We start from the raw sequence: 60,948 nt of genomic DNA, 5'->3' as shown, positions 1-60,948 counted from the left end.
TCCGAATTTGGGATTGCAACATTATATCTATCTGCTGCAAGGTCCCCAATACCAGCTTGTGTGTTTTCGGAATTGCATTAAAGGTGTTGATAATGTTCTACCTCTTTTACAAAAGGGCAGACAACAGAGCTTTTTCTCAGTTTTCTGGTAGCACCGATTTAAAAAAAAACATCTCACTTCTGATAACTATTTAATGATCTTTTTCAAAAGGAATGCTCAATGAAATATCTTCCATGGAGCTGTATGCAGTTCTGTCGTGCAGCAGAAACACTGTTCAGAAGCTCAATGTGCGCCTGCTGCTGCAATTATCCTGCTGCCATGATTACGCACTGCAGATGCACCAGTCATCAGTGCTTCAGTGGAGTACTGTATTGCTGAGGGAATTTATGTCTTCCTCAGCACTGTCTTTGAGAGGTTCCCTGATGGACTTTACATCCTGTGCCTTTCTACAAGACAAAACCACTTCCACTTGCTTTGAAATCGACCACCCCTGTAATCAAGTGAGACCCTTTCCTCCATCAGACCCCTACAAGGCGGAGACATTTGTTACAGTGCTGTTCCCACTCAAGCCATAGGTCAGACATGTCATTGCATTTCATTAGTTCTGACCGTATCAATTATTAAAGATGGATGGAATAAACTCCTGTTGCCTAATCTTCTTCTTTTGAAATTCACAGATAAACATCCACACAGACGTAAAGCCTGATGGTTTAAAGCATTTCAGGAAATGAAGTTTTATCGATGATGCTATGAATTTGGTGACGTTGTTACTGTTTGGCTCATGTAGAGGATGGAGATTACGTCAAAGGTTTGAGAAGCATAAATCTAGCCTGTGGCTCACATCAGTGAATGATCACTTTAGATTTTTTTTTTTTTTTTTTTGCATATTAAAAATCAAACAGCAAGAGCCTGTAAGCCTCTTGGCATTTGCCTGTCGTCTGTGGATTATAGTACAAACTGTTAGCCGTTAGTAGATGGATTAGCTTTAAATATGAAAAATGGGAGAATATTCATGTTTGCATGTTGACACTGACTCAAGGAACATATTGCTTTTTCCTGGAGATTTTGTTTTCCATGCATGACATTACATTGTATAAACAATTCTATGCCGACTAAAGAGATAATGAATACTTGTAGTTCCAAGTGCTGGCATGCCTGAAGCTGAATAGCTTATTTGAAACAGCATGAATAATGGATTTAAAATGACATTAGACTACCTTTCCCAAAAAACTCAGAGAGTTATGTTTTAGTGATATGCAATATATAATCGCCTGCTTGCTATAATTGGGTGCATCACCAATAACTGGATGAAGTGTAACAGAATGTAACAAAACAAGAGCCACAAGTTGAACTATTTTTAACATGGCGTGTTTATACATAGACTATCATTTACAATAGTATACAATACAATACAAAAAAGCGCAGAATGAATTTAAAAACAGGTAATCAAAAACTGAAACCGAAGATGGAGGCAGGGGCGCAGGCGACCCCCGGGGAGGTAAGGACAGGGACCATCCTGGTGGTGGTGGGGAGGGTGGAGGTGAATGTTTGCGTCGTCATCTGCGAAATCAAACATGTGTGAGTAACGATCTTTTATACTCTAGGTATTAGATAGTGATTGGATAACCAGAAGTAATGAGTGATGTAACATTGAGTCTTCCTGGCAGAACTTTACGCTAAAGCTTGCATTTCTGCAAAAAAACTTGGGTACTCATAAAACAATGGAGTTCTGTTGAAGTCTGACAGTAATTGTCTTGAAATTTATAGCTGAGGGTGGTAAATTTGTTACACAAGTACTGCTTTTATTGCTTTTGCGCCAGTGCTTTAAAAGGAGATGAAACAACTTCTCTGAAAGAGTTTGCCATGTTGACTGTACAAAAACACCAAAGCACAATACACCGTCAGTGTCTAAGCTAAAAGAAGACTTCTTAGTGGATGAACTAAATTAGCGTAAGTGTGAAAATTGTTTAAATGGAGTTTACAAGTCCAAAATTGGCCATAGGTGAAGAAACACCCAGTCAACGTTTAAAGAAACTGTTGTTATGCTATTTTTCATTCCATTATTTAGTAAAGTCAACATAAAGACATAGACTTTCAATACATCTGCAACCCATTTTACTTCCATAATCTGATGCATTTATTAGTAAAACAGGATATTCAATGATAATCTCAGATATTAGAGAATCCGTCATGAATAAGTAAAATATATTTACAGAAGTTACCTACTATTCTTTAACTTTACTGTACAATATATGTGTGTGAATTAAATTTGGCATGTGGTGTAATGGAACCATTCACGATTTGCATAAAAAGGGGATTTTCATTTAGTTTTGACCAACTTCTTGGTAAAGCCACGCTGACTATATATTGAGTACAAATGTTCAAATATGAATCATTTGCCATCCTAACAAATACAGATAATGGCTTCACTGCACACCCAGATGAATAGGACGTTCCATCAGATTGAACAAAACATGTTTTGCACTTTCCTTTAAAACAGTAATTACTTTAAATATGTAAAATGTGGCACTAGAGACACAATTTTAGCACTGTTTCCATAATGAAAACCGTTATCATTAACTACTGCCTCAGACCGGAGCTGTTTGTTTATCTTTTGTTTGGTTTATTTCTTAATACAATTTATTTTCTTGGATCCATTTCAATCCCAATAGATTTTCACACTTTCCTAGAGGGTTTATGGCTCAAACCTTCTGACTGTGAAATGTTTGCAGCAGTGCGGCTATGTCTTGAAAGCATTTCATGGTGTGATGTCTGTTGCTGTGGGGTTCTTTGTGAAAAAGAAAAACACTTTAGCATACTTTTAAAAAGAGTACTTTTTATGGATATGGTATACTTTAAAAGAATATACCTGAGTGCAATGTAATATTGAGTAACACTACAGTTAAAATTATAATAAAGAACTTTATTATACTTTACTTTAGTAAACACATCAAGATAAGTGTCCTTATTTAAAGCCCGACAAAATATTATTATAACATTGATTTAAAATGAACTTTTGGTAACGCTTTATATAGCCCGGAAAGTACTGCATAATTAAGATGAATTTACAGTGTAACTTTTGGAAATTATAGTGTACCTATAAAGTATTTGCATGTAAGTATAAGGGAACAATATGTAAAATTTGAGGAATAAAGGGGTAACAACCAGGAGAATTAAAAATTATGTATACTGTAATATTATAGAACTAAGAGGTACTTATAATACAACAAAGATATACAGATAGACTTAAGCATTTGAAAAGAATTGTTGATTAAAAGAGCACTTTTAAATGAAAAAGAAGTGTTGTAAATCTGTTTTGAATTAAGTTATTTTTCAAATAAAGGTTTCTGAGTCAGTGATATAAGATTGCGTGTATGTATTTTTATTGTACTTACCCTGTAACTACATGGAACAAGAGGGTAACAAGCACCACTACATGAAACAAGAGTATCTTTCCCCAATAGTTCTATAATTCAGTGCACTTTTGTTAAAAAGATTACTGTATAAATGCATAGATTCTGTATAGATGCATTCTCATAGATGTACCCTGTAATTTGAAAAAATACTAATTATTACAAAAAGGTACGCAGTGTATGCTCTTGTTAAATTGCTCCCAAATGTAAGATTGTTGTATCATAATAGTGGAATAAGTACCCCTTAGTTCTATAATACTTACAGTATAAATAATTTGTTAATTCTCCTGGCTGTTACCCCTTTATTCTCCAAACTATTACATATTGTTCCCTTATACTTCCATGTAAGTACTTTAGGTACACTATAATCAACAAAAGTTACACTTTAAAATCGATTTAATTACTCAGTACTTTCCGAGCTGTAATCTAAAGCGTTACTGAACTTTTCATTCAAAATTATTACAGAGTGCAATTGGTAACACATGAATGTGTTTAGAAACTTAGGGTTTTGTATTGTATTACACAATTAATACTGAGTGATATTAATTAATTGACAACATGTACTTACTACACTGTTAGACTTTTCAAGGGTTTTTTACAGTAACTTACTGGCAACACTGTTGCCAGTAAGTTACTGTAATTAAGAGTTACAGTACCAAACCGTATTTCAGTTTTGTGTAAATACAGTGCATTACTGTAAAAACGAAGCTAATCAGTACAGTGCATTACTGTAAAAACTAAGCTAATCAGTACACTACTGTAATTATTTTTATTTGTACTAAATATAAATTAGATTTGATAATTTTGATATATGATTAATTTTATTTTTATCCCACATAAGTACTACTTTCATACAAACCAATTAGACAAAGTTATCACAAAATACCATTTTTTTATTTAAAACATTTCGTATATATCACAAAATAAACATGCCAATGCTGGAAATGATGTGTGAAATTTTTACACATTAATGGGTGAGTTTAGAGACAACATTTTTTTGTGTTAATTTTAACTCATTCATTGTGTTAATGATTTTAACAAAGTAAATATGTCAGAGAGGTTAGCACAAAGATGTGTAAACGTGTTAAATTAACACATTATGTGCTGTCCTTCACTGCAAACATTTTTGAAAACATACATAAAACCATAAACAAAACATTAGCATTTGACTAAATGAATGTAGAGTCATTGGTTGTTTAGCTTATACAAGTATTATAATGAAATATCAACCATTACATTCATAAAACTGCAGAATATAAATAAATTAAGCATTCAAAAAGGAAATGTCCAAAACAGGACAAAACACAGTTCTTTTCACAATACATGACACATAACCCCACCTTAAAAATAATTTCACTTATTTCCAAAAATGTGTTGGATTCATGTACACTGGTGGCCAAAAGAAGTATTTAAGTGTCTTAATGTTTTTGAAAGAAGTCTCTTTGATGCTCAAGAAACATTTCTTATTATTATCAATGTCTGACTGTCTACTCCATCTTTTCTACAGCATAGGAGTAAAAATCATCATCAAAATAATCTTTAAAAAGCCAACACAATGTTTTTGTCCACCTTTGTGAATAAATGAACTTCTCCAAAGATTGGTTCCTGTTCAGAACTTGATTGACAACATCAGAATGTTCCCTGGTCTGCATGCGTGCCCACAAACACAAATGTACTCAGTCCTTCAGAGGAGATCCCGGTTCCAAAACTATATGAGAGAGAGAGAGAGAGAGAGAGAGAGAGAGAGAATATTAGTGTCACATTATTTTTAACCTCCTTTTTTGTTAATTTTTATTATTATTTTCACAAAAACTTAAGAATATATATTTGTAAACAGCTTTTGTCAATAAATAGCATACAAAAGAACTAAATTAAATTATGCCAGATTAAATTTTAATACTTACAAATCCTAAATTCTGTCCAAAAATGATGAGATCCATAGAAAAAAACGACTGAAATCGATGAGTTTAGCCCATTTTAGCTTGTCTGCAGTGAAGGAGTACCTGTTTGAGACAAATACACAGTAAGACACATGCAAGAAATCACTGTGTGATGTTCGTTCTCCTTCCTACAGTATAACCCACCTGTGCGCTGATATTAGGACCTTCCTAGTCAGGTGGGACTGCAATGCTAGAGTCTTCTGGCTAATAAAATATCAAAATAATGCAAAAATATAAACTTAAGTTGTTTAGAATGCTAGATTTGGTATGAATGAATTAGTGAGAGTTTTACTGCAGTGTTTACCTGGATACATTTAATCTGGTGAGACTGAACAAAGACAATGGTCCATCTTCTGATTGGTTCATTTGCTGTGTAATAAAGTTAGACATAATGCAAAGGTCACTTATTTGATATAAAGTTTATAGAGATTTTATAAGATATTGTAAGCTACCTAGTCTGCACCAGTGGCTCAAAGCAATTTTCACATAGCGTATGCTAATCATTTCAGCAAACTTATCTCAAAATATATCACAAATGGGCTGCTTTACCTCTGGAATCTTGCTAGAAGTCACTGGCGCGAATTGGCGCTTTGTTGCAGTTGCCTTTAAACACAAAAATGGAAGTATATATTAAATTCCATTTAAAAAAAACTATAATATGGTATAGTTTGAAAAATAATGCTAAAACTATAAAGGTTCTCATCAGTAGGCCAACATTAGGCTATAAACAGAATTTCACATTAGTTTATTCACATTTATTGTTTATGTAAACGCGTTGCTCGTTGGCATATTTTAACTCGACAATTCAATCTAACAAAGTGTGTAAAATGAAACGTTAGCTCAGTTTACCATGGTAAAGTTCGTTACCGCCATGTTGACGACGAGTAACGTTAGGCTAACGTTAACGTTATAACATTAAACTGGGCACAATCCTGTCAACACACACAGAAGTTTTTTTTTTTTTTTTTTTTTTTACCTTGCTTGCTGATCTCTCTCTCGGTGAAGTGAATTCCGTCTCTTCCCCGGGCCAGACACGAACGTCGCGATCCAACAAAACACAGACCCCATTACCTACACTGGATGCACTGACGCGCCACGACAAATCCCAGACAGTGATGCGCCGCGGCCGTTATATTTCTGACGTAGTCCGATACGAGTCCAAGCGCTCGCGCTATTTCTGACAAGGGACAAACAGGTTTGCATTTAAAGGTCCGGTCGCTTCAATGTGTCCAATATAGACAGCCTCTGGCTATTATAGCGTTGTAGACACGCGGTGTAAGGCAAAAATTAGGAAATAAAAAGCACGGTGGAATGGTGCCAGCCAGAGAGGCAGTTACGTCAAATACAGTAGTATACAGCAAATTTAAAAAATACAGTAAGTCTCTGTATGTGGTGTTAGACGTCACAGAAAATTCCCATGATGCAATGGGAATCACAGTTATTTACTGTAAAGAGAAATAGCAGTATAATACTGGGGGATTTAAAGTAAATAACTGTAGAAATTACAGAAAAGTCTAACAGTGTAGGGTTAGGGCTTAGATACGCCTGGAGGTTTCATCTCATGAGACTTTTTTTTATTTATTTTTTTTATCAAAAGTACTATTCATTTCTTTGTGGAAAACTTTTTTTTATTTATTTTTTTTAAATGAGGATAAAATTATGTGTACCAAATGTGAGCTTTGATGAGTGATGACAAAACCTTGAACAAATGAAGCTCTTCTGAGAGTTACTGAGTTTTCTGTGGGCCTGTGTAGATTAATCTGTTCAGATTTAGCATTTCCTGCAGTCATTTATCATCTGGAAAGGAGTTTGCGATGCTTTCCTAAGTGTGATAAATCCACAAACGCTCCAGATTCACCAAACATTGTCTTAATCACAATTGCTTGGTTTTACCCGTGATGTCCTCCACCTCTGCAAGAGGCTAGCGCTGATTTCGTGGAAATTTGAGTGTATTTTCATAGCAGGACAACCCATAGCGAGCTATTTTTCCTTAGTGGGTCCTGGAGGGACACGTCCATGCTGACTGTGTGTTTTTGAAGGCTAATTTCAAGTCCCAGAAGCTTTGCTCTGCTTTGATCCACTGCAGAACATTAAAGCAAGACTAACTGCGAAGCTAGAAGACTTATCAAATGAATGAGCTGTGATTATTAAAGGGAATATGTTGTTAATGTTATGAAGCCTTTATTATGATTGAAAAAGCTTACTGACGGTGATATAAACAGAAGTGAGAAGACCGATTGACCTATCCGATAGTCTTAGGAAATGTGTGTGCAGGTTTCTGTCCTGGGCTTGACTAACTGTTGAGAAATGGCTGCCTGTGCTTCTGCCTGACCTGAATTAATATGGAGCAGCGCTGCTGGCATGACTCCCGGATCATGGGAAAATTGTGTAAGACCTGTGTAGGATCTTCCCTGTGGTGCCAGCTGATGCCTTGTGGCTTGCCTTACTATATTTGCATCATCAGGCTTTTGGGGTCAGTTTATACCAGTAAAAATGATTACAACAACACAACGCACGCAGTGTTGAACCAAGCAAAGCAGCATAAAATGAATAATCATTACAGAAGCAAAATTGGGAGCTGGGATCTGTTGTGCAATGGCTTCAGTGTGCAAATGACCCAACGTTTTCTTCTTCCTTGATTTGTATACACATTATATGCATGCCAGAAATCATAAATAATCTTATACACCACACGTGTACACTGGTGTTACGGGTTTGGAAAGTTTACTGTATTATAGCCTACATGTCACATTACTATTTCGAATTACACAAAATGTTCAAGTGTTCATGTTTCCGATTATTTGCATGTTTTTGGTCTAATCAGCAAACTTGGAGCACATGCTAATTGCATTGCACCAAAAATGTATTTCACAGATGTGTAAAGAGTGAATTCACATTATATAAGACATCTGGTGTGTTGCTTGTCATTAATGTTGTTAAATCTTTGTCATTTTAGTACTTGAATGTTTCCTTTCCCTATATTGTGTCTGTGTGGAATAGGATTGTAAAGGGGAAATTCACATTATAAAAGACTGCTTTGTCTGCTTTTATCAGTAAATAAAGAGTCGACCCATCAGTTAATGTCCATATATTTATTACACCAAAAACCTCAATGCAGACAACACCAGTTATCCAGGCTTGGTGGAAAAAGCTGCCTGTGGTGACATTTCTGCAGAATGATATGTTGTTGCTTCTTGCACAGTTTGATCCAAAAAGAATGTCAATCTGGCAACGTTTTATTGTTGGTTGTGTATGTATCATAAGTCCGGAAATGAAATGTTCAGTAAGTGGTGCCAAAAGATCAATGTTTGAAAATAACCACCTACTCTAAACCTCAACATTAACCTAACTAATAGTGTTAACAAAAGCAAACGTGAAATAAAAAGTGCATTTTTGTAGCATCCATGTCATTTTAGCTGCTTCTATAAATCTTTGAGGTTTTTTATTGTGACTCGTGCAATGTACCGAGCAAGTTTACTATGTCAGAAAAGCCACGCTATGTGATGCAAACATCAAAATGTATTCGTTTGCAAATCATGCACTATGGTAAAAGTGTTTTAAAGGTCATAACATAGTATCATGCAACAAGGAACCATGCAAAAAGAAATCTTTATGAGCCTGTTCCCGTACTATTCTTGTATTTGTGTGAAAAGGAATAAAAGTTGTTGTTTTTTTACTGCCATTCGTGTTTATTTCATGTGTATGTAGGTAGTCTACACTTTTTGGAGTTTCTCCAAAGAGCCAATGTTTTACAGAAGCCTCCTTTAAAATATAAGTGTGTCAAACCTATTTCATGTGCAGCTATTTGTTTCCTATTATTCTTAGGCTAATTTAAATCAACCACAATATGCCCACAAATCAGTAAAATAAAAATAAAAATGGTAAGAAAAAAGTATTTGTTTATCAAAGCATGCATTAGGTAATGATGTCCATGGTTAAGGGGTGTTGAAGCGAAATCCTTAAAAATCCCCAAATCCTGGGCCTGATCCATAAAAATGAAAAAAAGTTATGAAACAACTGGGAGAGAAAAAAAAAGAGTGATCCTCAGCTCTCTTTGTGACTACAATCATTCATACAATTTATAATTTTAGGTCCCATGTCGCCTCAGCATCTCACAGCCCTGATCACACAAAGCTCTCAACTTCAAATAGTACAATATGCAAATACAGTAACTGAGTTGATGCTGCTTTACATATGAGCCTGTAGGCTACAAGGTATGAATGGATTTTGATGTTTGTTCTGTGTGAGGAAAGCGAGGTCTTTTGTTATCTAAATAGATTGGTTTATTGGACTGTTACTATTTTCTGTTGTTTTTTATTTTAAACAAGTAGTTTTATGCTTATAAAGAGAGCCGTGTTGTTTGCAACCTCAACTGAGTTTCAAATCATGTCCAGATTTGTCAATTACGAGTTCTTATTTCAGTTAAGATGCTGTTAGAACAGATTATCAGAGAGCCCGATTTCACCTCCAGAGACCAAAAGTACAAGAGTGTCAGCAGTATATGCAGAGGTAATGTGATTTTCTTTTGAATATCTATTTGCCTACTTAAGCTGAAGATAAGGTCCTTAAAGTGTCCTTGTTTGGAGTTTTCCTGAGGGCCTTCTGTCTTCTGCCCAGAACATGGAGTGGATTGTCAAGAGCTGGCATGATGCCCTGCATCGGAAACAAATTTCCCCTGTTGGAGTGAAATCAATTATTCATGAAGTTTGCATGAAGCATTGAGAATGAGCACAGCAGTGAAGGGGAGATGAGAGGAGAGGAAATGGGTTTATGGATTGTGTTGATTGAGAGTTTTTTTTGTGTGTGTGTGTGTGTGTGTGTACCAGCACTGACAGGATTCGTTATGGACAAAACAATAGTGCTTGACCATACTATTACTTCAACTATGGGCATTTGGACCCTGCAGGCCTTTAGAAAATACTGTAAACTCACTAGTTTATTCAGCTTGTATTCAATTCTGCCATTTTTATAAAGGAAAAAATGTCATTTCCACCAAATCTCAAAAGATTCTTCTGTAGAACATGAATGAATGAATGAGGCATTTATATAGCGCTTTTCATATGTACTACTGTACACCCAAAGCGCTTTACAATCATACCAGGGATCTCTCCTCAACCACCACCAGTGTGAGCATCCACTGGGATGATGCGACGGCAGCCACAGAACAACAGCGCCAGTGCGCTCACACACACCATCTATAGGTGGAGAGAGAGAGAGTGATAGAGCCAATTCAGTGGATGGGGATTATTAGGAGGCCATGGCTGACAAGGGCCGATGGAGGGAATGTGGTCTGGACACCGGGGCTACACCCCTACTCTTTACGAGATTTTTAATGACCACACTGAGTCAGGACCTCGGTTTTACGTCTCATCCGAAGGATGGTGCTTGTTACAGTATAGTGTCCCCGTCACTACACTGGGGCGTTAGGACCCACACAGACAAAAGGGTGAGCGCCCCCTACTGGCCTAGGAGGACTAGGAGTCTTTGAGTATGTATAGAAAGGTCAAGATCGAGAACTCTATGGCCATAAATATATTCCTTGGGTCAATAACACCTCTTCCAGCAGCAACCTAGTTTTCTCAGGAGGTCTCCCATCTATTTACTGACCAGACTCAACCCTGCTTAGCTTCAGTGGGAGACCAGTCTTGGGCTACAGGGTGATATGGGTGCTGGCAGTCTTGCTAAGTCATCATGACTGACAACATCAGTCTTGTTAAGGCTAATTTCATACTTAGAATATTATGTTTCCCAAATACACCCTTGTGAAAAAGCAGTGCACTGTAGTATACTTGTAAAAAGAGTACTTATTACAGCAAACTGCAAATTCAAACACTTAATTGCATGGAAGTTGCAATTAAATGACCGTTATATTTTAAATGTATATTAAATGCAATCACTTTGACACAGTTAAGACTTAAGAATATCTTTAAATGTTATTTCGTAATTATACCTTTGAAAGCGTACTGCCAAAAGTACTGACAAGCATTTATGATGTTTGTCATTTCTGTTAAAACACATTTGTAATGAAGTTGCAGTTTATTACATTTAAAATATGTTAACTTTAATTGTAAACTTTGAATACATAACTTTGAATAACACACCACAGTATTATCAAGTCCCTTTCAAGGAAAGTCTGTTCACTCGGTGGCCATATTTACAGAATGAATGAACAGAATGAGATAATTTCACCCAACATGGTAAACCTATGTATGGGCTCAGTCTGTGGTCACGTGAAAAAGGAAGCAGCGACTGGCTTGATGGCACTATACAATGGGGAAAAAAACATGAATATGTCTATAGCTATATAAGTAAAAAAGTAATTGTGTGCTTTGCTCCCATATTTAATAAAAAATGCAACGATTCGACCCTACTGGGTCTACTTCAGGCAAATGGTGGACACATTTGATTGAAGGGATATATATAGGTCTTCATCAAATGTGTCCACCATTTGCCTGAAGTAGACCCAGTAGGGTCGAAACGTTGCATTTTTTATTAAATATGGGAGCAAAGAGCAGTGTTGCGGACATCACCTTTTTTTTACGTCTATAGCTATGCTTCAGTCAGTACGACTGACTTGAAAATTGGCATGCAGTGTCTTTTTCCAAGGTGCCGTGATTGTCTAAGAGGACATTCGCGTATCTTGAAAAACATGGCCGCCACCGGCCAATGAGTTTTTAGCACCTGTTAGACAAGGTAAATGAAGGCCGACCAGAACCAAATTCACTGGGCCTTTTTGACACATGGCCCTTGAGGTCTGTGAAAAATTGAAAAGAAATCGGCCATCAGAAGGTGCCATCGCATTTTTCCAGCACGTTGATTGTCGGGTATATTACGTGATTTTTCACACATGCACATGATTTTCATACCAAATGATAAAACTCCTCATTCTGAACAACTTTGCCTCTAGGACCATTGCTGTCAATAAAATCGTTTATTATAAATCGATTTATAAATCGACTATTTGAAAAACCTACTTTCGCGAAATAGTCCTATGCTTTTCAGCTCTGGACTCTCTAGGTCAATAATTATATATATATATATAAAAATTGTGAACCTTAGCATTTGGTGAGCTATAACAGGTTCATTTAGCAACAGCCATGTCCAAGTGTACACAACAGCCTATAATTCCAAAACAAAATCTCAGAACTTCATGAAATTAGGTGAGCACATGCGACATGATTCAAAATAAGCATGCAAACATTTATGGAGATCGGGCAGTAGGTGGAGCTATAATAGTTTAAAAGGTTTCAAATACACGTTATTTCTGTAGTAAATGACCTTAAATTGCAGAAAGTGGTCTTCTTTACATGCTAGCTATATAATATGTAATATCTTATAATTCCATTTTAAAGCACTTGAGCCCTGATAATTGTTGCTTGCAGCTGTATTTAATATTGCATTATCTGTAAGTACATGTTTTTTTTTTTTTTTTAAATACTATAAGTGCACATTCAATACAATGAACTGCACTTATTTTCCACAAGGTAGGGCTGGGTGATATGGCCTAAAAAAAATCCCAGATTTTTTTCACAAAAAAAATCCCATTTACGATTTAAATCGATTTTTTTCCCCCTACTTAAAATCAATCTGCAGATGACAAAGAAATTGTTCAAAACAAGTTTTAACTTTATTTTGTTTTGATTTTCCCTTCTGGGATTTGATCTGGATGTCCAAAAAAAAAAAAAAAAACAAGATGGCAGGCCCTGCCATTATAAACAGTGAAAATGTAACATAACATACAATGTAACATAACATAAAACATAAAATTATGTGACCCTTTTTGATAGGTTTTCTTTAAACACAAGTTTAACATCTTGCTATTCAGTAGATAGGAGGTAGTTCTGATAAAGTGCAAACAAAGCATTCAACACCATTAAATATCAGTGCATGAGAGCATAAAGTGCTTATTTGTTGTGCTTTTTTTAATTTGAACATCCTTTCTTTTTTTCTAAAACACATAACTCTGTTGTGGCGGAGTAAAACGACACCCCTTCCAGCTCTGTACTGTTATATAGCTGAGGCAAGGCTTGGTAGCACATACCTGGGGTCCAAAACTTTCAGCATGTGAATAAACCCCAGCTTTTCCACAGTATATATGGGCACCATATCTTTTGCAATATACATTGCAACTGCATCCGTGATTGCTTTCCACCGGGCCCCATTCTTATCATACCGGATGTTTGTAAATGTTTGTAAGACTGTAGGTTGTTTTTTGGTGTGCTTGTGCTTGTGTCTTGTTCATTTCGCAGGGCACAACATCTCTCCCCCTCGGCAGCATGCCTCTGTTTGAAGTGCTGCAGTAAATTGGTCGTACTGCTACCTTTGCTAGCTACAGACTTCAACCACACTTTGCAGCGGGGTGTTGTTTGTTCTGCGTCTGACACTGCAAAACCGAACCAATTCCAAATTACGGATGACACTGTGCCTTTCTTGTGAACGAGTTCTTCCCTGCTCGCTGCCATGTTGTTTGTGTATTTCTATGGCAAATGCACGGGGGGAGGGCTGAGCCCATTCTGAACTACGGGAGCCCAGAGGGGAGCGTCGCCGGATGTTATAGAGAAAACCGATTTTCATTCAAACAAGTTGACGTAAACCACACATTCGAGTTAATCGATAAAATCGATTTATCGCCCAGTCCTACCACAAGGGCACACATCATTTGACAAAATTAGAAAACAATAGCTCTTTCTCAAACTTCCATCAACTGAAATTGATTTTGTGCCAGTCTTTTTCACTTTAGACATTAAAACGTAGACCATCCAAACCCATGAAAATGTGATGAGATTCAGTCGAGCAGAAATCGTCACCATCTTCTATAAGAAGAATCATCATATAGAAGATCAGAAACATCTCAGTATAAATAAAAGTATTTTGCTTGAATTGCTGTAAACCAGCTTTCATGCAGCTACCACAGTCAATTCACTCAGGTGTACTGGGTTCAGATTATATGACTAAATCATCTGTAACGATTTATGGGGAGTAGAAACGATTTAGAATAACCTTTCTGTGGTTCCTCTGGGAAATTCATTGCTTCTCTCAAGCTGTTCTCATGGGCAATCAGGACACTGATAAAGCTGGGGATGAAAAGGGTTCATCAAGAAGCAGATGATGCATCATGACATATTGATATACTCTCACTCTCCTAATAAATTTAGATGCATTGTCCTCCCACATGTTCGAAGTTTTCTTTTGTTGCCTGAAATATCATCCATTTCCTTCATTATCACTCTTGACCCAGAAAGGTCATCTGTGGGGATGTCTCTATATCAGTGGTTCTCAACCTTTTTTGGGCCAGCGCCCCTTATCCATTATCCAGGTCCCTTATTACGGAAATACCGAAGTTGGGGCCGGTTTCACAAAGATAGACTTTGACTATGGCTTAGATATAGTAGATAGTCAGACTTCAGATAGACATCTAAATCAGACCGTTGCACAAAGCACTTAAGACTCTGACTATCTTAAGTAGGACTACACGGCAATGCATTCTGGGTAAAATAAGACACTTTTCAAAACAAAAAACATGGCGGATCGAGTAAGCGCATTCAACCGCTCAGTGCAGTTTACCCCAGTGGAAAATATGTGTTTGTTGGAGGACTATAACAGTTACAAGGACATTTTACTTGGGAAATTTAGCGGAGAATGTAGTAACAAGAAGAAATGTTTAAATTATGAGCCATTTTCCCTTTTCTTTTGGCTGTTTGTAATGTAACTGATTGTTACTGCTGGTTGCCAAGGTAACATAGAGTCTTAGATCTAAGTTAGCCTGGGGGTAAGGTGTCTAATTTTTTTGGTCTAAATTAAATCAGTGTTTATTTTTGTGAAACAGTCTAACTTGCATTAGCCAATAGTCTATGAGCAAATTTTAGACTTGTCTAACACTATAGACCGGTCTAAAATAGCTTTGTGAAACCGGCCCCTGATCGGTTGTTTTTGTCACATGACCTGCTGTGCGCTTGCCATTCTGAAAAGTTGAGATGTTTTCAACCAACCGCGTTGCTTTTATTATGAATAACGAATTTGCACGCGCATGAAACGCGGTATGTGAACGGCCCCTGACTGGTTCGAGTCGGGAGTCGGGAGTCGGCACTCGGCACCGCGGCGGAGTAGCACAGTACCTGCACAGTACCAAGACGCCTGCAATTTTGTTTATTTACCACTAGAGCGCCAAAAGTTATGGACTGCAGCTTTCATATTACAAAGCATGTCACTAAAAGCCAAATAACAGATTTGATTTGACTGAACAGTGGGAATATTATTATAGTTTCCCAGAGAGCAAAACAAGTAATTTGAAGTAGAAATTAGCCTATATATCAGTGTATATCAGTGTTAACGAAATGCAACGGTTACAAATTTGACATTTTTGTACAAATTTGCTGTACCGCGAACAGCCAGTCAGCAAACAAGAAGCATTCTTAGAAATTATTTTCAATGGAGAACACTGACAGGGAAAAGGCTGAATATTTGAACTTTCGAATTCAAACTTTCAAAATCGATTTGAAAAGTACTGTGAGCCCTGTGCTTGATGTATTTCTGCTAATTTCTTTACTGCGGTTTGCAGAGACGTACTTGTACTGCATGTGGATGACCTGGCTGAATCCCTGCTCAACGAGATATCGAGATATGTTGTTGGAAAAGCAAGAATCAGCAGCCTGATCTTTTGCCAGAGAGCCGGATACCACTGGGCATATTTGACCCACATGCTGCACCAGCCAGAGGTGCGAAAAATAGCCTGGGCTTCGTCGTCGCACTGGATGTCGACAAGATGCTCCTGAATAGGGGGCTCGCATCTGATCACATCCGTTTGAAAGGGCTGCACAACCCAACTGGGAACATCAAGGGTAAGGAGGTTCCCTGAAGCGGATCTCCATGTCGGCCTTAACCATCCTCAGGTGGTCAGTGTAAACTAGGATGAGGTCATCGGTAAGAGCCTCAGACACCTGTAATGAGTATTATTTTACAGTTCAACTGTTCTCTTATCTCCATGAATATTTTTAGTCTGAATTTGAATTAGTTGTTTTATTGCTTATTATTCTAGTAAAATGTTTATTTATATTTATAAGATAATGTGTGCTATAGGTGGGTCTGTATTTTCAGTCTCAATATAATCACTCGAAATAATAAACAGTACAATGGTATTCATGGAAATAAAATATATTAGGCCAATTATAATAATAGTGGGCCTGTTAGATCTATTTAGTGTTGTTTCTGAAAAAAGGTCACCTTGGCCAGCTGTGGGAAATAGCAAACTGCCTCCTGCTTATAATCTTCTAACAAGAATAAACGTATTGGTTTTAAAAATTATTATTGTATTATTCATTATTTTAACTATCTTGAAACTATCCAAGCAGCGTTTCGCGCTCAGATGTGACCGCGGAATTAATACATTACCAAAATGTGATTACAGAATATATTTAAATTATCCATCAAATTGTAATTTTCTCCTAATAGTCTTGCGAGTTAACAATAATGCCTGACCAGTAAATTACTTGGTGAACAAAGAAAACATTTGGCATTAGGCATTGGCATTAGTTAATGCCTAAAAATGTAAGAGTTTTACCTTATAAATAGAATTTCGTTTAATTCATTTTAAAATTCATCGCCGGAGTGAATGGGAACATGATTTATTGAAAATATTTGAAAATATATAAGTGGTTCTCAAGTCATTACCTTTTTAATGGCTTGTCAACTTTCCATTCCTCCGATGCGTGATTCTTGTCAGTGCTGGATTGTTGGTCTATGACTGGAAAAATAATAGAGTCGTTGCAAAAGAAACGATACTTAGCTTACATGTCGCATTAAACTGGCAGATTTTAGAATGTTCTAGGCGATTATTTTGCAAGTAATTACATGTTTAATCTTGTCTTGTCTGCATCTTTGGTGTAAACTCGTGAACGCCCCCCCCATGAACACCTGAACGCCCCCCTTTCAAAAATCTTGCTTCCAACGCCCCCCGTTTTTCTCTGAATGCCCCCGTTGAGAATATGGATCAAGCTCAATGTCAATAAAAACCTCGTCAGTTTCCTCCATTTGCCCCCTTATTCTACTGGCCCGCTTTAAGATGTTGGTGTTTACTTATACTGATCATGCATTTTTTATGGGTCACCACTGGAAAAGCAGCCAGGATATACGGCGGTCATTATGCATTCTAATCAGGTGCTGTGGTGGCAGAAAGGAGATGGAAATTTATATCCCATCATAGTTCAACCAGCCTTTGCACAGACTGTACAGGCCCATAGGTCAGCCAGGAAAAACGGGCATGCTTTTCTGGGAAGGGCCTCTTTAATATGCAAGATTTAGAATTAGCAGTCATGAAGCTGGTTTTCCATGCATGCCTAACAAGCAGCTGTTGATCTGGCAAGCAGGCACGTATGTATTTTGGGGCATTTGAGTTTGTTAGCTGCATGGCTTCATATGCTGGTGAAACTTGTGGCTGGTGGATCTGCTCCAAAATGTGCTATACTAGGAAACTCACTCACTTCTGTTGTGCACGTTGCCTCCAGCCTGTAGCATCCACTGCAGACTCATTACAATCCACCCACTAGCAGAGGAGATAGAAACTGCAAGGGTTTGGAGAAAATATAAGCTTTTTTCCATAACCTAGTGAGCAGCGTCTTCGAAGAGAGCGTAGAAACTCATTAGTGACCAAATCTGGAATGCTCTGCAAGGCAGTAATTCTGTGCACTACACAAACAGGGCTTTGGGTTTCTTCTCAAGGAATTTGGCTATTCGGCAACATATTTTAATAATTCAGTGATTTTATTTTATTTTTAATCCAAAATTAATCAAAAATGTTTATCTTTGTAATCTTTAGTCAGAATCTGAAAATTGTATTCCCCTCTGAAATGCCATTATTTCTCTTATGGCGCCACTTTGACAGCTTGGTCTGAACATAACCACCCCCGACCATCAGTCTGCTGTGAGCTAGAGATGGTGAGAAGGAGCAATAAAATCAAGCCCTGTTCTCTTTTTCTCTATATAGAATTGCTCGCTTCACATTTGTTCTTATTTTTTTTTTAACCTTTGGTTTTGTTTTCAAAGAAAAGACACAGAAAGAGAAACACATTTGTGTCTGTCTGCCGCAAAAGTACTAAAATCGTTCCAAAGACAGCGGGCTGTCCGCCGAAGACAATTTTTGCGGAGGCAGCCAGAAATCATCTCTCTGCTTGCAGTGCGTCAATCCTGCTTTTCGTCAAGGTAAGTGTATACACACACGCACGCACCACATTATACGTCAACAATAGCGGTTCACCGTTATAGCGGAACCGTACTGGAGTTCACATGAACCGTGACCCCAGACCACCTTTTTAAGTGGACTCGAGAACGGTTCGCGGGTGCGCACCCGAGTTCGGAAGACAGCGTTCACATCATCCAAACGAACCGAACTCTGACGTCATTCGAACCCGGGTGCGCACCAAAAGTGCTAGTGTGAAAGCGTGCTGCACTGCTAAGGAAAAAGCTACCCAAGTATTTGAAGGTTGAGCAGCGAGCTCATTGGCAACTGATACGGCAGGAACCAATCAGCTGTGCCCTATAGATAACTATGTGATTATGAACAGGTGAGTCAAAGGACCTATTAGCCTGCACCATCTACAGTTTCATGCCAGATTTTTGTATGTAACAATTTTGTAGGTATGGTTCTGATAGAAAACACAACTTATTCAGGTAAGATGTGCCAACACAATCTCATATAACTATTTATGTTTTGGCAAATTGAGGACTAATTCATATGAATTCGCACTGCTTACGCCCCATTGATGGTTATGTTTGTGGAACTTCATGCTATGTTTTTTTTTTTTTTTTATTAAATTTTTTGTATGAATTCATTCAAAATCGCCACCTTGTAAAACATTTCCTGTGAGATTGGGTTGGATGTGCCAGTAGCTGGAAGCTTGGATCCGTTTAGCCTGCTATGAATAGATTTCAGCACCAGGTCCAACACAAAGGGCAGCAGTGATCTGGTCTGAGGGCGTCTCAAGGGTGAGATACATCTATCCTGGCAATACACTTGTGAATAGGAGGGATGCTGGAAGATGTGCATGTTGGGGGATGGGTGTATATTTCAGGATGTCCAGGAAATACAATATGTCCAGTAATGGCTCTGCTGGATGTTATTTAGAGTGAGATAATACTCACTACTAGCATTTAAAAGTTTGAAATGATCTAAACGTTTGTGTTCAGACAGAATGTGGTACTGTTATTTAGCAAGATTATAGTAGTATAAAACTATAGTCTGTGCATTGGTACATTTCTAACATTATTGCAGCCATGCATACAGCTTTGCAGAAACGTTCTAGCCGTGAGGTTTTAAAGATATTCAGGAAAGATTTCAACCCACACATTTTGCAGCACTTCCCAGAGGTGTGACTGGCTTGTAGGGCATTTTTCTCTGACCTTACACTGAAGCTTGTCCCACAGGAGCTCAGTAGGTTTTAAATCTGGCGATAATGCATGCTAGTCCAAAGACAGTACTCTGACTCTCTGTTTCTTCCCCAAATAGTTTTGCATAGCTCTGAAATATGCTTTGAATCTTTGTACTTGCAGCATGATGAAACTGGAACCAATCAAGTGCTGACCACAGGGAACGACATGGCGTTGTGAAATAGAAAGGTAACATTTCGTGTTCCTTGCACTCTGTATCAATCTCCCATCTCACCAGCCCAAAGGCACTTCATTCATGCTTGACAGAAGGCGTCAAGCATCGATTCATTTGCCCTATGTTTCACATGTCCTCTCTTCCTTGACCGAAACCCCTCAAACTCATCTGTCCGTAATACTCTTGTCAGTCACCCACCATCCAGCTCGTTTATCTTCACTTTTTATTTTTCAGTTTCAGCTTTTTAAACCTTTCCTCTAAATCTACTAGCTGAGTGTCTTTTACTCTGCTGTGTGTGTCAGCTTGAGCAGTTCTTGGTGTTTGTTTCTTGGCAATCGTATACATGGAAGTACCTTAATTTTTAAATAAATAAATATATAACACCGAAATTGAACTTGGAATGACAGTGTGTTGCAATCCAAGGAATGAAAATGAACCTCCTTTGTTGAACAGAAGATTGGGTTTCAGGTATGCTAAAACATTTACAAAGGTGTCCCTGATAGTCCTAATCTGTTTCTGTCAAAAATATGACAATATCTGTGTATTGGAATGCTAATATAGTTGTGTTCTGAGACAAAGCCATTATAAAGAGATCAACCGTGTTCTCATTACTATTGTGTTGCTATAGGATTTTGAGTTAAATTCACATATTTTGGACACAGTTTTTGTGCATTCTGCAGAAGAAGCCAGTTTAAGATAATAGTTTGCAGTATTTAAGTGAAAAGTCTGCAATAGAGTCAAAACATATCCACTTTGCACCATATGCTTTTAAAAAATCAGCCTTTTCCCAGTTGGTTGGTAAATTTATGGTAAATCAGTTGCAGTGCTTGTGTGTTCTGACACATTTCACAATCGAACAATGAATAATATCAAGCTTGTGTAGCCAGAAGAGTTTGCATTCAGTCCGATTTGCTGGACATATGTAGAAGAAAATTCTAACAAATCAAATGTTACTTGTAAAATAGTCTCCTATCCTCAGAGACAACTCCCACAGACCGCACACAGTGCCTTCACTGACTGTCTATTACATATTTAGCACACAAAATGTATGAAGATCACATCAGATTGTCTGCCATTCAACTTCTAGGAGTTGTGCAACGCTTTTATCAGTGTGTCAAGAAACAAAATTCTCTTTAAATGGTAAAATGATACAGTATACTGTATATTCGCCTTTGTTTCCTCTCTGTGAAATAATCAGTGCTTATTTTTGTTTACACTTTTCCACTAAATTGTGTGCTGCCTAAAGCAGGGGTGTCCAATCATACTTATGAAGGGCCAGTGTCCTGCAGAGTTCAGCTCAAAACCCAATTAAACTTACCTGAACCAGCTAATCAAGGTCTTATTAGGCATACCAGAAACTTATTAGAAATACCAGATTTTAACGAAATTTGAACCAGATCATCTTCAGACCATGCCACCAAAAAGTTATGAAATTCAGGTTGATTTGTCAAATTGTTCTCGAATAACGTGCGAGCGAATTTGACGAAGAGCGTGCCAACATGAACGCAAGGCTATATGTCTGTAACACTTTAGTGTATTCTGACCAAACTTGGTGTGTGTTATGACAACCTGAGGTTACCTGCACAGTTTCAGCGCAGTGCCACCTAGTGGTCAGGAGATATGAAAAATTGCTATTTTTGCTTATAACTTCTGAACGGTCTCTTTAGATTTGGTGCAGCATCAGTACCCAATTTTCCCATATTGGCCGATATGTATTTTGTCGTAAAATGATATATTTTACAAACGCATTGGCATATTGTTACAAAACTCGATATGTGTCTTCAAGACTAAGCCCCGACAGTACTCAAAAAGTTATAATGAAATTTACATAAATGATAAAAACTTTTTATTAAATTAGCCTATTGTAATGAAATTGGTCTTAATAGATTCCTTGGGTCATGCGGAGAACATAACATTTTTTTGCCATAGTCGGCCTAACTTCCTGTCCACCATTTTGATTTTCTTTAAAAACGTATTTTTTTCGAACCAAATTCGAGTCAGGTAATCTTCAGACAGTGCCGACAAAAAGTTATGTTTTTTGTGTAAATCGACGAAACTGTTTTCGGATACTGCAGCAACAATGTTGAGGCATGATGCCAAAATGACTCTGAGGCTGTATCTTTGCAATGCTTTGACATATTGATACCAAACTTTGCATGTGTCATTGTCACCTTATTCTGACCACAACACATCAATTTGGTCATAGCACCACCTATTGGTCAAAAGTGATAAACCATTAAATCAAATTACTAATGATTGTACTTATGATTTTCCAGACAATTTTCCTAAAATGGTCTTAATATGTCTTTAATTGCTTATTGTTGCAGTTGGTCTGATGCTCCCAGCCATGTTGGCATGACGTGTTCTTTGAGCTTTGCCCCGATAATTGCTTTGTTCATGGCACACCATATTTTGAATGAGTTTATTCTGCAGCAGATTATAGTACGCCTATGCTTTACATGTTGGTAAGATGGTCTTTTTCTTTCTAAGTGAGCGGTTCTTGACCAGAACAAACTGAAAGTGGACCATGGATTATGCCAATATTTAAAAGTCTGGCTATGTGAGGCTACTGGTATAGCATCTACAGTTCAAAAGCGTGGGGTCGGCAAGATCTTTTAATGTTTTTAAAGACAATATATTTTCCAAGATTGCATATATTTAATTAAAAATACAGTAAAAACAGTAATATTGTGAAATATAATTACAATTTTAAATGACTTTTTTGCTAATGTATGTTTTTAATATGTATATTTTCAGCATCATTACTCCAGTCTTCAGTGTCACTCGATCCTTCAAAACTCATTGTAATATGATGATTTGGTGCTTAAGAGATTTTCTGATTATTATCAATTTTGAAATCAGTAGTGCTTCATATTTTTGTGGAAACCATGATTTTCAATTTCAGGATTCATCGATTAGAAGATTCTTGAGTAGAACGTTCAAAAGAACAGCATTTAATTAAAATAGACATTATAAATGTCTTTAGCGTCACTTTTGATCATTTATCCTTGCTGAATAAAAGTATTTATTTATTCAAATACTTACTGACTACTTTTGAATGTATTTTTCTCCCAGTAGTTCATGGCATTTGTTTATTGCAAATCAATCATTTAGGCACTAACACGCGTGCTATTTTTTGTATAACAATTTTATTACAAAACTTAGACCTTTTTCATCTTTCAGTGCTGCCATGCTTTTAGCATATAACAATACAGTATAAAATCTCAACCCAAAATGAGCTAATAAAAGCAGTTTTTCATTGATGCTGTTGCAGCATTTAGATGTTCATGCTGTTTTCTTTACACGTAACATTCCTTGAAAAATACAAACACCTGCCGAGCACGCCACGATTTAAACAACTTTGAATTACCAGCCTGACCATTTCAATTGTGACAAGTTGTAATCAACATAAAGTATCAGTAGTTACACAAGGAAAGAAAGAGATAAATAGAAGTACACTGCAAATAATGACAAATGTGTTGATTTTTTTTTTCAACAGCCCAAGGCACCCAGGCTTGAAATGTGTTGGCAATTATCAAGTTATTTTTTACAAACCCACACACACATACACAGACACACCAAATAAATAAATAAATAAATAAAATGCTTCAAGCAGGAGGTGATAAGACAGAACAGAAGCGTGTGAAAAAAGAATAACACACTCAGCTTTGCTTGTTTTACATTCTACATCTGAAGTTCACAGTGAGTATCCCAGGCAGTGGATAGATCTATCTAATAATCCTGATGGAGAACAGTAACCTAAGTGGTTCAGAAATCTACTGCATGACTACATGGCTTCCTGTACGAAGGGAGCGGTCAAATGATCCAGGCTGTTAAGATGGAAGTCTGAGCCGTATCACGTTAAGTAGTTTTCCAGTAAGGCGTTGCTTGCCCAAAGCAGAACCACGGTGCCTTCAAGCTAAAACTCTGAATTATCACCAACCACAGCTTTTGCCTTCGAGATCCAAAAATAAATGACAAAGACGTGATAGTTTTTAGGACTGAGAAGTGTTAAGAGACAAGATATATAGAAATATCTAGAAAATTCCAGTTGATATTGATGTCCATGTTCGGCCTTGATTGAAAATGTGCTTTAAAGATGAATGATTTGGTAACAGACACCTGGTAACTCATATCTCCCATTGGCTGGGAGATTTCTGTGCTTTTTAGTTCAGTTGGCGGCAGGCCTCAAATGTCCATTTCGAAGCCCCTCCGTAGATCTCAATGCTGGTTTCCAACCAAGAGAAGACGTTCCCCACTAATGCTTTGCTGCTGCATGTGGCCAAGTTATAAATCTCTCCCACGGACAGCTTTCGGTCCCAAATGTTGAAATTGGCCATGTCACCGACAAACGCTTGAGTAGCATCAAACCCTCCACCGAGAGTGTCCTGCAGGTAGATAACATTTATTTGAGATGCAGATAAAATAAACGTTGAATGCCTTCAAAGACATAAGATTAGTCCCTGTTAACCTTTGAAGCTAATCTGCACATAAATGATTCATAAATGCGTTTCATCCCTACAGTCGTCTTTGAAGGTCTCTTCATTTAAAATGAGCCAACACCTTCTTGTCTATTGGCTGTGCTATAGTGTATTTTAGAACTGACTGTTTACAATTATAACTTCGTATAATTGGCTCTGTTACTAAACATAGTGTGTTGACCTCTAAGGGCTTTTCACACTGTGCTTTAAGGTGCTATATGTAATTCTTTGACTGTACTAAATCATAAAAATGTGCAGATATTTTGAAAACATGCTAAGTTCACATAAGAACAATGCTCCCGGCAGTTATTCTACTTTGAAATGTGTATTCCGTGTCGGAATGTCTGTTTTTATTTTGATCTGTGTGATTCCACCAGCTGCCAATTTTCCCAATAATATTTCGACACACCCCAGTTGCCAGTTTGTTCAAAACACAGCGTATTGCAGCCATGGAAGCCAGCAAACGAACTGGATCAAAGATTGCAGATTCTACCTGACCTAAAAAGCCTCGGCATCCATCTAAAAATCTCTATGAATGGGAGCATATTAAAACATGGACATCAACTTCCAGATTAAGGGCCAGATTGAATAAACAGGGCAAATTAGCGCAATTTCAAAAAAAGTGCAGACGGGAGTGGAAAGTTCTGTGCATGATCTACTAACGACGTGCAAATAAAATAACATAGAGGCAACCGGATCATTTCCATAATGACCAATGCAATCTACCAAGAGCCGCGCAAATTAACATCTGGTTTAAGGCATGCTTTTTTGGGGGTGGTTAATAATGGCGCATATACCATTAAAATTGACTACCCTAAGTCTCCTCACCTTCCATTGTTAATTGCGCTTGCTCCCGTTGCGTGTCCACAATCTGGCAACCCGCATGAGTATTGAGTATTATGGGCAGGGTAAATAACTCTCTCCAATATTTTTTTATTTGGACTGCAGTACTCATTTCAACCACTAGCTATCAATATTACATACTGCCCCTTTAACCCCGGGTTATCGTCATTTTAAACCCTGCCTTTAACCCAGCATAAAGGAACGTTTCACACTTGTAATTTAGAAGCGGGATTAGCACTGTTTTTTTACCCAGGGTTATGAAACCCTGCCCCGGAGCAGAGTTAGCACTGCTTTTATGGTGTTAACCCTGCATTACGGTGCCAAACTTGTACACTGTGAAACAAAGCGGTGTTAGAATGTTATGACTAGATGCTCAACAACTGACAACCAATAGCGTGCCTCATATTCACGTGCTTTGGTCAGTCATTCAAACACAGTGCACTGTATAAAAAGTAGTTTCAGCATTTGAGGGGAAAAATGTCAAATGGTGACAGAAGACGTGTCAATTGGAGTGAAGAGGAAACTGTTTCAATCTTACCTTTATATTTCAAACCGTCCATTCAGGATAAACATAATAGTACAGTTGGCATTATATAATATGAGGATGCGCAATGCTAGTGTAGAGCTCTTATGTAAGCATATCACATTGCGATACATGTGTGACAGTGACACTGACACCGCAAATATGCAAATGAAGACGTTAACCCAGGGTTTAGGAATGTACCGTATAAAACGTCAGCTTATGAATACCCAGAATTAATTGTTAAACCCAGGTAAATTATGAGCAACGTGAATCAAGATAACACAGTTTAAAATGACGCAGGGTGTCAAAAGCCCTCTAGAGGTGCATTCACATTTACAGTTGTTCGCCGGCTTCTCGCCGGTGTCTTCTGGGAGACAGATTTCGCAAGGGGTTCAAGTTGAGGTGCTTGTTTAAAAGTCATCTGTGCATCATACATCGCTACACTTTTGACCATAGAAAATTTGCCTATTTTCACCTGCGAAACTTGGCCGAAATTTTGTGACCAGGCAGCATCCCAACTAAAATGTAACTTTCTAAGTGAACATTTACATGCATTGTAATGTTATTGAAATTGTGCCCCTTACACAAACTCACAATAGAGTTTAGCACTAAATATTTCTAAGCTAGTATTTGATCCACTAATACCATAAAAATACAAAGCATTAAATATTGTTTATGTATGTATTTTCAAATATATCTTTTTAAGACTGTTGAAAATTTTCAGTTTATTGCTTGCTTCAATAAATTATTGGATTGTCTTATCTGAGAAGAATACTTGCAATGCTGCCTTTCAATTTGGCAAAAAACAAGGTGTTTTATAAGGCAGTTGCCGTTTGGAGGAGCCTCTGGATGGGAGAAAGCCTGTGATGCCTTAAAATGCAGCTACGTAGGCAGCTCGCTGTGTTTTGGAACAGAGCCACTGTGTATTCTTCGCTCATCATTAAATCATCTTTGTGTAACACCTAGAGCTACCACACTTTTCTGTATTGATGAGTGAATTCAAACAGAGGACGCATACCTGCTCTTGTCCCAGAATCAATACCCCTTGTGGTTTGATTGGATGATAAGGGGCCAGACTGTCCCCATTTCCCCTCATTACACCATCCTGATAAGCTTCCCACACTCCATCTCGAGTGGTCCATGTGATACAAATGTGATGCCATTTCCCATCGTTGATCAGGAAAGGTAGCTTAGCAACCTACATCAAAAGAGGGCAAAAACCAGATGAAACCTAAACATCACGTTCATTTTGATGCAGACTGCCTGCTTTAAGTTTGTAACTTCATCCATCCATCCATCCATCCATCCCTCTAATGCTGATAGTGTTGGAATGTACCTTGTCATTGATGAGCATTTCCATAGGGTTGTTTCCCCACTCAATAAGAACCAGTTCATTGGCCTGTCCAGGGACTGCGTAAGAGAAAGGCGTCCCCACTCCTGGAGAGGCATTGGACTTGAGCCACATGCACACTGTGAAGGCGTACATCTCCGGCAGACTCTTCTTGACTTTAGCATACATGTAGTTGGTCCTCAGAGGGAATGTCAGCTGAAATTTATCCAGTGGTCTGTTGTCCTTTTGACCTGTCATTAAAAAAATAAATAAATACAAACATCAATTGCAGTCTACTGTATAGCACTAAAACAAGACAATCTCTCAAAATAACTGTGTACAGCCGCGTTTCCACCGAAATTACCTGGAACAAATTGTCCCAGGAACTTTCTTCCCCAGACCTGTTGGTGTCTTAGATTCCATTGTGGTCTAAAGTACCATGAAGATTATGCAAATTATTCCGGTGACGTAGGACTGCGCACTACTTTCCAGTTACCGCTGTATTTCATCCTCTGAATTTAAGTTTAATAAAGCCTGAACTTCGTTGTTGGTCCATCGGTCGTACTTTTTAAACTCCATTGTTGATTCGAGTAGCAAACAACTCTTACTGCACGCAACGCAACAGATTTGAAAATGGTGGTTGAAAAAAAATGCAGCGTGGAGTCAACCAATCAAAATGCGGCATGAGCTCAACCAATCAGCATGTTCAGCGCCCAAGTCACACCCCCGAAAGTTCCTGAACTTTGAGAAAGTACTACCTCGCCAGCAGGGACTTTCTGAGGGTGATTTTTACCCAGAACTTCATTTAGACCCTGGTTCCTGCGGTGGAAACCCCAAAGTCCCTAGTTCCTGGGGAAAGCTCCTGCGGTGGAAACTCGGCTAAATGCATACAAAATCTCTATACATAATTCTAATCAACTATTAATTGCCGTCTATAAATGTATTCACGTAAAGAAAATATAATAAAAGCAATAAAAAAAACAATAAAAAAAAAACAAGGTGTGTTTAAAGTATACTTCTAATAAACAATAACCAAAAACATCTATTGATTTATTTGTTTCTTTTCGCCTGGGGAAAGAAAAGCACACTAGTTCTGTCCTCCCACCTGGGAGTCTCCCTCGTCTTATTTATTTCTACCCTTGTGTTTGATTCGCGCTACAGGTAACAAGGAGAAAAAGCTGCAATCAATGGAAATGGTTGGCAGCATTTCTGGACTCAGGCAGAGGAATAGTTCACCCAAAAACTACATTCTGTCATATAATTTACTCACTCTCAAGTTGTTCCAAACCCATACAATATTCTCTCCTCCATAGAACATAAACTAGACTGCAAGTTGTTATTCCTACAAGCTGAAATTCTTGCCAGTCGCTGTACCTCTTACATCAAGACATATTAAACATGATTTCTAATCAATGAATCTGTTATTTTATTCTAAATCCTGCTCAATGTTTTCATCCAAATAATGTACAAATTAACTTTTTTGAACATGCGTAGTAGTAACAAATTACTGCCATTTGCATTATAAATGTAAGAATGTGACCCCATTACTGGTACTGTTCTTATAAAATATAGTTACCTAAATGTAACATCCAAACACAAATATTTATCAACATGAATATTTAGTCACAATGATTTATCCCTTTCTGTCCTGAATTTATAACATTTACAGATACTAATAACAGTAAAATGTGATTTATGTACCAGGCTAGGGCAAACCCCTTGTATAGAGCATTAAAGTGGCACAAGAAATCTGACACAAGCTGACAGGCAACATGAAACTAGATGCTCATTCACTTCTCTGAAGCACCTCATATAAAGTGCTCTCAGGCTTTTTGGTCACTTGCGTCGTGCACTTTTCTATTACAGCTCGCTCTGACCGTTGCCACTGAATGCATTATATACTCCTCATATGAGGGTGGATGAGGTTATGTGTGCACATTGTAAAAAACGTGACTAATCAATTATGCTATTCGTTCTTGGTTTATTTTCAGTTACAATTTTATTGATTTGATCAATTAGTCATTAAAGGGTTAGTTCACCCAAAAATGAAAATGATCCAAATATTTACTCACCCTCAAGCCATCCTAGGTGTATATGACTTTCTTCTTTCAGCCAAACACAATCAGAGTTATATTTAAAAAAAAAAAATCCTGGCTCTTCCAAGCTTTATAATGGGAGTGAAGGGTACCTTAGATTTTGAAGCCCAAAAAAAGCGCATCCAGATATCATTAAAGTTATCCAGATGGCTGCAAGGGGTTAATAAAGGCCTTTGAAGGTCTAGTAAAGGTTAATTGAAGTGAAGCAATGCAGTTTTGTAAGAAAAATATCACTATTTATAACTTTATAAACTGTAATCGCTGGCATCTGGTAACGGCCGTACACGAGTCTAGTTCCGGTGGAAGATTGACCTCTGACCCAACGCATGACGTATTGACAAACGCGGAGAGGATAGAGTAAAACAAAACACCGGTCAAGAATAAGAAGTCTAAAACGTCAATTTTTTAAAGAGAAATATGGGAGAAGCTTGAGTTTGTTCCACGAGAGGCGTTTACTCTCACCTTAGCTTACGCTACTCCTACATCCTACGTCATGCGTCGGGTCAGAGCTCACACTTTTATGATGGATGGATGTGCTTTTTTGGGCTTCAAAATCTTGAGCCCCATCCACTCCCATTATAAAGCTTGGAAGAGCCAGGATATTCTTTTACTATAACTCCGACTGTGTTTGGCTGAAATAAGAAACTCATATCCACCTAGGACGGCTTGAGGGTCAGTAAATTATAGAGTCATTTTTACTTTTGGGTGATCTATCACTTTAAAGCTCAAAACATATTTGGAGCTTGGTGATGTGATTGGATGGAAAAGCTCAGCTTGGAAAATTCTGCAAAGTCTCTTTGTGCTTCACAGAAGAAATAGTCTTATTTGTGTGGAATAGAATGAGGGCGAGTAAATGATGAAAATCCACATCCCTTAAAATTCCCTTCATGCCTTTAAGACTGTAAAAGGTTGTGGGAAATTATGCATTTTAATGACCGACGAAAACGTGATTCACATGAATGAAAATTCATGAGCTTGCAAAAACTCTCTGGTACCAATCTGTAAATCAAGCTATAAAGCTGGTTGGGTGGAATTGGATATGCAAAGCAATGCAGCTCTGTAGACCCCCTCCTCTCTGCGACACACCAGCGACACCACGACGGCAATTTATTATCCATGCTGGCTCGCTCAAGAGTATTTTCTCATAGAAAAAAAGAAAGCAGGTAAGATAAGCGCCCGTTACATCTACACGACACGCATGTGATAGGTGGAGCAGAAACGCGAACGGTTACCTTTTTCTAGATCGGTTATTCTCTGGTGCAGTGAGGTGAGAGTGGACTCCACGCGCCCGCGCTGCTCGCTCTCGTTGCGCAGCCCGGGCTTCCCTTCCTCCAAACCGTTCACACGGGACAGGACCTGCTTCTCCAGGTCGTCGATTTTGTTCTGAAGAAGATCCTTCAAGCTGTTCGCCTGGACGGAGTTGTTATTCCGGCTGAATTGCTATGAAATATAAATGTGAATATCTGTTTGTGAGATAAATGTTTCATTTGAGTTTACATAAAAAAAACAAAAAAAAAAACGCCAACATTATAAGAAAGGCGCACTGGTGCTCTGAAATATCGAGTAAATATATTTCATGTAATCAAAATGACTGAAGTCAAATTTGATCAATCAACCTGAATGGATCAAGTTACACAAATAAAAGTAATTTATTAGGGTCCAGATTATGCGGAAACAACTGCACACTGTGTATAATGCATTTTTTTAGTTAAGAGTTTTTATTCCTCCATTTTTACATCATGCATATGAATGAAATGCGTTACAATGTTCATTATCAGAAAATAGGCTAGTTTACGTTAAAAAAAAGCGCTTAAACGTTAAGCAAGACTCATTTTACTGGCCATGGTGTGAAAGATTCGGAATAGTTATTTTAATATTTATTTAATTATTTCATTTTAATCTACGGTTTTCTGTCAGCAGTCTCAGTAGGCGTAATGCGTCTCTTAAAAGAGGATTATGCGCCATTATTCAGCACCGCTTTATAATGTGGTGAATCGGTGCACTATTCTAAAATAAAGTTATGAGAATCCACCGCGGATGGAAGAAAGCGCCCCAGGAGAGAACAAACATAGCCTACCTCCAGGTTTTCAAGCCTCTGCTTGAGTGACTGTAAAGTCTGCGAGAGTTGAGCCAGTGTGTCCGTGGGACCCCTCGACACATCTCCCATTGTGTTCTTGGTGCCCATTTCCTTCCGTCGTCCGCCGACCCGCGCGTCTCCGGGCTCGGACGCGCTCTGACTTTCACACCGCGTCAGCTTGGAAGTCAGTTCCCTGATCGTTTCCTTCTGGTTCATGATCGTTTCCTTCTGTTGCAGCACAGTCTCTCGCAGTTGCATGACCGTGCTCTTGAGGTCCTCCCCGGGAACGCTGTTCTGCAGTGTGGCGGCGCATATGTCCATATCCTTGGGTACGGACGTGCAAATGAACTGGGTCTGTCCGAAGTCCTGGCTCATCCCGTCCGCTAAAAGACAAAAAAGTAACAAAAGTTTCCAGTGCATCCCTCTCGTTCCAGCCTCCATGGCGCGTTTGTTTTCGAAGTCTCTTCTGGACAAGTGATTTCAGCAGCACTCTCTCTCTCTCTCTCTCTGTCTGTCTGTCTCTCTGTCTCTCTCTCTCTGACAGCTTGTGCTGGTTGTAATCCGGTTGTGGTGCGCGCGGGGTTTATATAGCACGCGCGTCTGCGGCGGTGAGCTGCATCACGCGCCTGATCATGATCTCCCGCCCCTGGATATTAAAGCAGAAAAAACAACCAGTAAGTCAGAGAAACTCGTTTTTTTTTTTACCCCGGTGGCCGGATTTTCTTTTTTTTTTTTTTTTTCTAAAGCTGAGTTCTACACAATCATTGGAAGATTTTCGTCTTTGCTGGAAGAAATAATATAGTTACGTTTTACAGAAAAAGAAGTTTGATATGCAGTACATATGCCTATACTTTATGGTAAAATATTATGTTTATTCAATTTAAAACGTATGAAGGTCAATGACATGACGTGTATTTGTGTGTCAAAGTGCATTATTTCCTTTTAAAATTATGACATAAATCACTTTATTCTATTAAACCTATTTAGTTGGAATACATTTTAGTACAATTAAATAATCTACATATTATTTTGTTTGTGTTAACTTGAACCCACACAATGTCAGGTGGAGCAACTGTCCGAACAAATGAACAAGACTAAGAAACTATATAAAATGGTGTCTTAATAATACAAAATTAAACCTTTTAGGTTTGAAACCTGTAAACAAATGTAACAAATATCAATAGTTTTAAAGCTATTGAGATAATTGAAAAACTTTTGTCCAGAAATTTGTATATTCCCAAATGTGAGGGTGGCACAACTGCAAACATGAGTCTTTTATTATGAATTGACAAGGTAATAACAGTAAAGATGATAATGCATCATCAAGAGGAGCCCGACTGATCCTGGCAGTGAGAAAAGGTTTGTAGATCTCTCTCATACAATGGTGAAAACTGCTAATCTCAAGTATGGGTAGGTTGGTACACTTTCCATGTCAGATGGTACAACCACACATACAACTATTTGGTTGTACTACCTGACATAAAAACAGTCAAAAAATAATTTAAACACTTTTTAATGTTATTTAATAACTGAAACTTGTTTAAAAACATTGTGCATGACTCAAAAATATGCATTAGTTTTAAAAAGATAAAAAAAAAACAAAAAAAAACTTTTTTGAAGCTTTGTTTGTCAATGACCCACATTATATGTTATAAGGAAAGAGGCATTTCCCATCATTTTCTGTGTGAACGATCACATTACTCATTGTTACCATTGCACAATATGCAATATACGAATATCATCTTAAACCACTAGCATAAACCACCCAGTGTTCTCTTAAGAGAAGTAAAAGACTACATAATTGCTCATCAGAATAAGCATTGCATTATTTTTTTCCAGAGAAGCTCATTTATAATTTATCAGTGTTGCATTAGCTGGAAAACAGTCTCTCAGTACTAATATATTAAGCATTTGTTAAGAAGAAAAAAGAATAAATAAATACATTTTACTTTTTTATTATTGTGTATGTTATACTGAAAAAAAATATGCAAAGTATGTCTGCTTAACAGTGTTTCTCTTGCAATAACATGAGATTCTACAGTATATTGAATTAACAGCCTGTATAATGTTACTATATTGAAATGTATGCTGCCATTTCCTGTCTGCTGTGTCCATTTCACTAAATGGGTGTCTGAAAAGACTTATGAAGACAACAGTTTAATTAGTGATGGAAGCATAATTGCAGTATCAGAATGATTATTGATCCTCTGCCACACACACACACGCACGCACGCACGCAGTGCATCACTGACGGTAACGTCAGCGGTTCTGTTATTGAGTAGTTGGGGGATGTGTTACTGCAAATTGGTGTAAAAACTATTTGCAGGTGCTATAGACCCCGGCAATGGCCATGCTTGTGTGACATTGCACATCTCTCATGACATCACACATTGTGCTGAGAATTGTAGAGACTGTTTTCAGTGTGAGCACCAAATTACAAATTGAATCAGAACTAATAAACACGTATAGCCAGTGCACTTCACATAAAGAGTCTGGAGAGTCCAATGATGAATGACAAAGTAACCTTATGGAATTCACACACTACATGGTTGAGTACATAGTGCATAAGCACATAGTGTATACAGTAGTGCGTCATTTGGGACACAACTAAAGACAAAAGGTCATCAAGGTAACACACATCACACTAAAATAATGCAGTCAACTAAATGATGTTTTATTAACAAGGTTCGGGAGGAACACATTCTAATGATCAAACAATCAAGTCATTCCAACCAGCTGTCAGCATCAGTAATCAACAGGTCCACTCAATCAGCATGATTAAAGGCCTATAAATACACACAGCCGACTCACCCATATATCTCAACAGTTTTCAGCATCCCTCCACCACCCCATCTCCTCACACTTGCCTGGTTATCTTCCTAACCAAGAGATACGGGGGGAGTACTCTGGGTTCGGGCCCAATTTCTGAGCTCTGAGCCCTCCCCCCGGACAGCACGCCAAATACGCATAACTATTTATTCTCTGATTATTTGTAAGTGTGAACTTGTGAAACTGCTTAAAATGTAACATAAAGCACCCTGATGTCCATAACTGACATAAAAATAAATAATAAAAGCATTTTAGTCTTTAGATATAATCAATGATGTGTCACACACTTCTGGGGATATAAATTTTCCTGCTTTTCACCAAATTAAAATATTTAAAAGCACATTTGTATTTTTAGTTATTCATTCTTATTATTTAAATGCTTTCTACTTTCAGATAGTATATATATATATATATATATATATATATATATATATATATATATATATATATATATATACACTTTAGCAGGAAAATGTATGTATTACATGCATTTATGCATTTCCTGTTAAAATTGATTAACAGGTTTGATTAAATGGCTTTATGTAGAATTCAGAACCCTTGTTATTAGCGACACCGGTGGCCACTAAGTGAACTGCAGACAGCAACTTATTGCTCGTGCTCGTGTACACGTAACGTTCAAGAGACCGAACGAGATTCAATCGCCTGATATTCTAACAACAAATTATTTTTCGTTCTTTGCATAGTTTTCGTTCTCTTAACGAGCATCTCGACCGCGTCCTGAGAGCGACTATACGATGAGTATGTAAATATGTGCTGCACACTTTACTCTCAAAAACAAGATAAACACACAATAAAAATGTCAACAGGGAGAAAGCGGCAGTTAAGAAAGCATCTGATCATAGAGATGTGAATATGTTTGCATCAGTTCTGCAATTCCAAGGCATTATGTCGACAGATGAGGTCATTAAAATCACACTATGATAGTTTAATTATAAAGTATATTTGAGACTTTAGACTATATAGATTTGGCTATGTGAGACTAGTTTGAATTATAATCCCTTTTCTTTGCACAACATTACAGTAGGAAACAGAATGGTTCTTTTGACATTATTTTAAACACTGTAAGCATTCGTTTCATGTGTCACTGAATGGAAGAGAGGCTTTCGGAAGTGTTTTTTTTCCTGACAAAGATGTCCCAATTCTTTCACAAATCCGTCTACAGGCTATAATAGACAACCTAGGAAGTCGAGGAAGGCCTTTTTTTTTTAAACTTTCTTCACAAGCTGTTCACACATTAGCAATAAAAAAGTGATTAATGCATGACAATTCGTACATATAGCTCCTTTAACACAGAAGTTTTTAGTGTAGCATTTTTACAATTATTGTCATTTAAGTTGGCATGAAACAGAAGCTGCAAATGACTTTTCTATAAAGTGACGCATTTCTGGATATAAAAGAAGAAAAAATAGATTTTATCAGTGGGTTATTGATTGGATTGTGAAAAGAGTGTTGAATACTGGAGGCAGATCTAAATATATTTGGCTAAACACGCATCATGGACTTGCATCATCTTATGACATATGAGTCTTATGACAGAAAGAGCAAGTTATGACATTATTGATAAAGATTATGAGGTCAATTTACACACATATATATATATATATATATATATATATATATATATATATATATATATATATATATAAAAGCACAGGTGACATTTAATATGCATCAAGAAAATAAATAGGGTCAGTTTCAAAATTTTCATTTTTTTTCCATTAGCATTTTTCTTTATTTTAAATCTCTTATAAATTGAAAAAATAATTTACATTCACATTTAAAAAAAAAAAAATATTAGGTGCATATGCAAGATTTGCATATCATTTCACATTTCAGTGGAGTCAGCATTTTCAGTTGAATATCAATTGGGCCCTACTGTGTATTTTTATGAACCATCTTCCAAAGTTTGCTCAGCAACAGTCTTGGGCTAAACAGGACAATTTATATTTTATAGGTCTAAGCTGTATCCTTTATGGAATGAAGAGGCAGTGCATTGTAAACACGTGCTTTTCCCTTACTGGACAAGAGCTCATAGGCCATCATTGCCCCTGACCTGCTAGAGCACTAGGGTCTTAGAGCACATTAAAACAGTTCAATTAACAGGTGACATAAACTGTGAGGAGGAGAGCTTTATGGGTCGCGAATGAGACTTGCATGACTCACCTCACTTTTCAGTTGTAGTCCATATACTGTATAAGAGGCCATTCACAAAGAACACGCTTTTGCGGTTAAAAATGCAAGACAGTGGAACGGGACAACAAAAAAAAAAACGCTTTTTAACATGTTTTTAGAACGCTGTGTCATGCACAAGACGTGGCAAAACGCAAGCGCTACTGTCAAACACATCTGTCTAGCGCATGTTTATGTTGAAAAACAGTCTAATAATGGAATGCTGACATGGACATGATTTTTTAGTCTCGATCCTTCAAAACTGAAAAGTATATCTGAAGGCTGAAATCATTGAAAAGGCTATAGATATTTTTAAGGATTTAAGGATTTCTCCACCTCCATGTTGTGTAATAGCTGAGCTGATAGCACTAGTGGGCGATTCCACCTCCAATGATTATATTCTGGAAACCTGTGACAGTCAAGCTTTTTCTTGTCCAGTTATAACCAGATTCACATTGGTGCCAGTATTGTATTTTTGTTGTTATTTTTTGAGATCCTTTCACAGGTCTGGCCATTTTTTAAGTGTAGGCAACAGTAGTGTAAAGAAAACACCCATGCATCCTTGAAAATGCAAAGAATTTGCCCAAAAGTTCTTGAATTATGGGAATACTGCTGTAGTCAGTTTAAATATATGTCAAAAGTTCATAAATGTTCCTACACAAAACACAACCACACAACTGACATAGTTTATTCACAAATATCCTTGACATGTTCAAAAATCTACACTAGGTGACATGATACCCATAGTCATGCTGGTCTGAAAATGAGATGTGTTCTGGCACATTGTTGGCGCGTTGATATTTTAAGGCTATTGAAATAGACTGAGCCATTGACCAACTGAAACTTGGTCTAAAGTCAATGGCGCAATATTTTTTTGTTATTTAAAGAGCACGTTAGTAATGTGCGCCTATAGGCGGGTCCACAACGCGCACACACTTTGTCCCGTAGATGGTCTGCTAACGCTTTAACCTCGCGCACGGCAGATCCGTTTCCTCGCTAGAGAAGCGTTCAGTTTTTCCACTGGCAAATTCCGCCATGTAAATAGCGAATCCGCCATGGAGCGAGTGCAGCTGGCTTATAAAGGGAATGGGAGATGAGACTCTGATTGGTTTATTGCGCGTAAAGCCCAAAACACACACATTACTCATTAAGAGAATAGGGACAATGGGGACTGTCGTTAAACTAGCAGTGGATTCGGACACACCTTAAGTGAACTTGCGCCGTGCGCTTTAGACCATGCGCTTATAATGTTAAAATAGGGCCCTGTACTTTGCTTCATCGCTTGCCATCTTTAACGACTCAATGATTGTACTAGCTTAGTGCTAATTACCAAGGGGGTAATTCAGCACCCGGAAAGCGTACCTTCTATGGGGGCATCCATTGGCTAACAAGCCTTCACCTGCTGTTAGCATTCCATATACAAGCGAATAACTTTACATCTGAGGCATTTAAAGAATCCATTTGCCCATTGTTTATTTCTAAAGAAACATGACAATGTATAAAAGGCTCCATTACCTTGTATCTTACGTTATGGCCCCGTAGAAGTCGTTTTTGTAAAAAAAGGGTAATGATTGCATCATAACCACGTGACTCTCTGTCGCACAGTAGAGAAATTACCATTTAGAAAGGAGGAGAAGCTCGCAGAAAACCGGGGGGACGTGGAGGAATAAAGTCCGATAAAGTCAAGGCAGAAGCCCATAGAGAGTCATAAAGTTGCTCCTGCTTCTAGCTCATGGACAGCTCCTACTCACGCTCCCCATCTCTGCAAGTTTCGGAAGGGAATGATTCAGATTTCTCTTGGCACAGCTACTAGAAGACAGACAGGTTGCTCACGTCACATCTACGTCATCAAGCTCAGTTTGAGTCTGCACAGTACGCTCAGCCATCAGGAAGTGAGTGCTTATAATTGACTTCACTTGTCTCCGTTGAAGTCTATGGGGTCACTGTGTCCATTTCTTTTACTGTCTATGCTAATTACTCACTGGGTTGCTGAAGAGCCTCCGCTATCATTCGCCTCCATTGGTAGTTCCTCGAGGAACCATCATGAAGGCAGAAGTATTATTGCCATAGCTCCATGAACCTTTCCTCCATTGCATAGTTCCACATAGCAACATCAATACAATCGTCTCTCTTTCGTTTCACCATGTTTTAAAAGCTGTGTACAGAAGAGCTTCTGTGCTCCTATTGGTCAACGTCACAGATGTGATGGAATCCGTGGTGGAGGACTGGGAAAAAAACATGCTAGTCTTTCAGTCGGGACGTCGTGAAGCGTTGCAGACACGGCATCGGTTGTCGTCCACTATGACACAATATACAAGATAAAACGATTGATTCTTACATCCCAATGCCCATTGTTGTTTATGAATCACCAAACCGTCAAACAGATCTTGTCTGATATTGTGTAGTCTGAACCCAGCATTATTGGTCCAAAATCCTGCTCGACTTACCTTTACATTTAAATATCAACATCAGTACACAAATTTCATGTCGCTGGAAACTTAAGGCATCCCACTTCGTCAGTTTCCTGCTTAATTTGTTTGTCTGAACACTGTCCACATTAAAACAGTTCATTTGGGAATCTGCACTGAACATAAGATGATGTTTCATCATTATTAGATACTAGTTTATAAAAAGAGCCATAAAGTATATGCGCTAATGTGGCTTGGTCTACTCAGCCCATTCAGAAACCCTAGACAGTAACTTACTGGAAGAGCAAATCTAAAAGTGCAATTTACTGCTCCCAAGTTGGGTTATCCAAACTCCCACTTTCTCTCTCATTAAGGCGTACAACAGAGAAATTGTTCTAGTTTACTCCCTCACAAGTACACATACGTTAACACTCCAGAGCTTCGTTATAAAACAGACTTTCTCCTGTGGTGGTCGGCCACTAAATAATGCATGCATCTCCTTTAACGGCAGAAACGCACCGAGTAACTGCAGAGATCAATGACTGTAATTCCACATGAGGCCTCTCACCTTACCGTAAATTAGGAAAAGATGGCGGTATCTTCTGAAGTTGTATTATGGCACTTCGTCTTTGCAGCAGTTTTTGTCTGAGGACCTCTAAAGAGCTGAGGGTTGGGAGAGGTTAGTGCACAGCGCTAATAATTTCTCGAATGCCTCAGCAGAGTTTCGGTGGTTTCCCTGTTCTTATAAGTTATGATCCTACAGAGGACCTCTGGCGCTGTGAGCTTGTTCATTATCTTTCTCTTTTTCTAATAAGTTTTCAATCAGAGAACCTTTGATAACATGGTCTACCTTTAAACCTGCTCTTGTTAAAAGGAAGAACATTTTAGCATACTTTTTAAAAGAATGCTTATTTTGAAATAAAATTTGGATAGGACTTAAGTACATATTTCAAAATTACTTCTATTGTCTTTGAAATATTGTTAAAATAATACATTAGTACATGTAATACATTAACCCCTTGCTCATCACCCCCAATTTTGGCAAGTGCTGCATACATGAAATGCCCAAAATAAAAAGGTTACTGCTCATAAGTAATTCTGAATAGAAACATAACACACATACATTTAGAAAGCCAACCCTTGAGAGTTTATAGTTCAAGACTCAAAATTAACCAGACTGTTATTAATATTGAGATATATAAGCTCAAACATATTTTGAACTAAAATAATCTGGGATCACCAGTGATCCCTGTCAGGTAAGGGGTTAAAGTATATTTTAGTTTAGCAGAATTTCTTGTCAGTTCATTCAGCTGTAATATATTTGACCATATTTCAAATACAATACATGTAGAAGCAATTTTGAAATAACATATAAAGATGTGCTTATTTAAATGTAATTTATTTAAATATATTTGTAATCACACATTTTGTACATTTAAAATATATCAACTTTAAATATAATATTGAATACACTACCGTTTTAGGTAGTAACCGTTAACACATCAAAATAAGTGCACTTCTTTAAAGCATGGCAAAATATTATTAAAACATAATGATTTAAAATGTACTTAAAAGTAAAACTTTTCATTTGACATTATTACAAAGTGCACTATTTAAAAGTCTACTTAAGTGTGTTAAATGTAGGGCGGGGCTTGACTTTGTCTGTGGAATTGATTGGATGGTTGTGGTTAGCTATTGGCTGATCTCATGTGAGTGACAGGTTGCCCCGCCCTCACGCCAGTAAACGTGTCATCAGAGAAGAGAAGAGATGTCACTGCAAGAGGAGGGGAAGTTATTTTGTTTAAAGATTACTAGGGCACATGAATTAAACGAAAAATGATGATGATGTGCATGGATAAATCATTATAATTCATACTGCAATATTACATAAAAACATTTTGAATTTATGGTTACTGTAAGCAGACTTGTAATCTGCATTCACAGAATTGAAATGTCCATCATTCATATTCATACTCAAACATAGTTCCTCTCATTTCCTGCCATTGAATATCTTTTAGGATGAATTATTTATGCTTCCAGCTACCAATAAGAGTGGAGTACTTTCAGCTCCATTTAACACATTTAAACATGTTTGAATCCATTCGGCTGAATTCCGCAGACTTTTCCCACAAAATCAATGCAGAAAATGACTGCATACTCCATCTGGACCTGGTTGTTTTTTTGCATGGCTAATTAAACAAGTGGATTAAGCTATCTATTCTCCTCCCATTAGAGTTGTGTTTGTTCACTGAGCTGCTTTTAGTACTGTAATCTATAAGGTGATCTTTCCATTCCCAGTGTGCGCAGTGCACTAATATAACCAAACAATCAAAGAGCCTCAATGTGCTAAATAATGATGTGCAATGAACTGTGGACTTAATGGGGCTTACTGGGGAAATAGGTCTTATCTTTTAAAAGTGAACTAGTGGGTAAAATATTAGCAAGAAATTGTTCTATAGTTGGTTGTATTTCTGTTTGATCAGTAACCCTCCATATTTTATCCAAAATAATTTTAGTAAGATTATAGTTGTGCTGGGAGTCCATTGTTTTATTTGTGATAATGCAATGAAATATGGCAAATTGTGCTGACATCATTTTGGTCAAGCTGTCATAGAAAGAAATTATGAATGCATGCAAAAACCAGAGAGAACCAATGAAATATTAATAACGGATCATGTTGTAGTCAGTGTATGCTTCTTCCTGTGCGCTTCCTGTGTTTTTCTGTAAAAGTTTTTTTGCATAGTAAAATAAAACCTGTAGCAGCCGTTTGTCTTTTATGCAAAATATTTTTTTCAGATAAATACCTTAACCAAGTTTAGTGTTTTGTTTTCCCCCTCGTGTAATTATATATATATTGCAAGTTGATATTCTGATCATATTTTTTTCCAAGCACATCTTACCAATTCCAAACCACATCAATCTTAATAACTACTATTGATTTTGTATTTAATCATTTATAAGTGATATATAATTGTTGAAGAAGGCTGGAAGTGGAAAAAAAATTCAGGTGTTATTAAGCATTACTAAGCAGGTTTTCTTTTACAGGTAAAATGGGCCTCAAAAGAGATTTAACTTGCACTGTAAAGTCAAAAATCATTAAATTCTCATGAGAAGGATGCAATACTAATGCAATACCAGAAATTGCAAAATTAGGGCATGACCGATGGACAGCAAAACACACATTGGTTCAGCAGGGCCTAGAAGAATAGACACATGGAAACTGCAAAAAAAAAAAGGAATTATTTTTTGATTGATTGATTTAATTTAAAAACCTAATTGCAGCAGGTATAAAGGAATTCTTATATCTATTCAATTTGCACAAGGGGAGTTTAAGTCTCCGTCCTGAAGGAAGCAGTTGAAGTTCAGTACACAATGGGTGAGTGACATCAGAAAGGACTAACTGGCCCTTCCTAGTCACCCTATGCTCATAAATTTGTGTGATAGTCCTTAAGTCGGTCCCCTCTATCTTGCTGCAGATTGTAACTATACTAGTCAACTGCCTCCTATTCTTGACATTAAGATTGCCATACCAACAAATAATGTAAAAAACTTAAAACAGATTCAATAAAACATTTATATAAGTATATAATTATAAGTATAAAACATTTTCATAAAGGAAGCATCCATATTAGCAATCCAAATGAAAAGTTTCCTTAGAAAATACATATGCTGAAGAGATTTTCCTCTAATAATATCAGTGTTTGCCTCGAATTTTAGTTTATCATCAAATATAGTCCCTAAATATTTATACTGGTTGACCACTGCTACCTGATGTCCCTCTATGACAGTGTCTCCCATTAAAAATACTCCAACAGTCACCTGTATATAAAAAAGAGGGGACAAAACACAACCCTGTGGGGTACCAGTGGAAGACAACAATGCATTAGACAACACACCATTGACACGTACTCTTTGGGATCTATTAAGTAAAAAAATCCACCAACCAACAGACAATGTTTAAGTCTAAATGAAAATTATCAATCAGTTTCTTTGCCAAAATATGAGGCTGACCACAGTCAAAAGCAGAGGGAAATTCAATAAAAAGCAAACGTACATGATTTTTTGTGCCTTCCAAATGTCTTAAAATCATATTTAGTAGGGTACAGGTGGCATCATCCACTCCTCTACCTGATCTATATGCAAACTGCTGATAGGATCAAGTGCTGACTGTGTAAAGGCTAAAATCTCCTTCCTTACTATTTTTTTCAAAATATTTTATAACCAAAGAAGTAAGTGCAACAGGCCTATAATCATTAAGAGAAAGATAATAGATTTTTTTCCCAATAGGCACCTCTATGGAATCTTTCCATAGAAGAGGGACTTTAGAAAGTTGCAATGATTTATTAAAAATTAAAAATAAATCCCTAAAAGCTGCTCTGCACAGTTCCTCGACAGACTACCACCAATGTGATCAGGGCCTGGACTCTTTCTAACCTTAACCTGACCAAAACAACTACACTGAACAAAATTATAAACGCAACACTTTTGTTTTTGCCCCCATTTTTTGTGAGCTGACCTCAAAGATCTAAGACTTTTTCTATGTACACAAAAGGCACCTTTTCTCTGAAATATTGTTCACAAATCTGTCTAAATCTGTGTTAGTGAGCACTTCTCCTTTGCTGAGATAATCCATCCACCTCACAGATGTGGCATATCAAGTTGCTGATTAGACAGCATGATTATTGCTCAGGTGTGCCTTAGGCTGGCCACAATAAAAGGCCCCTCTAAAATGTCCGAAAACCAGTCAGTATCTGGTGTGACCACCATTTGCCTCACACAGTGCAACACATCTCCTTTGCATAGAGTTGATCAGGTTGTTGACTGTGGCCTGTGGAATGTTGATTCACTCCTCTTCAATGGCTGTGTGAAGTTGCTGGATATTGGCAAGACCTGGAACACGCTGTCGTATACGCCGATCCAGAGCATCCTAAACATGCTCAATGGGTGACTATGCTGGCCATGCAAGAACTGGGATGTTTTCAGCGTCCAGGAATTGTGTACAGATTCTTGCAACTTGGGGCTGTGCATTATGCTGCAACATGAGGTGATGGTCGTGGATGAATGGCACTACAATGGGCCTCAGGATCTCGTCACGGTATCTCTATGCATTTAAAATGGCATCAATAAAATGCACCTGTGTTCGTTGTCCATAACATATGCCTGCCCATATCATAACCCAACCGCCACCATGGGACACTCGATCCACAACGTTGACATCAGCAAACCACTCACCCACACGACGCCATACACGCTGTCTGCCATCTGCCCTGTACAGTCAAAACCGGGATTCATCCGTGAAGAGAACACCTCTCCAAAGTGCCAGATGTCATCGAATGTGAGCATTTGCCCACTCAAGTCGGTTACGACGACGAACTGCAGTCAGGTCGAGACCCCGATGAGGACGACGAGCATGCAGATGAGCTTCCCTGAGACGGTTTCTGACAAATTGTGCAGAAATTCTTTGGTTATGCAAACCAATTGTTGCAGCAGCTGTCCGGGTGGCTGGTGGCTGACGATCTTGGAGGTGAAGATGCTGGATGTGGAGGTCCTGGGCTGGTGTGGTTACACGTGGTCTGTGGTTGTGAGGCCAGTTGAATGTACTGCCAAATTCTCTGAAACGCCTTTGGAGACGGCTTATGGTAGAGAAATGAACATTCAATTCACGGGCAACAGCTCTGGTGGACATTCCTGCAGTCAGCATGCCAATTGCACGCTCCCTCAAAACTTGCAACATCTGTGGCATTGTGCTGTGTGATAAAACTGCACATTTTAGAGTGGCCTTTTATTGTGGACAGCCTAAGGCACACCTGTGCAATAATCATGCTGTCTAATCAGCATCTTGATATGCCACACCTGTGAGGTGGATGGATTATCACGGCAAAGGAGAATTGCACACTAACACAGATTTAGACAGATTTGTGAACAATATTTTGAGAGAAAAAGGCCTTTTGTGTACATAGAAAAAGTCTTAGATCTTTGAGTTCAGCTCATGAAAAATGGGGGCAAAAACAAAAGTGTTGCGTTTATAATTTTGTTCAGTATACGTACATCAGCTTTACTAATTTGAAATTTAACAGGAGTGTTCTGAATCACTGAATTCCCACAATAATCAGACAATTCATTTGTAAAATCATGAGTATCAAAACGTGTATAAAATGAGTTACAATCATCTGCTAATTCATAATCAAGTTTCCCTCCTAAAGTAATACATTCTTTCTTCTGTTTAGTTCCAATTATAGACATCACTCCATCCCAGGCTACATGAGATTTCCCATTTGTAATCATATATTTTCCATATACCGCAACTTTGCTAATTTCACCTCATTTCTTACTAGTTTATGGGCCTCTCTGTACTGAATACTATCACCTTGTTTAAAATAAATATTCCTTAGATTAATCGTATTTTTAACATTTTTAGTGATCCAAGGCTTGTTGTTTGGAAATACTATGCAATGTTTCTATTGAATTACCAAAATTACCAGAAAGATTTAAACAGTTCCCAGTTGGTACATTCAAAGCATCCCATCAGCTCTTAAACTGAGTCATCAGACCACACAGGAACTAATCTTTTCTCTGTTTTTTTCCCTTTTCAAGACAGGTTTATAAACAGGGGCCAGATAAACAACATGATGGTCAGACAGGCCCAAAGGGGCTCTCAAGGATGACTTATATGCCCCTTTAAAAGAGCCGTAACAAAGATCCAGACATTTTCCACATCTGGTAGGACAGTCCTCTTATAGATCAAAATGGCTAAGTGATGTCTCCATTTTACAATGATTAAAGCCTCCCATCGCAATGTTAGGTGCATCAGGAGAGATGCTTTGCAACCGTAAGATGTCTGATGCATTTTTCACATTAGCCTTTGGGTGAATGTATACAACCGAAATGAATATTTGTGGAAACTCTCGGGGCAAGTAAAAGGTGGTGAAGTGATACCGACAAAAGTTCAATATCGGGACTACACACAGATTCCCTCAAAATCGCAGACTTGCACCAACGCTGGTTTACGTAGATGCATACACCTCCATCCAAAGATTTTCCAGTCAGAGCAGCATCCCTGTCCAACCACAATGGGACACAGAAATTTCCAGATCAGAGTCTAAATCATGTTCTTTAAGCCAAGTCTCAGTCAAGGAAACAACACATGCATTCCTATAATCCGAGAGAAACTGAACATTTGTTTGTAATTCGTCCAGTTTGTTCCTGAGAGACTGGCAGTTAGCTAGAATTATTGAAGGGAGTTAGCCTAGAAATCTAGACGCACCCTAGCAGCAGCAAAATGTATTTTGCAGCCAGGGTAGTCTAGCAACTCTCCATTGACTTTCGGAGCTGTAAAAACCTAAATTGGGTCAGGCCAATCACATCGTGTATAGAATAGGTGGGGCGGGCTTAACATAATGACGACAAATTTGCGACGGTTCCCTGCAACTTGAAAACAAAGAATGGCTGCTGCTGCTGGAGAACAGTCTTTCAAATCGGCTTTGGCCGCGACTCTGGAGGACTTGGAGTTAAGTTCTTCTTTGAGAAAAGAGCAAAGAACGGCACTTAAGTCATTCTTAAAAAAGGAAGATGTGTTTGTAGTTTTGCCGGCCAGATTCAAAAGTTGAATCTATCAACTAACGTTAGCTCCGCTGTTGGGCAAACGCTTTGGTTGGTTGAAGCGCTGTCCTATTGCGTGCAGAGGGAATTTGAAAGACTTTAGTGGGAATTTATCCCGCCCCTCGGATTGAGCCGTGTCTATGGAAAGTTGCCAGAACTAACATCTTGATGTAGGTCTGACTTGCCAGGCTAGAAGGGAGTGGAATGTGATTAATTCGCTGTTTACGCAATCTCTGACGCAGTCCCCCCCTTTTTCCCCGTTTCCTCACCTTCTGACTAGCCTTTTTGTGCCCACGTGGGAAAAATCAGTTCTTAAAATTTCTGAAGGCCAGTCGTGGATTTGATCCAACGCGCCGTAGTCAAAAGCATGGCACTCAATAAGAAAGTCACAACTATAGTGAAGCCGCTCTCCATTCCCAAGCTGTCCTCTCACAAAATATCCAAGGAATAGCCAAACAATCAAGTAGCTGATTGCCATTATGATGGTTCAGTGTAGACAATGGAGGGAAGAAAAACTTTAGAGTAAAAAAAAACTTTAGAATAACTCATACAAACTAAAAAACAAAACAAAAAAACAAAACAAACAACGAACAAACAGTGTTGCTGCTCCGACGTTACTGCTTCTACAGGTCGCCGCAGTGCAGTTCGCATTCGCACGTTGCATTCAAATGTGCAGGGTTTTTTTTGTTTTTCAATTCGACTATTATTCGAAATTCTAATTTTTATTTGACAGCTCTACTAACATGCTCTTGCGTGCCATCTGAACTCTTGTTTTGGGTGCATAGATCATCTCTTCTTTTTCTGCTCTTTTTCCTGTTGTGGTGGTTAGCAAACAGCATTACATTACCACGAGCGCCCCCTTCTGGTTTGGAGTATGGCTCACCTGTGACTGTATGCACCAAACAGTGATGTCTGTACCCTTATGTTCGGGACGAATACATGTACTGTTACACCGCTAATATATACACTTTATTTTGATGTTCCCCTTAACACATTCTGTTGACTGTAAGTAATGTTGCCCCTACATGTCTACTAACTCTCATTAGGGTGTTAGTAGAGTATTTGTAGACTGGTCGGGTTAGGGTTATAATAAGTTGACACAATAAAAGTTTTTGCATAAATTAAGCAGACAGTCTACTAATACTCTAATGACTGCTAGTTGACATTCAGTTGCAAAGTTACTAATAGTAAACAGATTTTTCAAAAGGGACCATCAAAATATACACCATTTTTTACAAACATTTGTGTGCAAGCAATGATATAAAGAAGATTCTTCTTATGCAAGTCATTTGGAGATTTTACATTTCGTAAAAAGTAGTTTAAAACTAAAAAATAAATATCATATTTGTTTAGATAAATTTGTTGGGTGGAGAAACAAACCCTGACCAGATTGTTTGAGGAATATAAATACAAACCTTACAAGTTCTCTAAAAACTTCATGTCCATATAATTTGTCAACTACTAACCTACACCCTGAATTCAGCAGTGTCACAACTGCCCTTGTGGTCACAGGAATGAATTTAATTACTTCATCACAGCGGAAAACGCAAATTAAAGATCATTGTTTAATTCATGTCCAGAGCAGGATGGATTCGGTCACTCTAGGGTCACCACACTAGCTAGAGACTCGAATACCAGCTATACCGTGAAATGAAAAATAGCCTTGAATCAACTAATTAAAAGCAATCTTCATCCTTCTTGGTCACACACGAGCAGCGCTCTCTATTCATAATGCTTTGCAGATTAATGTGTTTTTAGCTTTCCTTAAGTCCTTAAAGGTTATAATGTTAAAGCTGTAGAGCAAACCATCCTTTTTTGCAGGATTTCACACCAAACATATTAAAGATCTGGGAAAGAAACAGAAACCATTCACCTTATTATAAGTCAGTGTACCATCAGAATGCTTTTGAAACTTACACACTGCTTCAAAGTACATTTTAATCATGTCTTAATATTATTTTGTCGTGCTTTAAAGAAGTACACTTATTTTGATGTTGACTTACACAGTACTTCATTATATAAAACCATTGAAGGTTCAGTGTCTGCATATGTACGGTACTCTTGTATTCAGCGAGAGCTTATACGATTGAGCTAATGTGACTAACAATAATAGTTGTTGAACTTGGCAGGGTTAAACAAAGTTTGCCACTAGAGTAATAATCATATCTCTACATTAACTCTCAATGCTCACCATTGAGTTGTTGTGTAATCAGAAGGATGGTTATCTGTAGCCAGGTGTCGTTGTGTATTTCCCTGTCTGTTCTTTTAATGTGGTTAGATTTTGATAGATGTTTCGACAGTAACTATGTCCTGATAATGAATTGTCAAATTGTAAGATCATTCCTGTTCTGGCTGGATGCGATGCTCAATACTCTTGTAATTTCAGTTCTGTTCCAGATGGAGACTAACTTGAAAGAAAAGGAAATTCATCTCTGGTAATGATGTTTGCTAGTAATGACTGCATTAGACGGTAATAGTATTTACATACGGTATGAGCCTGAGCGCTTGAATGATGACTTCTGTTAAAAGTTTAATATTCACAATATTACAGCTCTTGAATTGTGTGTTCTTCAAAAGCCACAGACAATATGATATTAAATAATGACCCCGATGCATGTCTTCATCCCACACTTGACAGTTCACATCAAGCAAACCAACATTTATTTGATATATACATACAATACAAACATCATATTCTAAAAATTAGTATTGAACAAATGCACACGAGTCAGATTTCATTTTACATCGAGTCAACCTGATAAATATTTTGCATCTTTGGAAGTGTTATAATATTTGATTAAATTTTAATTATGTTGTCTGTCTGTCGAAGTACCAAACAACCTCCTAGCAACCACTCCGAACACCTTAGCAACTGCCTAGCAAGGCTGACATCCCTTCAAATCTCCATTCAAACTGTGAAAGTATTCAAACTAAACAAGATAACCTTAAAATGTCTAACTAACCTTCAAACTGTTCTAAACTTCCAGACAATGTTATGTGAAGACAAACATTCAAGGTCTGTCTTGACGAACTTTGCTTTTGTACTTCCTTCAGTTTTGCTCAGCTTTTACTGGGGCTCTGTGTGTGTGTGTGAGTATATGTGTGAGAGAGAGAGAGAGAGAGAGAGAGAGAGAGAGAGAGAGAGAGAGAGAGAGAGAGAGAGAGAGAGAGAGAGAGAGAGTGAGAAAGAGAGAGTGTGTGTGAGAGAGAGAGAGTGTGTGTGTGTGTGTGTGTGTGTGGTCCTGGTAAACCCAATGTTATGGGGACAAAATGTTCCCATATCGAATCATAAAGCACAGCCATTTCTTCACATAATACAATTTGGCCTTGGATGTAGCGTTGTAGCGGCAATTGAGGTCGATGAAAAATTTAAATAATCTCAAACATATTTTCTGAAATTCCCAAATAATGAGCATTTTGTGTAATTTTCTTTTTTTTTATTATTATTTGTTGAATTCTAAAGGTAACAGAAGACTCCTCTATGGTATGTTCTTGCTCAAAGTTTACAAATCAAAGCATCAGAAGGTAGTTTTTCTGTTTTCAGGTTACAATCTTTTTTCATATTAATCGGTATATAATGTAGCTCAATAAAACTTCAAAATTGGGGTATAAAATACAACAAGCATAGTGTCCATCGGAGGTACTATCAGCTTTGAGCAATAGCATTGGATATACAGATCAATTGAATTCAATTAAACAGTTTCACTCAGCATGCAAGCAAGGCGTGGATTAGAGGATGTATTGTATAATCATTCATAAAGCATTATATTAAATACACTGGCTGATATATGTAGCAAAAAAAAAAAAAAAAAACCTTAAAATAATCATACAAGAGCCAAGGTAATTGCATTATCTTCACATTACACAACGTCAGTGATTTTTTCATAATGTCTGATGGATTTGGAATAGGTATAGGATTGGCTTGCTATCAATAATGAATGAGTCTGAACATCATGGTTCTAGTTACTGAGGTACGCAGTAATATACCCTCTATATAGTCACAGACATGAATCAGGAAAGGCATTCAGGTGTCTATGTAGCCAGGGAAGCTTTCAATAACCCAAAGGCACATAAAAAATGCATTTCTCAGTCCATTCTGTACCGTTCCTCATCCTGTCACATGGCTCTTCTAGATTAGTCTTCCGGTTGCTTGACTTGAGGAACTTCCTCACTTTTCAATTATTCACACTGACAGGTGTTCAGCGGCGATGATTACATAATTACATAAAACTTTTCCATCTTATAATAGAGACAGAAGCAGTAAACAGGGATAGCAAGAAACATTAATTTGTGGGTTGAAAAACTATTAAATCTACAGAAATATATTTTAGTTTATGCAGTTCGCTACTGATGCAGTTAGCCTCTGACTATCAGTAACAGTACGCGCTCTGACCATCCAATCAAAGGACGTGAAAATGCCAACGTTATTGTACGCCTGCTAGATGGCCCCAATGCTGTCAAATCGAAATCTGATTGATCTGACTGATTATCTGATTGGTTAAAGCAACAGTTTCATTGCCATTCATTTTAAGCTACAGACGCCCGCACTATCGATTCTGAAGGCCTCACGGCAGATTTATTTGGCCATGGCAACACATGATGGCTGAAATATAAACGGATAAAAGCTCATAAAGCTCATAAAAAAAAAACATACACTACTGGAAGAGAGACCAAGAGAAAAGCTATGAAATTAAGAGAATGGACCATTTGGAATAATTTAATACTCATTCATGGAATACATATATTGAAGTGCAAGTCAGTGATTCTGATTGTGTTTAGGCCAGCAGAGAAGGCCTTGGTCCTGACGGCCCACCAGTTTAAGTTGTATGGTTGAATACGTTGTTGAACATGAGACCAGACCCACACTTGCCCTGCATTTTATTCTTTCATTTCTTCTCAATATAAAGCAAGGCTATTCTCCACAGAAAACAATCTGGCCCTGGATGTAGCGTGAGCTCCTTCACAACACTCACCATTCTTCTGTCGAAATGTGAAAATCTGAGTCACGCACTCCCACTGGCTCACTCTCACGTTCACCACACACTGCCAAAGCACGTTATTGACCTTGTCAGGCGTTTTAAACACGTTTCCAATGTCAGTCTGATCGTGTTCAAGACTTGCAACACCATCTAATTTCTCTTTCCTGGAGGGATGATGGAAGTTTTTCAAGATGTATAATATACATTTCAGCATCAGCTCCATTCAGACTGTCAGTCCAAATCCGACTGAAATCCAAACAGATTTAGCAAGTGTGAACGGGAAAAAAATCAATTATATCCTATTCAAAGCGCATTTCTGGAAATCCGTTTCAGTCTGACCACTCTGATCAGATTTCGTGTGGTTTATGTGACTTTCTCACGCCACGTTAAACGTCAGGTGTTGTTATAGGAAACATGCTGAAAGACGCTGCCAAAACAAGGCTGTGTTTTTTCAAAGTGCCGAACGAGCAGAAAATTACGATATGTTTTGAATATGTAACGGAGACATGTTTTGAAACTGGTGGAGACGACAGCACGGAATAAAGCCATACATACTCAGCCTCCATGTTTCTGCTGCTGCCTCAGAAGACACATTAGACCAGCTCAGCGGCTACACATTATCATGCTGTAAATTAGAGAACATCTGTATTGCAAACAGAAGGCCCAGTCTTTTGTGATTGGTCTACTCTGCTCTGATTGGTCAGATGACCCAGGCAGTTTTGATTGGTCTACTCTGCTCTGATTGGTCAGATGACCAAGTCTGTTGTGATTGGTCTACTCTGCTCTGATTTGTCAGATGACCAAGTCTGTTGTGATTGGTCTACTCTGCTCTGATTGGTCAGATGACCCAGCTGGTTGTGATTGGTCTACTCTGCTCTGATTGGTCAGATGGCCCAGCCAGTTGTGATTGATCTACTCTGCTCTGATTGGTCAGATGACCAAGTCTATTGTGATTGGTCTACTCTGCTCTGATTGGTCAGATGGCCCAGTCTGTTGTGATTTTGTCTACTCTGCTCTGATTGGTCCGATGGCCCAGTCTGTTTTGATTGGTCTACTCTGTTTTGATTGGTCAGATGGTCCAGTCTGTTGTGATTTGTCTACTCTGCTCTGATTGGTCAGATGACCCAGTCTGTTGTGATTGGTCTACTCTGCTCTGATTGGTCAGATGACCCAGCCAGTTTTGATTGGTCTACTCTGCTCTGATTGGTCAGATGGCCCAGTCTGTTGTGATTGATCTACTCTGCTCTGATTGGTCAGATGACCAAGTCTATTGTGATTGGTCTACTCTGCTCTGATTGGTCAGGTGACCCAGCTGGTTATGATTGGTCTACTCTGCTCTGATTGGTCAGATGGCCCAGCCAGTTTTGATTGGTCTACTCTGCTCTGATTGGTCAGATGGCCCAGTCTGTTGTGATTGATCTACTCTGCTCTGATTGGTCAGATGACCAAGTCTATTGTGATTGGTCTACTCTGCTCTGATTGGTCAGATGGCCCAGTCTGTTTTGATTGGTCTACTCTGTTTTGATTGGTCAGATGGTCCAGTCTGTTGTGATTGGTCTACTCTGCTTTGATTGGTCAGATGACCCAGCCAGTTTTGATTGGTCTACTCTGCTCTGATTGGTCAGATGGCCCAGTCTGTTGTGATTGATCTACTCTGCTCTGATTGGTCAGATGACCAAGTCTATTGTGATTGGTCTACTCTGCTCTGATTGGTCAGATGGCCCAGTCTGTTTTGATTGGTCTACTCTGTTTTGATTGGTCAGATGGTCCAGTCTGTTGTGATTGGTCTACTCTACTCTGATTGGTCAGATAGTCCAGTCTGTTGTGATTGGTCTACTCTGTTCTGATTGGTCAGATAGTCCAGTCTGTTGTGATTAGTTTACTCTGCTCTGATTGGTCAGATAGTCCAGTCTGTTGTGATTGGTCTACTCTACTCTGATTGGTCAGATGGCCCAGTCTGTTGTGATTGGTCTACTCTGTTCTGATTGGTCAGATGGCCCAGTCTGTTGTGATTGGTCTACTCTGTTCTGATTGGTCAGATGGCCCAGTCTGTTGTGATTGGTCTACTCTACTCTGATTGGTCAGATGGCCCAGCCGGTTGTGATTGGTCTTCTCTGCTCTGATTGGTCAGATGGTCCAGTCTGTTGTGATTGGTCTACTCTTCTCTGATTGGTCCTGAAGGGGGTGTATTCTGGAATCCACTGCTGCTTCAATTTATATGTAATAAGTGATTATAATCAAGGTATTAATATGTTTCCTTCTAAATATCAAATGAGTTGAATTACTTCTCTGGAGATTTTACTTTGTTATAGAAGTTACTAGTGTGATCACTGAAATGTTCTTTCATATATTCTTTAATGTCTGTATTTGATATCTGAATGCAGTAAGAGTGCTTGCTTATTTAGCCTGGCTTCCAGAAATGAAATATGGACTTGTTTTGTGTTTGAGAAAGGTCTTCAACGTGTTAAAATATATAGGGGTCATTGAAGCCAATAGTTTAAGGGACCATTTCTTTGTTAAAGCCTTACTTTCCAGTTAGACTAAAGTGTTGCTCTCCTTGAGAGAATAACGCATTATCTTGATGTTTTGAGAGGATATTTCTCCTGTTTATAGTTAGAGCCTGGCCAAATCCAACCTTGGAAAAGCTGTGTGTCGGTGTGTGTGTTAGTCTTCTTGGTTACAGGTTAAAGAAACCACTGGCATTATTGGAGATTGACTGAGTTGTTGTTCTGGACAGGCTGGCACCCAGCAACCCAAATCTGCAAACTGGAAGGTCATGACGTGCCTAACTTTAGGGTCCGAGTGTCAGCTGCATAATCGATAAATAAATGCTTCCGTCTATCTGTATATGTGTAGAAAATTACTATGTTTATTGCTTAGCCAATCAGAAACTGCAACTGCAAGGACGTAGCTTAGCTTAGACTTTGGTGTAGGGTGTTACTGCTGTGATCTATATAGTAACAGTAGTATAAGTTACTATATAGTAACTTATAGTATTATTGACATATAATATTTGTGAGATCAAACAAATAATGCTTTATGCAAGTTTTCTTTATTTCTCCTTCTGTCTCTCCACATACTCTCAGGGAGGTGTATCCTACTGCATTACAGTGATTCCTCCCTCCCTCCCTCCCTCTTTCTCTCTCACTGCAAGGCCTTGCCTTCCCTCAGTCGTGAGAAAAAGCCCTCCTCACACTCTTACATCAATAATTTAACTGAAGACACCCCCCTCCCCCCTCTTCTCTCTACCAACTCCAATGTATAAATAGACTTCTTTTTGGATAAATATTTCATTCTCATCTCTCAGTCTCTGTCTTTCTCTCTCCACCTCTCTCAAGGAGTCTTACTGAGTTGCCAAATTACAAGTTACAGTCTGTCATGTCTCTCTCACCTCTCCTTAAGAGAACCCTGATTGCATTGGCCCAATGGAGTAACTAGGTGAAATCTAGTCCAGAATCTGTCCAGATCATGAAAACATCATATTTGAAAGCTTGTTTCTGCCACGGAGAAGATATAAAATCGCAATTCTGACTTTTCTTACAATTGCAATTTTATAAATCCCAATTCTGACTTTTTTTCTCCCAAACCTGCGAGTTTATATCTCACAATTCTGACTTTTTTTCTTCAAAATGTGTGATATATACTCACAGTTGTGAGTTATAAAGTCAGAATTTTGTCATATATACTTGCAATTCTGAGGGGAAAAATGTATTGCAAAAGTATAGTAATATAAAAAATAAAATAAAAATGTATGCGTGAAATGTGACCTGAAAAAGGTCACAAAGGTTTTTTTTTTTTTACCTAATGTTGGAATTGCAACATAGTATGTAGTTGTCCTAAATATTGTTGCATTTATGTTGTTTACCCAAGAGTCACTGTTATGCTACCATCAGTTTCAAGTGATGTATTATGCACCATATATGCATCACTGAAATTCAATGACAATGCACTTCTGAGACAAATTTTGTTTGTTCATTTCCTTGAGTCATCATGGGACAAAACACAGTTTATGGAGGCGATATAACAAATGGACCAGCGCTATCGTGGCTCCCTAAAAAGAACTACAAAAGATATTTCATTAGTTTTTCTCTCTTTTTGCCACATTTAATTTGGCCTTTAGTAAATAAGATAATTCATCTATAGCACAAGGGAATGGCCTCTAATTATTCACCAGTAAAAAGGAACTGGGTGTTGGGAGACGCTTTGCATCACAAAGACCATTATGTGGCGCTATATCAGGCATCAGTTCACACTCTTTATTCCTGGGCCATTTAGGGATGTTGTATGTGGTGAATATTCTTTGTGTCCTTCCAGAATCCCTCTCACGGTTGCTTTTGCACACAGATAATCCACCTAAATGGGTGCACATGCTTTTATCTTTATGTAACGTCACTGTGACCAACATGCGGGTGAGCTGGAAGACTCTGCAATTACCATAGTACTGTCCTCACATCCTTTACACTTATTATGAAACAGAATGCCTATTCCTGTCCCCTTGTGGCTCTTCTCCCCTTCATCTAATACAGAGTCTCATATGTCTCATGTGAAACAAAATACAATATGCTAAATTTCAGACATCTCCCCAACCACTGTTATAACTTTTTTACGTTTTTTTTTTTGCAATGGGAAAATTGTGAATGTTATTTGTTATTGACAATGTAATATGTAACATGAAGTTTATGGGACCATAAATACTGTTAAAGTGAAAATTTTGTTTGCTTACATTTTGTTTGCTTATTTCACTGTGTATGAGGTCACTTCAGTCTGTTTATTCTTGGTTTGGTGTCAGAGCTCTGACATTCCTTTTGTCTTGTCATGGTAAGCGTGCGGTTACGATTTCGCTCGTGCAACCGCTCTTCCGTCCATGTAAGTTGTTTTGTGTGCAGAGCATGGTGTTCGGATCATGGCACTTCGGTCTAGTTTGGTTTCGGTTATGGGTCGGGGTTCGGACATATTAATGGAGGTGTTTGTCTTCTTTTGTGAGCACATGGGATGAGCATTCGCTCATTCTCCATGTGCTCTGTCTTGTTGTGTGAGTGTGCAGTTTCTGGCTCCTCCCTCCAACGGTTCTACGGTTGGCCTTTCTTCTAATGGCTTTGCTCTGGCTCCTCCATCCAACGGTTCTACTGTTGGCCTTTATCCTAATTTATCCTAATCCTAATCGAAAAAATATGAGAAACTTATTAAAGAAATAACCATTTTTCATTTTTATGAGAATGTTTCTTGTAACTGTGACTTATGACATCAATTCTCAAATTGAGAATTATAAAAGCATGAAGAACAGGCTACAAATCTTCATAAGATTGTGAATGAGATTTCAGGGCTTTGGCAGAGGGAGATACTTTATTTTTGAGAATTTTCCGATTTGCGTCAAATACTCCTTAAACACAACTTACCTCATCCCTTCAGTTTAAAACTAAACATTCAAGCTTCTTTCTGTTCTCAGTCTCTGTAGTTTGACAGTATGATAGAGTATTTGGCTTTCCTCAAATCATTATTGCCCAGCACTGTCACTGGCCCTCGCTCAGGCTCACGAAATTGGCCAAGTGTCATGACAATGGAAAACTGATGGCATTATCTTGTCAGTTTTGTTAGCCAAACTTTTTATAAGATATATAATTTATAAATATAAGTTTCAATAACAAAATAAGTTTCTTCAAGACTTCAATTCTAAGACAAAATATAATTTCTGCATTTGTGTCCCAGAAGTGCAGACATTTACAGAGACCTTTAGAAAGGAGAAGAACACCAAAACATAAAATGAATTCCCCACCGTTCAGTATTACTGAACTTTAAGAGAATGTGGACCAACGCTCTGTTACCTAACTGCCCACTGATGGAGAGACAGAGACAGCTGGAGAACACTGACCTTGGTGCTAGAGGAGGGGAAACATCGATTTCAGCCAACCATGTTATAGATTTAATGAGCAAACAGAAGGACTGATCACTGGACATTGACCTCCAGGGTGGGAAGTGTCATGGAGAAGAGTTAAAGTTAATGTTCCACCCATCTAGCAGACTAATGTGTTTTGGATAATGATCACACTTGAATCACTTCTGTTATTTTTTTGCTCTTGAGAAAATTCTCACTTCAAAAGTGTCAAATTCAAAAGAGATCTCAGTCACACTTTAAATGAGCCCTGTATATACCACAAATTATAAAGATATTCTCAAATTCTTGTGAATTCACTCCATACGGCAATATATATATATATATTAGGGCTGTCAAAAGATTAATCGCGATTAATTGCATCCAAAATAAAAGTTTGTTTTTAATAATATATGTGTGTGTACTGTGTATAATTAAATTTGTATATATAAATACACACACATGCATGTATATATTTAAGAAAAATGTGTTATTTATATATATATATATATATAAAAAAATTATATTTATATATAATATAAACTATATAAATATATATACAGTATATGTATGCAAATATTTCTTAAATATATACATGCATGTGTGTGTATTTATATATACAAAATAATTACACACAGTACACACACATACTGTATATTATGTAAACACAAACTTTTATTTTGGATGCGATTAATCTCAATTAATCTTTTGACAGCCCTAATATATATATATATATATATATATATATATATATATAGTGATAAAATGTCAGGTAAAATATCTAATCATATATGGCTTAGTGCTGTAATATGTAATGTTTCATAGCAGCAGGTCAGGTTGGTATTTTTGTTCTTTTTTTGTTGTCACAAATTTCCATTACTCTGCGGAATTGTTTGTGATTGTATTATTTGTGTAGCTTAAATTATTTTTTAATAGAGTTCCCCATCGCCTTGCTTTCTATCATTAGATTATGTTCCAATTCTCAAACTCCATCTAAATGATTAGCTCGAGTTATCCTTTGGAGACGTGCTGAAATGTTGGGTAGGGCAATTCCAATAAAATCGGATCTTATAAGGCTTTGTTTTTCATAGCTTTTGTTGTTTTACAGACCCAGTGGCTCATAAGCGCCTCGCTCGATTCTTCCTTCAGGTAAATCCAAATGCCAGCTCTTCCTCTACTGCCCGTGACCATCGATCAAAGAAACTGCTGCCCAGGTTTCAAACGCATGGAATATTGCACATTTCTGCAAAGTCAAAGTGAGCAGCCCTCACCTCACTGAAGGTTATGAGAGTCATGATGCTGAGCTGGCAGAGATGGTGATGATGATGGCAGCACACGATTCTGCCACAACACGCACGGTGAATCAATCCTTGACGTCACTTGCCTGCACAGACAGCTGCCTTCTAAAGCAGCATCCAACTCAAATAAAATCTCACAAGGGAGTGTTTTGGACAACACAGGTTCACTGGAAAAGCATACCTATACATTCAATTCACTGCAGTTTCCAGCTCATTTAAACACTAGTGACGATAAAACCACCAACAAATTTGATCCCTTTTCACACAAATTATGATAAAACCTTGTTTTCCCATGGCTTCGTGCTTAAATACTTAAATGCTCATGACTTCAAAAGACTTTTACCATAGTGCATGATTTGTAAACTATATATTTTTTTACATTTTTGTCACATAACCAGCTACATATAAGTGGCTTTTCTGAAGTAGTAAACTTACACAGTGTTGCACTTGTGATGCGAAACGCTCTGGTACGAGTCCTGTGAGACACAAATCATGATAAAACACTTGCATTAACAAGCTAAAAAAGCATGAATGCTTTCAGCTAATGCATTTTGGATCTCACATTTTCTTTTGTTAACACTATCAGTTGGATTTATGATCATGTTTAATGTAGGTTCTCAGTTATTTGCTTTACCATTTTAGTGCCTTAATTTTACAAACTACTGTGATACGACAATCAACGTAATAATACATTATGAGCACACACAAATACTAAATAAAATGGCAATTTTTTAGAAATTAGAACCATTGAATGTACTGAATTAATTTTATTTGCAATCTGCATTTCAATTGTTTCATCCACAGCTTTGTACGATTTTTTTCACTGAGCTTGTTGCAGTGCATTCTGGGATTGTCTTCTCTTAAAATTTAGCCAAAACTACATCATGTGAAGTAGTATACTTCCAAAATGCCTAATAATACAAAATTGCAAGGGATCGCATCATGTATTCCCAGAATGTTTTGCAACAACCTCTACAGTTAACTTTGCAACTAGCAGTCATTTGAAAATTTGTAGAATGTATGCTTGATATCTGTTAACTTTATTTTGATGCTCCCCAACAGAGATTCTACTGACTATAAGTAACTTTGCAACTATGTCAACTTATTCTACTAACCCGAACCCTAACAGTCTACCAGGCTACAAATACTCTAATGAGAGTTAGTTGACATGTAGTTGCAAAGTAACTTATAGTTAGTAGAATGTCTTAAGTGGACTATCGAAATAAAGTGTAACCAAAATGGATTTAAAAAATATAATTAAATCTGGGTTTAAATCTAATTAAAAATGCATACTTTTACCCAATATTTGTGTGTGTATTTTCATGCTTTTTTTTAGTATTTTATTATTAGTTTAAAAACATTCTAACTCTAAACTGTATTGAAATCAGTTCCAAGAAGAGCACTGTTTGTTTAAAGCACAGAGATTTTTTTTTTTTTTAAATACTTCCAATCACATGAACAAGCAAAAAGCAACAACAAGGAAAAAAAATGTGGGTGGGTGGTTTGGGTCCGGCTGTTTGGTGGAGTCTCTATTAATAGTAGGGATGCCAAGCTTGACATTTGGAATTTTTAAACTGATGATTCATTAAACGGACTTCTAAATTTAGCATGATTCACTACAATCACAGTTGTCAGACTGATGCACGATGCCCACCAGCCTTGGGTTAAAAATAAACTACAAAGCACGCAAATTAGCATTACATTCGATTTATTCTTGTTGACATGAAAACATTGCCTCATAAATGTTTTAAAACGAGGTCTAAGTAAGCACGATCCCATTGCTCAGACTACATATGCGAGTCCTAAATGTGATGTACTGTGTGTAGTATAACTGTCTAAAGCCACAACACCGTCAGCAAGATCTAATTGCTTTTACAAATGAAGGTGAACTTTTACAGTGGCATTCTAAGCGGCTGGGGTGGGGGAAAAAAGTAGAATACCTTGGTAATCGATTTCATTTGATTGTTCCTCCAAACACCTAATTGTTCCTTCTCTGATTGTATCTATTTTTGTTGTGTACTCCCTGTAATTGGACAGTGGCTACAGTATATCAAGGACCCTTGTTTTAGCGATGCAGAGAGGATAATCAAAATTATGTTTTATTAACAAAGTTCGGGTGGAACACGTTCCTAATCAGCACGAGAGGAGGCCTATATATATATAGTCGACTCATGATTCGTGACAGTTTGTCTGCATCCCGACTCCTCACTCTCAGCTGGTTCCTATCCCAGCCAAGGATACAGGGCTCAGAGCCGTCCCCTCGGACAGCATCTCAAATACTCTTCACTCTATCTGATTATTTGTAAGGGTGAACTCGTGAAAGAAAAGTTTCACTGACTGAGTTCAGATTCAGTTGTGCAGAGATATGAGGATCCCTAAGAAACCTGCTCATACATTAGGTATCAACCTTTCACTCTTCCAGGTCTTTGAGGTGTTTAGAACGTGTCCAGGTTTGTGTAAATAATAGACTCCTTTGAATC

General features: G+C 37.8%; 1 protein-coding gene and 2 long non-coding RNA genes across 4 annotated transcripts; all 3 read right to left on the bottom strand.

Moving 5' to 3' along the window:
* Positions 1-4,864: 4,864 nt before the first annotated feature.
* On the bottom strand, positions 4,865-5,535 carry LOC307155835. The gene is made up of 2 exons (XR_013820595.1): positions 5,498-5,535; positions 4,865-5,121 (listed from the first exon to the last, which is right to left on the bottom strand). It is a non-coding gene; the product is annotated as an uncharacterized lncRNA (long non-coding RNA).
* A 121-nt stretch (positions 5,536-5,656) lies between these two features.
* Positions 5,657-6,451, bottom strand: LOC307155811. Of its 2 annotated transcripts, none has more exons than XR_013820585.1 (3): positions 6,330-6,451; positions 5,903-5,956; positions 5,657-5,722 (listed from the first exon to the last, which is right to left on the bottom strand). It is a non-coding gene; the product is annotated as an uncharacterized lncRNA (long non-coding RNA). The 2 variants fall into 2 exon arrangements; XR_013820586.1 differs by lacking the exon at positions 6,330-6,451 and adding an exon at positions 6,203-6,315.
* A 16,568-nt stretch (positions 6,452-23,019) lies between these two features.
* Positions 23,020-31,854, bottom strand: nptx1l (neuronal pentraxin 1 like). Its single transcript, XM_079866451.1, has 5 exons — positions 31,297-31,854; positions 30,452-30,659; positions 27,130-27,374; positions 26,812-26,991; positions 23,020-24,334 (listed from the first exon to the last, which is right to left on the bottom strand). Exons 1-5 carry the CDS (start codon positions 31,735-31,737, stop codon positions 24,113-24,115), a joined length of 1,296 nt encoding a protein of 431 aa, XP_079722577.1. The 5' UTR covers positions 31,738-31,854; the 3' UTR covers positions 23,020-24,112.
* Between the last annotated feature and the right edge of the window lie 29,094 nt (positions 31,855-60,948).

Source organism: Squalius cephalus (assembly GCF_949319135.1).
Source record: "Squalius cephalus genome assembly, chromosome: 1".
Classification (NCBI taxonomy): Eukaryota; Metazoa; Chordata; class Actinopteri; order Cypriniformes; family Leuciscidae; genus Squalius; species Squalius cephalus.
The sequence above is the reverse complement of the archived record's forward strand: the minus strand, read 5'-3'. Positions and strand labels throughout refer to the sequence as shown.

Excerpts from the sequence above, each read along its gene's own strand:
- nptx1l (XM_079866451.1), bottom strand. The coding sequence starts at position 31,737 with ATGGAGGCTGGAACGAGAGGGATGCACTGGAAACTTTTGTTACTTTTT. Across the intron at positions 30,660-31,296 it reads AGAGGCTTGAAAACCTGGAG|CAATTCAGCCGGAATAACAA; the intron begins GTAGGCTATGTT and ends TATATTTCATAG. Across the intron at positions 26,992-27,129 it reads AAATGCTCATCAATGACAAG|GTTGCTAAGCTACCTTTCCT; the intron begins GTACATTCCAAC and ends CTTTTGATGTAG.